Source organism: Protopterus annectens, chromosome 7.part0 (assembly GCF_019279795.1).
Source record: "Protopterus annectens isolate FY-2018-M chromosome 7.part0, PAN1.0, whole genome shotgun sequence".
In the NCBI taxonomy this organism is placed as follows: Eukaryota; Metazoa; Chordata; order Ceratodontiformes; family Protopteridae; genus Protopterus; species Protopterus annectens.
The window spans coordinates 1209137967-1209210055 of NC_056739.1; positions in this window are offsets into that span (position 1 = coordinate 1209137967).

Consider the following 72089-nt stretch of genomic DNA (forward strand, 5'->3'; position numbering starts at 1 on the left):
ATGGAAGTATCAACTAGAGAAAACTGTGTCACTGTTAGAAGAGTATACAGATCAATAAAAATACTTAAAAAGATAAACATGATCAGGATCTATCATGTACTGTCACAATTAACAAACTAAAAATCTCAGCATAGGCAGAAAAACTTAGAAGCTATGCAGATAAATATAAAGGAACAGTACAAAATAAGCAATGTATTGATGACCTAAAATAGTTGTATACAAAATTAAGAAACAAGGTAAAAGACCACCAAAAAATAAGAAATAGATACATTTTGGAGAAGTATCTATGAAAATCCTGTGGAACACAACAGAGATGCTAAATGGATAAAGAAGTAAAAGAAAGACTAAGATGTCTAAAGGTACAGGATATGGAATGGGAAGTAAAAGAAAGAATAAGATGTTTAAAGGTACAGGATATGGAATGGGATGTAGTAACAGAGTTTAAAACAAAGCTAAGAAAAGTCTCCAATTGGAAAACCCCAGGCACAGATGCAATACCTAACTTCTGGTTAAAAGTATTAACATCTTTGCACAAAGACTTAGCCATGAGTAGGAACTATTTATATTTGCAACCTGAACAGACATCAGCCTGGTTAACAACAGGAAAAACAGTGAACCTGCAAGCTACCCTAAAAATTACAGACCAATAACATATAAACTCTACACTGGAACTGATGCTGACAGAGTTTGTCATTTAGAAGAAAACTCAATTATGGCAATAGAACAAAGTCAAGAAACAGAGGATAATTTGTTGTCAGTCATAGTGGATAACTGTAAAAGCGAAGAATCAAGTATGGCATGGCTTGACTACAAAAAAAAGCATTTGATAGTATACCACATTCATGGATAAGAGTGCTTAAAAATGAATAAAATACACCCTACACTGATCGACTGCATTACAGTGGTAGATCACATTGCAATTAAGACATGATAAAGGACAAATTATTATCCCAGGAATAAAACTTCAAAGAGGGATATTCCAGGGTGACTGTCACCACTGCTATTTTGTCTTGCCCTTAACCCATTAAGCTGTCTACTTAACAGCTTAAGCCGGGGCTATAATTTGGTTCCTAGAAAACAACAAAGTGTAAAGACTTCTCGTCTTTTCTTTGTTGATGATTTAAAACTGTATAGCTCATCAGATGAGGAACTGAAAGCACAACTGCAAGTTGTCAAAACTTTTTCAGATGATACAAGAGTGTCATTTGGTCTTGAAAAATGTGCAAAAGCAACCTTTAAAGCAGGAAAACTGCAGCACCAAGAAAACAGTTTGGGATAAGAATGTGATATAAAACAAAAGGGAGTGTATCAATATTTTGGAACTGATGAAGGATCAACAAAAAAATGAACAAATTTGAATAAACCTTAGTAAGAAATACTTTAGAAGACAATCCTGAAAACAGCATTGACATCTAGGAACAAAATTCAAGCTATAAACCAGTTTGCTCTTCCTGTTCTAACTTACAGTTCTGGAGTGATTAACTGGCCCCAAAATGTGTTGGATAGATTGGACAGGAAAACAAGAAGTATGCTTCATGCTCACCAGATATTTATAAAAATCAGTGCATACCAAGATTATATATTCTATGTTCCAAAGGAGGGATATGCCTCCCTGAAATTGACTACATGTATAGATCTGCAATCATGGGACTGCACACATATCTGCTGACCTCACAAGATGCAAACATAGTGAAAGTTTTGAAACAACAATAAATCTAAGATGATATCTCTGCTTAATCTAGCAGAAGCATACTGGTGTCAAGCAGGAATGGAAATCAAATTAAAGCAAATAAAAATCAGGCAGCAACTGAATGTGCAAAAAAATGAAAGGATATAAGGTGATCAGATGAGAGGGCAAAAAATGTGGAAAATGCATAAATATAGTTGCAAGTATAAAAAATTTCTGGAAAAACCTCATGTTGATCAGTATCAAACACAGGAATGATTAAGGAAAGCAAATTCAAACCAAGAGATTAAAGGTTAATATTGGTGGCCCAAGATAGTGGACTATGTACACGCTGGTTTACAAGGTCCATTGAACATGTTGGAGAAACAGCTAAATGTTGGTTTTGTTAAACAGAATTGGAACAGTTGCACACCTCATTGCTGGTTGTGACAAACTAATAGCAGAAGACCTTTATACTTAACGGCATAATAATGTGGCAAGACTGTTGCACTGGGGATTGTGCAAACATTATGGTATTGAAGTGGCTGAAAAACACTGGAAACATGAGCCATAAAGCATCATAGAAAATGATGAAATCTACATCACAAGGGAACACCCATTACCAACAGTTCAAAAGATAGATGCTAGAAAACTGGATATAGTGGTCCATGAAAAGTAGAATTGATCATTGAAATCGCCACACCCAGTGACTACAGTGTCTTGCATACAGAGACAAAAAGTCATAAAATATCAGGATTTGCAGGCGGAAATGACATCAGTGTGGAAGAAAGATACCCAGACAGTTCCAATAGTAGTAGGAGCAACAGGTATTATAAAAGAATCTTTCACTCATATTTAGATATGTTACCAATACATGTAATTCCATACGAATTGCAGAAGGAAACATTACTGGGCACACTGTGGGTGCTGTGAAGAGCTCTTCTGGCTGACATCAAAGATTGAAACAATACTAATTTCCTTAATTTTAATCGTACTTTGACTTAGGAATGAGGTCCATTCCTGTCACTGTATTAGAAACCCAAAAGACTTGGAAAAATTATAAAAAAGTGCGGAGGATTATTTCCAGAGGTTATATAATTCCCTTTTTCCTTCATTCTTCATCTGTATACTAATTTCCCCATGTTCCACCCAATCATAGGAAAGCAGCAGCACTAGAACTACAAAAGCTGCTAGAAAGAGTCATCCAGGAGGTCCCACCAGACCAGATAGACTCCAGAACTTACTTAAGATTCTTTTTAGTGCCAAAGAAAACAGGGGACCACAGACCAATTTTGGATCTCAACAACTTGAACAAATCAGTTCGGAATACAAATTTTTGGTGATCACGGTTCAGTCCATTCTGCCCTTTTTGGCTAAGGATGACTGAATGTGCTCAATAGACATTCAGAATGCATACTGTCAAATAAAAATTAGCAGACAATCCAGAAGGTGTCTGAGATTTGCCTGGGAGCCAGTCATTACCAGTTCAGACATTGCCCTTTAGTCTCACTACAGCCTCCATTGTGTTCACCAAATGCATGGAAGTGGTAGCAGCTCACTTCAAACTGCAGGGATTCTGAGTGTTCCCATACCTGAACAACTTGCTCATTACCACGCCAACCAGGCATCTACTAATAAGAGCATGAGATCAGGTACTCCAAACTTGCTCCCATTTGAGGATAACCATAAATTACAACAAATCTCAGATCTGTCTCAAACACTGGAATTTATGGAGTAAATTTCAACAGTGTTTCAGTGACAGCGTCTCTTCCTTTCTCAAGAATACAAACAATCAGAGTACAGGTCAGAAAAATAATTCACAGTACCACAATCTCAGCCTGATTGATTCTACAAGCTCTGGGATTGATGTTGACAACTATAGTCCTAGTTCCTCTAACAAGATTTTACATGAAAATTCTTCAATGGATATTAGCAACACAGTGGTCTAGTCTTTACAGAACACCAGCCCAAATAATCACTCATGCATGCAAGAGATGGCTTTGGTGGTGGATTTGATCAGATCAAGTTCTACAAGGCCGTCATCCTTTCATTCTCACTCAGCCCAAGGCCATAGTGACCACGGATGCATCCCAGATTCGGTGGGAGGGGCACTTCCTGGGGAAAACAGTCCAGGCAGTTGGTCCCCCGAAGAGGCCAACATGCATATCAATGTCCTGAAAATGAGGTCAGTTGTCTTAGTATTTTAGGTCTTCCTAGACACACTCCATTTCAGGACTATTGGGACTCGGACAATGTCAGTGGCTTGGTGCATTAATAAAAAAGGAGGAGCCAGATCTTATCCCCTCTATTGAGAAACCCTGAGTGTGGCAGTGGTGATCTCATCTAGCCATTTTCTGATAGCAATGCACATTCTGGGGAAGTCCAAAGTGATAGCAGACAAATTGAGCAGGTCCATTCTACTTCCTCACAAGTGGTCTCTCAACATGAAGGTGGCAGAAATTATTTTTGCCAAAGGAGCCAGCCTTGCTGCAATCTCTTTGCATCTCCCATAAACAAGAAGTTTCTTTGCCCTAATCCCCCCACTGGGGTAATCACCAAGAGATGCTTTACTACACAATTGGCCCCCCAGATTCTTCTGTGCACATCCACCAACTCCCTTGATCCCCATCAGGTTGAAGAGCAAAGTCATCGGCATTCCACCTTACTGGCCTTGTCAGATTTGATTTCCCTTTCTTTGGCCTCATCTAGTTTACCCTTCGTGGATTCTGGATCTGATTCTAGACATCCTGTCACACCTGAAGGGCATTATTCACCCGGATATCTCAGACCTAAAGCTGACAGCAGGGTTCCTCCACTTCCTTTAATAGCCAGACAACCTATGCTCTCATCCCCTGTTGGTCATATCTTCCCCTAAAGCTTCTACAAGAAAACTTTACAGAAGTAAATAGAAGAGGATTGTTGTTTTTGTGTGTGTGTGTTTCAGAAGCACATTAACCCTTTTTTGTCCACTGTACAAAGTGTCATGGAATTTTTAGCTAAAATCTTCAACAAAGGAGCTAGTTCTTCAACAATTACAGTTCAATTAGCAGCCATCTCCAATTTTCACATTAGATTTGAGAACTGCACACTGGCGTCATTTAAACATTGTAAGGCCTTCTTGAGAGATGCCCTTCCTTTGAGACCTCCATATAAAGATCCAACTCCTCCTTACGACTTTTAATACTACAGGCCTTGATTCATTCCCCCCTTTGAACTAGCAGCAAAATGTGAATTAAAGTTTCTGACTTGGAAAACTGTTTTTCTGATGGCCATCACTTCAACAGGAATGATTTCAGAATTTCAAGCATAGTTTTCTAAATCTGCCTATTTGATTTTTCACAGGGATAAGAGTAACATTATGAACCAATCATTCCTTCCTTCCTAAGATGGTGTCAGAATCTAACATCAACCAGTCCATTAATATGCCAGTTTTCTTTCCTAAATTTGCAAACAAGAGTGAATATATGTTGCACTTATTGGATGTTTACAGACATTTACATTTTTACTTACACAGAACAAAAGAAATTTGAAAGACGATTAGTTATCTGTCTCCTTTGCAGATGGTAAATTAGTCGCAAAGGTAACTTTAGACAGATGGTTGACAGGCTGCATATCATTTGTCTACAATACGTTGGGTCTGTCCTTATCAAAACCTTTATGAGCCCATTCAACTAGGTCCATGGCAGCTACTTCAGTGTTTAAGGCTTTTATGCATGACATATGTACAAATGCAACTTGGGCCAATCTTCATTACAAACTGGATCTGGTCTTGAGGGAAAGAGCAGCATTTGGCTCAACTGTGCTCAGGAATATCCTTCCTTAGAGTCCACCCGGGACTTTAGGTAGCTGGGGATTCTGTCCGAACTGTTGAGGAATGACTGAAAATTGACAACATCAGATAAAGAAGTTATGTACTCACCATAATGTTCCATCCATATTGTCCATTTTCATTTTTCCTCAACTCCCTTCCCACCAACCCCCAACCTTTTTCATAAATGATTTCTGGAAGAACGAGAACTTATAAGGATGCCACCATTCCTTAGGTTGAGCTCCAGATACTCCTCCTACTGTAAAAAATACATTAATATTTCATCTGATGCTGTCAATCTTCACTTAATCCTTGACTGTCCATTCGGTTCTGTATCTCAGAATGGACTCTGCTGTTATTCCAGCTCGCGCCTTCAAAAACCTCTTGAGCTTAGCTCTACCCATAATGTTCCTCTCAGGATTACCTCAGATCTCATTTGCCACTTGTAGTGTCAGAAGCATTTATCCTGTCAGCTCTTGAGCAAACTCATTTCTTTTAAAACTGTGTTTGTGTCTTTGAATCATTTATTAGTTAGCCTCTATCCTTATTTTGCTTACCCAGCTCCTCTTTAGGCTCCTTCCTTAGCACTTTTAGAGTTGCTCTTCCACAACCATTGTCGGTAGTCTATCTCTTTCCTCTATTTACCTTACAGTAAAACTTCCATACTTTTCCTTTTTCTAATTTTTCTAGTTACTGTTATGGTAATCTTTCCATACCATTGTTGGTACATTTTTTCTGCCTAACCTTACAAAAAAAAAAAAAAAACGTATCTTCCCCTTCCTTCCTTCTGTCCTTGTGTGTGTATGTGTTTATTTTGTTATGGCAGAGAAGGCTAAGGGTACTTCTGGCTTCAAAAGATGCCAGGTGTGAGAGGAAATTGCCTAATTCAGACGGACACTCTATGTGTCTACTTCTTGGGCACGGTGCACCTTCAAGAAGACTGTGCTATTTGCCATGGTTTCAGTCACCGGGCCCTTGTGGAAAGAAAAAAAATAAGTTGATTTTGAAGGGCCTTATTAAATCTCATTTTGACAAGGCCATATCTGCTTCATCTAAAGCAGATTTTAGCTCCCCTTCTTTTTCTTCCTCTTCCAACAAACATGATGGACCAAAGAAGAGGAGCTGGTCGGTATTGCCACCACCAGTTAAGAAGACTAAAACTTCCTTGGTTCCCATAGTTCACGTGGAACCCAACGGGAAACTTCTTAAACCTTTGGTGCTATCAGTGCCAGTCTTTGCACTATTTCAGCACCAACTATTGCTACTGACACAGTGACTTCAGTGCCTCTTCACTCCTCGGCCCCATCTCTGTTGGAACTGAAGGAATTTTCTTTTACAGACAGGCCCTGAACAAGATACTCCCCATCTGTAGACCCTTTCCTAGACTGATCTCTAAGCCCTTTCTTGGAAAAACCTAGATCCTCATTGGTCTGTTCCACCAAGAGTTTCATGGAGTCTGATGTTTTGAGACTGGTAGACCAGCTCCTGGTAGCAAGGGGGTTAGTTACTTTGTCAGTTCCTAGCCTGTCTGGCTCTGGAACGTAACCTGTCTCTTCACCTGTTTTTGTTCCTCCTCTGACTCTAACTGAGCCCTTGGAGTTCCTGGGTCCAACAGTCACAGTTTTGACTGTGTTAGTACCAGTTATATCTTTATTTCTGGCACTGATAACTACCCTGAGCTCTTCGGTTTTGTCGGATCCGGAGACCTCTCAGGGTCAAAGCTTTGCTGTCGGTTTCAGGGAGTGTGGATCCACTCTGGTGTTGTCGGAGTCATCCATGCTCCTTGGGGCATTGGCACATGTGAGCCCGACTCCGGCTTCGGAGGAGGCGTCCTTAGTGTGGGGTTAGACCACAGTTTTGAGGGACTCTATCAGTTCTGGGCTGCCATTCCTCTATGGAGGAGGCCTGTGTGCCAGGCTGTGGAGAGGACCTTCTCCACTGTGGGCTCATAGTTGATACCACTCTTGTCAGGCCAATATCCCTGTCCTTCCTCTCACCCAGAGCTGCCTCTGCCCTGCAACAATGGGCACAGAAACCTCAGGATTCAACCATGGTGGTTATGTCCTCTTTGGACACCTCTCTGGTCCATCCCACCGAGGAGGTGCCCCCTGAAGAGAAAGTGCAAGATGGACTCCGGTTTTACACAGAAGAAACTGATTTAGCTGAAGGGGAAGGTTTCCCAAGGTCACCCCAGGAAGATGTCTCATTTGGAGACACTTTAGAAATCCTGAAACAGAGGGGTGGCTGGACTTCTCATCAGCCTTCCTCAGAGGATGAGTCTGTATACCTGCAGGCTTTCCATCTCGGCCTTCCACCTCCTGGGTGTCTCCGCCTTTCGACCCCCTTATGCAGGTTATTGCTCGAAAGGCGTGGGCTGCTCCTGACTCTGTAGAGCCAGTTCCTAGGAGGCCTTCTAAATTTATTACTGCCCCTTCAGACAAGCAATTCCTTACGAAAGGTGTCCCTGCTGATGCCATGGTGGTGGCGGCTGCCACTAAGAAAGAACTTGCAGATCCTTCCGTACCTGTCCATCCTCCTAATAAGGACTCTAGGACCATGGCGTAAGCCACAAAAATTTGGGCTAGGCTTATAAATGCCTTAGGGCAGATAGCCTAGTATAAACCTATGAACCTATGGATAGGTATGGTAAGCGGATGTTTTCTTCAGCGACCTTTGCTATGCGCTCGCTGAACTACTTATGTCACTTCACCAGACTCCAAAGGGACATCCTTAAGGAGCTAGGTGAAGTAGTACAGGATCCCACAGCTGCAAGGGCTCAAGAAAAAATTGCTTCGCAGCTAGGAACCCTTAATTCTATTGCTAACTCCTCCATGCGACTGATATCATATGCAGCAGATGGAGCGAGTAGGGCCGCAGGTACAGGTGTGGCTCTTAGACGCCAAGCCTGGATGCGGCTCTGTAATTTTGCAGATCCCTTTAAGGCGTCCTTCACAAACTCTCCCTTTAATGGGTCAGCTTTGTTTGGCCCTCAAGTGAAGGAAACATTGACCAGGTGTGAGCGGGAAGGCAAGACTCTTTCTGCCGTAGGGGTCCGTTTTTCCACCTCTTCTAGACCTTACCCTAAAGGACAGAAGGGTGGCAAAATGTGGTTCCACAAATCCCAAGGAGTCACACCGGATACACGTGGTCAGTTTACCCCTAGAGGCAGAGGGGGTAACAATTCTGACAAGCCCTTTCAGCATCCCTGAGATGTTGCCCGACTGTCCATCCTTGGAGGCAGTCGGGGGAAGACTATCGCTGTACCCAGAAGCCTGGCGTTCCCTCACTCAAGACAGATGGGTACAGTCGATCATATCCGAGGGTTACAAAATTCCTTTCGAGGAAAGTCCCTTTTCTCACTCAAATTCCCTTCCAGATGTGCAGAGTTAGAAGTATTCAAACTTCTACAAAAAAGAGCCATTCAGCCAGTTACAACAGACCATTCAGAGCCCGGAATCTACTCAAGGTTCTTTTTGGTCCCCAAAAAGACGGGAGACTGGAGACCAATATTGGATCTCAGCAGACTCAACAAGTCTGTGAGAAAGACAAGATTCCGAATGGTCACACTTCAGTCAATTCTGCCCTTCCTAGAGAAGGACAACTGGATGTGCTCAATAGACCTTCAGGATCACGTACTATCACATAAAATTCACAGGCTCCAGAAGGTTTCTCCGCTTCGGCTGGGGTCCAGTCACTTCCAATTCAGAGCCCTGCCCTTTGGTCTCACTACAGCCCCCAGAGTGTTCACCAAATGTATGGCAGTGGTCACGGCTCACCTGAGGCGTCAAGGATTCCAGGTGTTTCCGTATCTAGACGACTGGCTCCTTTCAGCCACCACCAGGCATCAACTTCTTCAAGCCAGGGATTACACAATAAATCTTTGCACTCAATTGGGAATTTCGATCAACTATGAAAAATCCTCCTTATTGCCCTGCCAGTCTATTACTTTCATAGGCGCAAACTTAAACACTGTTCGGATGTCAGCTACCCTCACAAAACAAAGAATTTCAGACATTCAAAGTCACGTGAGGATCATTCTAGCCAGCAAGAAAGTACAGGCCAGAATGGTTCTAAAGGTGTTGGGCCTCATGGCTGCGGCCATTACCCTTCTTCCCCTGGCCCGCTTCTATATGCGCCTGCTTCAGTGGATGTTGTTCACTCAGTGGTCTTACCAACAACTTCCGATGAGTCACCAAATATTGGTGACACAGATTTTCAAGAATCATCTTTCATGGTGGATTACTTCTCCTCAGATTCACCAAGGCAGACCCTTTGTACCCCCAGCCCCGGTAGCCACTGTCACTACGGACGCCTCCCTGATCAGGTGGGGGGGTCATTATCAGGGCAGGATGGTACATGGGGCGTGGCAACCGTTCGAATACCACCTGCACATAAATGTCCTAGAGATGAGAGCAGTGCTTTTAACGTTGCAAGCCCTCAACGACTTTCTTCCCTTGGGGACAGTTGCAGTCCACACAGACAACATGTCTGTAGTATGGTATATCAACAAACAGGGCGGAACCAAGTCCTACCCCTTGTGTAGAGAAGCGCTCAGACTTTGGCAATGGGCGATCTCCTCTCATCGGTTTCTGGTAGCAACGCATATCCCTGGGAAAACCAACATTTTAGCGGACAGATTGAGCAGAGCTATTCTCATGCCTCACGAGTGGTCTCTCAAACAATCTATAGTGAAGGAGATTTTTCTAGAATGGGGCCACCCATGTTGCGATCTTTTTGCTACTCCCCAAAACAGCAAATGCCCAGACTTCTTCTCTCTCTTCCCACTGCCAGGCCATCCCCCCAGAGACGCTCTGACCCAGGATTGGCCCCAGGGACTTCTTTATGCCTTTCCTCCCTTTCGCTGATTCCACAAGTAATCCAGAAAGCCACCGTTTTGAGAGCCAAAATGATTCTCATTGCTCCTTATTGGCCTCGACAAATTTGGTTTCCGTTCCTCCATCGTCACCTTTCGGTGCAGCCGTGGCATCTGGACCCATTGCCAGACCTTCTGATTCACCAATCTGGTCAGCTGCACCGGTCTATCCCTTCTCTCAACCTCACAGCATGGTTGCTCCACTTCCTTCCTTAGCCAGGCTTCCTATGATCTCTAATCCTGTTAGAGACATCATAGTAGCTTCCTAAAATCCTCCACTAGGAGGATTTATACTAGCAAATGGAAACGCTTTTCTTGTTGGGCAAAAGCTAAAAATACTGATCCCCTTACTGCTCCAGTACAAGCAGTTTTGGATTTCTTAGCGGAAATCTTTCACGCTGGCTCCTCTTCTTCCACGGTCAAAGTTCAGTTGGCTGCTATCTCTAACTTTCATGTCGGGTTATGAGCGACAACATTATGTCCCACAGGCTTTGTAGAGCCTTCTTAAAGGAATTTTCTCCTGAAGCCTCCAATCAGGAGTCCTCCTCCTCAATGGGACCTAAATTTAGTGCTGACATCCTTGATTCTTCCTCCCTTGAGCCAGCTGTTTCATGTTCCTGAAATTTCTTTCATGGAAAACTTTATTCCTGGTTGCTATTACATCGGCTAGGAGGGTGTCTGAACTTCATGCTCTATCGGTTCGCCCCCCCTATTTAGTCTTCCACAAAGACAGAGTATCATTGAGAACTAATCTGACCTTTTTGCCTAAGGTCGCCTCAAAGACTAATTTGAATCAGGCTATTGATCTTCCTGTATTTTTCCCAAGCTACTCAAACAGATCGGAACAAAAATTACATTATCTTGATGTTCACCGCCAACTCAGATATTATTTGGACAGAACAAAACAATTCAGGAAATCCGATCAGCTCTTTGTTTCTTATGCTGATAACAAGAAAGGCCTTCCTGTTTCAAAAGTGACCTTATCTAGATGGCTTTCTTCTGTCATCTCTGAAATTTATCAGCTCAGGGGAACAGCTGTGCTCGAAACCTAAAGCGCATTCAACCAGAAGCTTAGCCACTTCCACAGCCTTTCAAGCTAGACTTCCATTGGACACTATTTGTGCAGCAGCCACTTGGGCCACTCCTCATACCTTTGTTTCCCATTACAAATTGGATTTGGCCTCCAGGAACAGAGCCAGTTTTGGCTCTACAGTTCTCAAGAGTCTGTTCCATTGAGCCACCCAGGATAGAGGTGCTAGGGACGCGGTCCCATCAAGCAAGAATGAAGGCGAGATTGACAACTTAACATTGAGAAGTTATGTACCTACCATAACGTTCCATGTTAGTTGTCTTCTCTCGCCTTCTTTCTTGCGACCCTCCCTCCTTCCCCCTGGCCTGGACAGACCTTTCTCTCTACATGGAAGCATGCTTCTGAAGACCATACAGTGCTGGTCCTCCAACCATCCTTCAGGTTTTTTCTCTCCTCCTTTCTTCCTTTTGGAAGTTATTTATGCTAGGTGTTTTGCCTATAGACAACAAACGAGATCTGGGTACTTACCGCCTTGCATCATGGGACATGGGGCTGCCTCGAGCTGGTAAAAGTGACTCTCGAGCTTAGCAAAGTGCCGAGTCGGAGCCCTCAGCTCCGAACCCATCAAGCAAGAAAGAAGGCGAGAGAAGACAACTAACATGGAACGTTATGGTAGGTACATAACTTCTCATTTCTGACTTGGAAAACTGTTTTTTCTGATGGCCATCACTTCAACAGGAATGATTTCAGAATTAATTTCAAGCATAGTTTTCTAAATCTGCCTATTTGACTCTTCACAGGGATAAGAGTAACATTATGAACCAATCATTCCTTCCTTCCTAAGATGGTGTCAGAATCTAACATCAACCAGTCCATTAATATGCCAGTTTTCTTTCCTAAATTTGCAAACAAGAGTGAATATATGTTGCACTTATTGGATGTTTACAAACATTTACATTTTTACTTACATAGAACAAAAGAAATTTGAAAGACGATTAGTTATCTGTCTCCTTTGCAGATGGTAAATTAGTCGCAAAGGTAACTTTAGACAGATGGTTGACAGGCTGCATATCATTTGTCTACAATATGTTGGGTCTGTCCTTATCAAAACCTTTACGAGCCCATTCAACTAGGTCCATGGCAGCTACTTCAGTGTTTAAGGCTTTTATGCATGACATATGTACAAATGCAACTTGGGCCAATCTTCATTACAAACTGGATCTGGTCTTGAGGGAAAGAGCAGCATTTGGCTCAACTGTGCTCAGGAATATCCTTCCTTAGAGTCCACCCGGTACTTTAGGTAGCTGGGGATTCTGTCCTAACTGTTGAGGAATGAATGAAAATTGACAACATCAGATAAAGAAGTTATGTACTCACCATAATGTTCCATCCATATTGTCCATTTTCATTTTTCCTCAACTCCCCTCCCACCAACCCCCAACCTTTTTCATAAATGATTTCTAGAAGAACGAGAACTTATAAGGATGCCACCATTCCTTAGGTTGAGCTCCAGATACACCTCCTACTGTAAAAAATACATTAATATTTCATCTGATGCTGTCAATCTTCACTTAATCCTTGACTGTCCATTCAGTTCTGTATCTCAGAATGGACTCGGCTGTTATTCCAGCTCGCGCCTTCAAAAAACTCTTGAGCTTAGCTCTACCCATAATGTTCCTCTCAGGATTACCTCAGATCTCATTTGCCACTTGTAGTGTCAGAAGCATTTATCCTGTCAGCTCTTGAGCAAACTCGTTTCTTTTAAAACTGTGTTTTTGTCTTTGAATAGTTTATTAGTTAGCCTCTATCCTTATTTTGCTTACCCAGCTCCTCTTTAGGCTCCTTCCTTAGCACCTTTAGTGTTGCTCTTCCACAACCATTGTCGGTAGTCTATCTCTTTCCTCTAATTACCTTACAGTAAAACTTCCATACTTTTCCTTTTTCTAATTTTTCTAGTTACTGTTATGGTAATCTTTCCATACCATTGTTGGTACATTTTTTCTGCCTAACCTTACAAAAAAAAAAAAACGTATCTTCCCCTTCCTTCCTTCTGTCCTTGTGTGTTTATGTGTTTATTTTGTTATGGCAGAGAAGGCTAAGGGTACTTCTGGCTTCAAAAGATGCCAGGTGTGAGAGGAAATTGTCTAATTCAGACGGACACTCTCTATGTGTCTACTTCTTGGGCACGGTGCACCTTCAAGAAGACTGTGCTATTTGCCACGGTTTCAGTCACCGGACCCTTGTGGAAAGAAAAAAAGTTGATTTTGAAGGGCCTTATTAATTCTCATTTTGACAAGGCCATATCTGCTTCATCTAAAACAGATTTTAGCTCCCCTTCTTTTTCTTCCTCTTCCAACAAACATGATGGACCAAAGAAGAGGAGGTGGTCGGTATTGCCACCACTAGTTAAGAAGACTAAAACTTCCCTGGTTCCCATAGTTCACGTGGAACCCAACGGGAAACTTCTTAAACCTTTGGTGCCATCAGTGCCAGTCTTTGCACTATTTCAGCACCAACTATTGCTACTGACACAGTGACTTCAGTGCCTCTTCACTCCTCGGCCCCATCTCTGTTGGAACTGAAGGAATTTTCTTTTACAGACAGGCCCTGAACAAGATACTTCCCATCTGTAGACCCTTTCCTAGACTGATCTCCAAGCCCTTTCTTGGAAAAACCTAGATCCTCATTGGTCTGTTCCACCAAGAGCTTCATGGAGTCTGATGTTTTGAGACTGGTAGACCAGCTCCTGGTAGCAAGGGGGTTAGTTACTTCGTCAGTTCCTAGCCTGTCTGGCACTGGAACGTAACCTGTCTCTTCACCTGTTTTTGTTCCTCCTCTGACTCTAACTGAGCCCTTGGAGTTCCTGGGTCCAACAGTCACAGTTTTGACTGTGTTAGTACCAGTTAGATCTTTATTTCTGGCACTGATAACTACCCTGAGCTCTTCGGTTCTGTCGGATCCGGAGACCTCTCAGGGTCAAAGCTTTTCTGTCGGTTTCAGGGAGTGTGGATCCACTCTGGTGTTGTCGGAGTCATCCATGCTCCCTGGGGCATTGGCACATGTGAGCCCGACTCTGGCTTCGGAGGAGGCGTCCTTAGTGTGGGGTTAGACCACAGTTTTGAGGGAATCTATCAGTTCTGGGCTGCCATTCCTCTATGGAGGAGGCCTGTGTGCCAGGCTGTGGAGAGGACCTTCTCCACTGTGGGCTCATAGTTGATACCACTCTTGTCAGGCCAATATCCCTGTCCTTCCTTTCACCCAGAGCTACCTCCAGCCTCTGCCCTGCAACAATGGGCACAGAAACCTCAGGATTCAACCATGGTGGTTATGTCCTCTTTGGACACCTCTCTGGTCCATCCCACTGAGGAGGTGCCCCCTGAAGAGAAAGTGCAAGATGGACTCCTATGAAGAGTTTTACACAGAAGAAACTGATTTAGCTGAAGGGGAAGGTTCCCCAAGGTCACCCCAGGAAGATGTCTCATTTGGAGACACTTTAGAAATCCTGAAACAGAGGGGTGGCTGGACTTCTCATCAGCCTTAATCAGAGGAATTGGTATACCTGCAGGCTTTCCATGCCCGACCATCTACCTCTTGGATCTGTCCACCTGCTGATGATCTAATTAATTTCATTCCGCAACAGGCTTGGAAGATACCTGATTCCATCGAGCCAATCCCAAAGAGACCAGACCGCAGTTTGTCATCTATTGAGGGTCATCAACATTCGTCCATAAGGCTCATTGCACATGCAGCCAATGGGACGTCTAGGGCAGCGGGTTCTGGCGTAGCCATGAGGAGACATGCCTGAATGCACATCTGTGAATTTGTGAAGCCATTCAAGTCTTCTTTCATCAATGCTTCTTTTGACAGAACATCCCTTTTTGGCCCCAAAGTCAAAGAGACCCTCGCCAGATGTGAGAAGGATGGAAAGACCCTTTCTGCCATGGGAATATACTTTTCCACTCCTCAACGATCTTACTCCAGGAGCCAGAGGAGAGGGAAGCTATGGTTCAAAAAGTGCCAAGGACCTTTCCAGGACTCACATGGCAATAACTCCCCCCTGGGGCAGACAGGGGAGTTATAATGGAAAATGCTATGCATGAGGCAGAGGTGGCCTGCAAAATCAGGGTTCCAGGGATTCGTTCCCTGGCAACTCCTATCAGTGCTCCTGAATGGAGGCCCAAATGCCGTCCTCTGGAGTCATTCAGGGGGATGATTATCCCTACACCTACCTGCCTGGGTAAATATAATAACAGACAATTGGGTGCAGAGGATTATAAACCAGAGGTTACAATATCCCCTTTTCAAAAAAACCCAAACAACCAAAAAGAATCCCAGATGTTCCACCTAGTCTCAGGGATGCAGCAGTCTTAGAAATTCAAAAACTGCTCGACAAAAAGAGTCATCCAAGCCATCCCACTAGACCAAATAGGATCTGGACTTTACTCAAGATTTGTTTTAGTGCCAAAGAAAACAGGGGACTGGAGACCAATTTTAGATCTCAGTGTGATGAACAAGTCAGTTCAACAAATCAAATTCTGGATGGTCACAGTTCACTCTATACTTCCATTCTTAGGAAAATATGATTGTATGTGCTCAGTAGATCTTCAGGATGTGTATTATCACATAAAAATGAACAAGCGCTCTAGAAGATTCTTGCGCTTCAGCTGGGAGCCAGTCATTATCAGTTCACAGCCCTGACCTTTGGTCTCACTACAGCCCCCAGGGTGTTCACCAAATGCATGGCGGTGGTAGAAGCTCACTTCATACTCCAAGGATTCCACATGTTTCCATACCTAGATTACTTGCTAATTAAGAACCCACTAGACATCTACTGTTGTAGGCAAGAAACTACATTCTTCAAGCTTGCTCCTCACTGAGGATCATGGTAAACTATGAAAAATCCCATCTAGAGTCAACACAGCAGTTAGAATTCACAGGAACAGTGCATCTCTTCCCCTGAAAAGATTTCAAAGAATAAAATCACAAGCCAGACAGATTATTCACAGCAAAAAGTGACTGCAAGACTACTGTTACAAACTCTAGGATCAATGGCAGCTGACATCACTTTAGTTCCCCTTGCAAGAATTTGCATGCAAATCCTACAATGACTCTTGGCATCACAATGATCTCTACTGAATCAGCCAATGTCTCATCAAGTTTTGATCACATATTTATGCAAAAAAAGTTCTGAATTGGTGGCCTTACTCCAATGAAATTTTGTCAGGCTGACCCTTTGTCCCTTCTCAACCCCAAGCCATAATGACCACGGACACATCCCAGATTTGGGGGGGGGCATTATCTGGGAAAAATAGTCCAAGGCACTTGGTCCCAGTTGGAGGCCAATTTGCAAATCAGTGTTCTAGAGATGAGGGCAGTGGTTTTGGCATTGCAAGCATTCCAGGAAACCCTTCCTTTGGGAATGATTGCAATCCAAACAGACATGTCAGTTGTTTGGTACATCAACAAGCAAGGAGGAACCAGGTCTTACCCTCTTTGTCAAGAAGCACTCACGGTATGGCAATGGGCAATTTCATCCAACCACTTTCTAATTACAATGCAGATTCTGGGGAACTCCAATGTGATTGTGGACAAATTGAGCAAGAGAATCCTAATGCCTCATGAGTGGTCTCTCAATCCTTTGTTGACGGAAAGGATATTCCACCAATGGGGCCAGCCCTGCTGTGATCTCTTTGCATCCCCCCTGAACAAGTGCAGCTGCTACTTTGCCCTATTCCCCCTGCCGGGGGAGTCACCGAGAGATGCTCTCCTTCACGACTGGCCCTCCAGTCTCCTGTATGCCTTTCTCCTGATTCCTCTCATTTCCCAGTTTCTGAAGAAAGCCAGCAGGTCAAAGAAGAGGATAATTCTCATTGCCCCATTCTGGCCTCGGCAGATATGGTTTCCTTTTCTTTGGCCTCACCTAATTCAGAAACCTTGGACCCTGGACCCAGCTCCAGACCCTGTTGTCCCATCCAGAGGGATTCATTTATCTGAATCATGGCTCCTTCAGTTCCAGTGATTGCCAGGCATCCAGGTTTCACTTCCCCAGTTCAATGAATTATTCTAGGCTCCCATAAACCTTCGACTAGAAGATTATACAATAGCAAGTGGCAAAAATGTTCAAAATGGGCTACAGAGAATAATGCTGACCCATATTCTGCACCAGTAGATAAGGTCTTAGAATTCTTAGCATCATTTTTCAATGAGCGACCTTCCTCCTCAACCATATGACTATATCTAGCAGCAATTTCCAACTTTCATAATGGTTTAAATGATTTGGCTATAATGTCCCACAAACTTTGTAAAGCTTTTCTGAAAGAATCTTAATGCTCAGACCTCCATACAAGGATCCTCCCACACCATGGGACTTGAATCTGGTACTGCAGTCCATAATATATTCCCCTTTTGAGCCATCTGCAAATTGTGATTTGAATATTTATTATGGAAAACCTTATTTTTGATTGCTACTACTGCTAACAGAATATCAAAACTACAAGCCTTATCCTGCAAGCCTTCTTACCTAACCTTCCATGAAGACAATGTGTCCTTGCAACTAACCCATCCTTTCTACCAAAAGTAGTTTCTGAGACTAATATCAACCAGATGATACTAGTTCCTGTATTCTTTCCCAACTTTTCAAATAGAGGTGAATATTGTCTACATTTGCTAGATCTTCATAGGCAGTTACATTTTTACCTTCATAGAACAAAAAAATTCAGAAAATCTGACTAGTTGTTTGTTTCTTTTTCTCCTACTACTCTGGGCAAACCAGTCTCTAAGGTTACTCTGGCTAAATGGCTTAAGGATCATATAATCTTCGTTTGTAACAAAAGGAAAGTGCAACTACCAGGCCCTGTAAAGGCACATTCTACAAGAGCAATAGCCGCTTCTGCAGTTTTTCATGCTACAGCTCCTATAGACTATATCTGTGCAGCAGCTACTTGGGCATCCACGCATACCTTTATTACTCATTACAAGCTGGATCTGGTCTCTAGAAGGTTAGCATCATTTGGTTCAATGGTGCTCAGAAGTATAGCTTGGATTTGGGTTGCTGGGGACTCTGTCCCACAATCAAGGATCAAGTGAAGATTAACAACATCAGATAAAGAAATGATGTCTTACCATAACATTCCATTGGTGTTGTTGATCTTCACTTATCCTTAACATTCCCACCCTACTTCCCCCTGCCTTTCTGGTTTCTTGGTGAAATGGATCTATCCCAATAGATTACATTTCCTTTAGGAATATAAATATGGTCTCTGGTCTGTTATTTCCTGTCTGTCACTATCTTATGCAAACTCAGTCTAAGGTAATCCTGAGAGGAGCATTATGGGTAAAGCTGAGCTTGAGAATTTTTAGAAGGAGTGACCTGGAATAATGGCCGAGTCAGTTCTGAGATATAGAACCAAGCCCACAGTTAAAGATAAGTGAAGATTGACAACACAGATGGTAAGTTTTGGTAAGACATAACTTCTTTTTTCTTTATGTCAACCAGCAAACAAGATCTGAGGTAAGTTAGGGTTGGTGCGTTATGGGTAAGGGAGGAGCATGAGAGTTTTTTTGTGGCCATGAGCTATAATAACTGCCAAGTCGAATCCAAGGATTGGATCCAAATCCAACTGTTGAGGAAGAATGAAAATGGACAACACAGATGGAACGTCATGGTGAATACATAACATTTCTTTTCTCTCAGCTTTCAAGTTGTCCGACAGACATGGGTTCAGAAAATGTGTGGAAAGCAGGCACAAAATCCATCCACAGCATTCAAATTCCTTTGTGTTTATTGCTTGGGTGCTGCCCATCTGGAAACAGATTGTGAAGTCTGTGCCTCTTTTGGTTCAAGAATTTTACAAGCCCACTGAGAAAAGCTGATTGTTATGGGTCTTTGCCCACCACAGACAGTCTTACTCTGTGGCCTTTTCTTCTACTGTTGCTAGTCCCCTGCTATGAAACAGGACAAAGGCAAGAAAAAAGATAAAGATAAAAAGAGAAAAATGAGAACGAAACACTGAAAAAAAGTGGGATAAATTAGAAAAGACTAGGAAACGTACTCTGGATAAAAAAAAAAAACTCCCAGGAAATTGAAGCCATCAGTATCTCTGGTCTGATTGTTCTCACCTTGGTTTTGGTTTTCGCCAGGATCAGCAAGTCCGAGACAGCATTCTCCCATCTTCTGAGAGAAAAGATATTAGAGACCACCTTCAATGGCTTCTTCTGCTCTGTCATCCAGAAGTCTTACTGAACAAGATTTCGATAGAATGATGAGAAAGTTTTTGAGAGTGCTAATCCAACTTGGGGTTTTCTCAGAGCCATCACTTCTAAATGTGATGAGTGCAGATCTAAATACCCCTCACCTCTAAACATGCTGAGTACTGATCCAATTACCCCTCCTCCTCTTTCTCTGGTATTAATCTGCCATTTGGACCTGGTTATCTAGTCTCTGACTTGTCCCGGTGTACTTTTGTTGGAGCTGACAGTTCCAGCTGCTTTGACTCTAGCAGCATCTCTCTCCCTCTCTCTTTTGACTCTGATATGTTCACATCAGGGACAGTCTGTGATCTGAAACATTTGTGTGGGGACTGAAGGGATGAGTTAACTCTGAGGCTTTCAGAGCAGTCTCTCTACCTCTTGAAGCCTCAGCTCTCGACACCTCAGATACAAGCTGAGCCTCAAGTTCAAGTCCCATTGGGACCAGGAGATCTCCTTCAGGGCCAATGGTATCTTTGGATTAAGAGGCTTTTTAGACGGTTTTGGTTGTGCACAAAGATAATGTGTTACCACTTAGCTCTGTTCCCACCCAAATCTCTTATGGACTCTGCTTCTTCCCTTCATTCTATCTATCCAACAGGGACAGTTGGTACCACAAGCATCAGACTACTTACCTCATAAAATCCCAGTCTAATTTCAGCCCATCTGATCACGCACCAGTACAGGTTTACAAGAAGCAGATGTGCAAACAGAAGCACACAGACGCATCTCCAGAGTATGTCACTGAAGGTATGGACTCGACCCCCCCCCAAAAGACATCACCTTTGGTGAGATCCTTGAATTAATGAAATAGCAAGGGGGTTGTTCCACAGATAACCCATCACCAGATGATACTATGTTCTTGGAAGGCTTTAGTTCCAGCACAAGCTTCATCCTGAGCAGTACTGCCCTTGATCCCCTTCTCGATCTCATGGCTCAAAGGGCAGTGAAGGATTGAAATGGTGGAACCAATACTTAAGAAACCAGATAAAATGTTAGCAGCACCTACAGCCACCAAGAAGGAAATATCAGAAGAAAGTTCCTCTCTTCACCCCTTAACAGGGAGTCTAGAGCATTGGATAGACTGGAGAAATGGACATAAGCATCAGTAGCCTTTGCCATCAGAACACTGAACTACTTAGCTCATGTCACATGTTTCCAGAGACTTGATGAAACAGCTTTCCAAGTCTCTCTCCAGTGCTATCTAACACAGCTGGTGGCACAGCTAGGGCAGCAGACATCAGCATCACCATGCACCAATATGCCTGGATGCACCTTTGTGATTTCACAGAAGGCTTCAAGGTGTCCTTCATTAATGCCCCGTTTGAAAGTTTCATACTGTTTGTACCAAAGGTAAAGAGGAATCATCAAGATGGTAAAACTCTCTGGAGTGGGAATTCATTTCTCTGCCTCACAACGGACCTTCTCTAGGAATCAGAAGAGTGGCAAGAAGATATAGTTCTGGAAATCTCAGGGCTGTTACAGGACACTCCTGGGGTCTCCTGGCAGAGGAAGAGGTAACTCTAATGGATGCCTGCCAAGAGGCAGGGGCAGACCACAAAAACAGGTCTTTTGCAGTCCATTCACCAGAAAGCCTAACCAACAATCCTGAATGGTTGCCCAACTGCTGCTGTCTGGAGGCAGTCAAGGGATACTTATCCATATACTCACTAGCCTGGCAAAGCATATCATTAGATTCCTGGGTGCTCAAAATTATATCAAGAGGCTATTCAATTCCTTTTTAATGTTACCCAACAAAGAAGAAAAAAGCTCCTGATGTTCCATCAAGTCAGTGGGAACTCACAGCAGCAGAGATCTCTAAGCTGGTAGAAAAGAGTTATCCAGCCAGTCCTTAAGACCAGTTAGATTTTGGAGTTCTATTTTAGGTTCATTTTAGTACCCAAAAAGACAGATCTCAGACCATTTGGGATCTGAGCCATCTAAATCAATTTGTAAGTCAAACAAAGTTCTGGATGGTCACAATTCAGTTCATATTGCCTCTTTTGATGAAGGACAATTTGATGTGCATCATAGATCTCCAGGATACACACTAGCATAATAAAGATAGAGAGGCATTCCAGGAGATTCCTCCATTTCTGTCTTGGAGCCAGTCATTACCAGTTCAGAGCTCTGCCCTTAGATCTCATCACAGTCCCCAGGTTGCATGGCACTTATGCCTGCTAGGGATCTACATTTTCCCATATCATGATGACTGGCTCCCCACTGCTACCTCCTGGAGTCTGCTGCTATGTCATCTGGACCTCTTACTCCAGTTAATGCAAAACTTGGGAATTACAATAAACTTACCCGAGAGTCACCTAGTACCATCAACAAAACAGAATTCACTGGATGCTATCTGGGCACACCTTCATGAATTGCTGAATGCCAGAGTGCTCTTCCTTTGTCTGGTGATTTTACAAGTACTTCAACATCCACCCCCACCCCCCATTAGGCCAGATTGCCTGTACAATTGTGTTGGATCCACTATCCAGATTGCACAAGAGTACTTCAATGGACTCTCCTTTCAATGTCACAAAACATTTGTCCATTATACATCAAGATTTGCATTACTCAAATATGCAAGCATCACATCAGTTGGTAGATAGGTCTCTGTTGGTGATGGCAGGTTGGACCTTTTGCCTTAATCAACCACAGGCTGTTATAACTATGGATGCCTCCCTTCTCAGGTGGGGGATATTTTGAAGGGAGTACTAACCAAGTTTCTTGGAACCATCTAGAGGCCAATCTTCACATCAATATCTTGAAGATGAGGGCAATCCTCCTAGCACTGCAAGGCTTTCAGGACTTCCTCCTCAGGGGTGTGATTTCAATCCAGGCAGATAACATGGAGAACTCTGGTACAACAAAAAAACAGGGGTGAACTTGCTCATACCCTCTGTGTAGGGAAGCCATGAGAATATGGAAGTGAGTGATGTCTTCAAACCAATTTCTGATAGCATCACACATTCTGGGAATATACAGTGCATTGGCAGACACAAACTGAATAGAAGCAACATTACCTCATGAGTGGTCCTTCAATCTAACAGTGGCTACATTAATGTTCAGCCACTGGAACAAACTTTGCTGCAACCTCTTTGCAACTTACCTGAACATCAAATACAGAAGTTACTTTGCCCTGACCCCTCCTCCCTGGAAAGTCACAGAGAGATGCGTTAGTCCACAAATAGCTTCAGGTCCCCTTTATGCATTTTCCCTGTTGCCTGTAATGAGCAAGTTGGTCCAGAAAGCAAGAAAGTTGAAGACCAGAGTGATCCTCATTGTTCTTTTCTGACAGACAAATGTGGTTCTCTCTCCTGTGGCCTGTACAAGTACATCAACCCTGGAAGTTGGATCAGTATCTAAACCTTTTGCCTCACCCAGCTGGATTGCCTCCTCTGGACCAAAAGTCCATGAAACCAACTGCTTGGTTATGCCAGGCTCCCATCTTTGGCTCAGATTCTCAAAAACAGACCACAAAAAAGGTGTACCAGAGAAAATGGAAAATATTTTCCTCCTTTGCTATTTTAAAAAGAATAGACCCCTTTTCATCCCCATTTATTCTGTTTTGGAGTTTCTGACTGAATTTTTCCATAGCAGCTCTAGTTTCTCCACTATTAAGGTTCAAATGTCTGCAATTTCTAATATTCACATAGGTCAGAATGACACCGCCATAGCATCTCTAAAAATTTCCAAAGCCTTTCCAAGGAGAACATTCCTTCCAATTAGAGACTCAACACCTCCATGGGATATTGGCATCTTGCTGTAAGAGTTAACTCAATCTCTATTGACCCAGCCGCAGAGGCGAACTTGAAGTTTCTCACTTGGAAGACAATTTTTCTTGTGTCTGTTATATTAGTTAAATGGATTTTATAGTTACAAGCCCTTTCCTGCAACACTCCTTTCACAAAGGCAGAGTTTCTTAAGAACTAATGTGCCTTTCCAAACTAAGGTAGCATCTGAGACAAACTTAACCCAACTAGTCAGCTTACCAGCATTTTTTTCCCAGATTTTCAAAGGGGAGTACATTTTGCACATACTGGATGTCTATCGTCAACTAGGATTCTTACCTTCACAAGGAAAAACAATTCAGGAAATCGGACCACTTGTTCATTGCCTTTTCTAGAGCTATGTAGGCAAAATGGTTTCTAAAGAAACTCCTTTTCAAGATGGTTATCAGATTGTATTTCTTTTGTAGATGCAAAACGGTGTATCCCTGTGAAAGAAGCCCAAATCTCATTCCACAAGGGCCATAGCTATTTCTACAGCCTTTATGAATAGGCTCCCTATTTTTAAGAGTATACGCCTTTCAGTTTCACTATAAATTGGATGTACAATCTAGATCACACTCCTCCTTTGGTTTCTCCATTCTCAAGAATGGTCTTCCTTGATACCACTCTTTGGGAATCTGTTCCATGTTTTCAATTGGACAAAAATGACCTATGTCTTCTCCATCTGAGGTCTTAAGATGGAGTTTTGGTTTGGTAGGTCAGTTTTAAGTGGTTAACTCCCGTTGAGGGAAATTAATGATGGAGAGTAGAAGTTGGTACTAATTCAGGTTTCCCAGAATTTGAACTGAGGTTGGTCAGATCATGTATCATCTATTGGCTCATTAAGTTTTTGGGGCCAGATTTTATGAGAGTTTAGAACCCATGCCTGATACATTGTACAAAGAAGCTATGCATGGTCATCTGCCTGCATGGACTCACAGCTTTGTGGGATGGGAAGCTAAATCAGGAATTCAAATTTGACCTGGGAAAAAACCAATGATTTGACTTCCATCCATCTTTAACCTGTAATTCATCTTTGTAAACTCAATCATCAGTTTCCATCCATCTTAACCTCTGGGTTCAACCATCCATCTTCCTCAACTTAATATCATTTCAAAATCTTATCTCCTCAAGCTCTCCCCATAATACCATGTCTTAATTGTATCTTCCCAGATCTCATTTGCTGCCACTGACTACAGACATGATCTAACAGGCTCCCATTGCAATAACAGAAAATGTAATCTGATGTTGTTAATCTTCATTCATTCATTCCCATTTTGGGTGGGTTTTCAGTTCGATCTCAATATATAAGCTCATATATAACCTCACATACAGCCTAAAAGAAGCTCATGTCGCCAACTCCTCATCCCCTCTCCTTCAATTCCATCTTTTGAGGTTGTGAGCTAGATTTTCATTCCAGCTCTCAGCATGGTGTTCTGTCTTCTTTCTCAATATTATTTTTTATTTAGTATTTAATTTAGTCTTCCTAATCCTTCCTTTTCTTAGTCATTTATAGTTACATAATTATTCCTTTTCTGTCTCTGTGAGTTTTTTTTTTTTTTTTTTACCTTATTTTTATTTTTGTTTTTTGTTAGTACAAGGCCCCCTCCCCCTCCCTCCTTTTGGTATTCTAAATACCATCATTGGTATTTTCTTCTCCCTTCCCTTTACCGTTTGGGTATATTTCTATTTACCATTGTTGGTAATGTATTAAAAAAAATCTTTCTTCTATGTTTGTGTGTGTGTGTGTGTGTGTGTGTGTGTGTGTGTGTGTGTGTGTATCCCTAGTCATGTAACAAGATATTTTATTGTTGTTCAATTACTGTTTAATTGTTCTTATCTGTATTCTTGATAATGACTGACAAGAAGGGCATTACTAGATATAAACACTGTGACAAATGTGGCAGGAAGATACCAAACTCCGATGGGCATCTCTGATGCATATATTGCCTAGGAGTACCACATTTGAAGATTCAACCACAGTGTAAGCACTGTAAGGGGTTTAATGCCTGCACCTTAACTGAGCACAAAAGCAAGCTAATCTTAAAGGGTCTCTTGAAAACCCCTTTTTCGGAGGCTTTATCTGAGATGGAGGTCTCAACCCCTCCTAAAATAAGGGGCAAAGAAGAGGAACCATTCAGTTCCATCATCTCTTTAGTCCCAGGATTCAAAAACTAATAAGGCCCAGGTTCATATGGAACCGAAAACTAAACATGCCAGGATGACTCTGACACCTACCTCGGCACTGGAGCCTAAAACTCCATCCACGGTGCTGTACTTGATTACTGAACCAACACCCACTATTCCCATGGTACCAACACTTTCCACTGTACCATAGACCCTCTCGGCACCAACAATAGCTTCTCCCTTAAAACTGGTCACTCCCCCCCCCCATTACAACCTTCTGGTCTTCCGACCATGGTGCCGAAGGTCGAGGCACTTGCCAAGACCCAATATTCCCCGTCCATTGACCTTTTTGTTGGACAGCAGCTAAGTCCATTCCTTGACCGATCTGAATCTCCATCGGGGATGTCAACCTGTTCCACCAGGACCCTTTCAGTGCTCGATGTAGTGAGACTTGTGGATCAGCTCCTAGTGGCCAGAGGCATCCCAACTCCATCTAGGACCTCCCTCCCACCCGGAGAAGGTTTTTCTCCACAGACTCCAATCTACATTCTTCCTTCAACCTCCCCACAGGCCTTGGAGCCCTCAATGGGGACACCTATCCCAGTGCCAGCTTCTTCATTTCCATTAGTAGATCTTACTGTAGTTCCGGAACCTACCCTGTGGACCATGGCTCAGTCGGAGCTGACTCACCCTTGAGACCATGACTGGTCTGTCAGCACCCTGATTCCTAGTATTTTTTCTATGGTACCGTCTATGGTTTTGGTTGCTTTGGCAGCTCTGAGTCCTCTCACGGCTCCTTCCCTGGAGGCAAGTTTGTCAGAGTGGGGTGTGACCCCCGGTACTGAGGTTGTCTTTCTCGGTTCTGGACTTCCATCCCTCTTCAGGTGGACCTCCCTGTCAGGTGATGGAGAGGGTACTCACCTCAGCAGGCTCGCAGTTGGCTCCATCGGTGCCAGAATGTCATATATACATGTCCTCTGGTTCGCAGCTACCACAGTCCACTACTCTGGGACATCTGGTATGGGAGCAGCAAGTTACCCTACCACAGGGCTTTACTACCAGTCCACTACTCTGGGACATCTGGCATGGGAGCAGCAAGTTACCCTACCACAGGGCACCCTCTCTTTGGAGTCCTCTTCAGACCTTCCCTCTGAAGAGCCACCCCATAAGAGATCATGTAAGAGGATCATGTAAGAGGAAGCACAATGATTCTCCTGAGGAATCTCTCACTGAAGATACAGATTATGATGAGGGGGAAGGGTCCCCACAGCTGCCCCTGAGGATGTCTCCCTTGGAGAAATACTGGAGATCTTGAAACAGAGGGGTGACTGGAAGTCCACCAACCCTTCTTTGAAGGAATCTGTATTCCTGCAGTCTTTCCATGCCCGACCCTCTACTTCCTGGGTAACCCCACCTGCAGATGAGTTGGTCAAGCTCATCATGCAGCACAACTGGAACACCCCTGACACCATTGACCCAATCCACCAGAGACCAGACAAAATACTGTCCCCTCCAGCAGATCACCCCCACTGGTCCAAAGGCTTGGCAGTAGATGCTATGGTGTTGGTGCCGGCCACAAGGAAAGAACTTGGAGAGGAGAGTCCTGCTGTCCATCCTCCAACCAGTAAGTCTTGGACAAGGGACAGACTAGGGAAGCGGGTTTATGCTTCAATGACTTTTGCCATATGGTTAAATTACATGGCACATTTTACCCATCTCCAAAGGGACCTGATCACAGAACTCTCAGGAACCTTAGCTGGAGCAGTGTCTGATGAGGTACATGACAAAGTTGCCTCACAGCTTACCAGCCTGAAATCCATATCTAACTCATCCATGCAGTTGATTACAACCAAAGGGGCAGCCAGAACAGTGGGCGCAGGAGTTGTCATGAAATGTCATGCCTGGATGTGCTTGTGGGACTTTGTGGAACCTTTCAAGTCTTTCTTCATCAATGCTCCCATTCTTCCTTCCTCTCTCTTTGGTCCAAAAGTTAAAGACACACTAGCCAGGTGTGAGAAGGACGGCAAGATCCTATCTGCTGTGGGCGTACATTTTTCCACTCCCCAAAAATCCTACACTAGGAATCAGAAGTGGAAGGATGTAGTTCAAGAAATCCCAAGGGCCTTTCCACCACACACATGGCATGTTTTCCTCCCAGGGCAGAGGGGGGAAGTCATCAGAAGACACCCCCCCCCCGAGGCATAGGGGGTTCGCGTAACCAGGGGTTGTGAGATTCCTTTTTTGGACAACCCTACCAGCGCTCCTCAAGAGCGGCCTGATTGCTTGCCTCTGGAAACAGTCGGGGGACAATTCTTTCTGCACCACTTAGCCTGGCTTTTTCAATCACAACAGATTCCTGAGTGCAGATGACAATTGCCATTCATTATCATATCCCCTTTGATCTTTATATGAGGCTGTAAAGGTGAATCCCTGATGTTCTATCCAGTCAGTGGGACATGGCAGCACAAGAAATTGGAAAGCTGCTCCAAAAAAGAGTCATCCAAACAGTCCCACCAGACCAGATGGAATCTGGATTTTACTCAAGGTGCTTTTTAGTGCCAAAAAAGACAGGGGACTGGAGACCAATTATGGATCTCAGCAAACTAAACAAGTTCATCAGACAGACCAAATTCCAGATGGTCATGGTTCAGTCTATCCTCCCGTTTCTGGAAAAAGATGACTAGATGTGCTTGATAGATCTCCAGGATGCGTATTATCATATAAAAATGGTCAAACACTCCAGAAGATATCCCCACTTCCTGCTGGGAGCCAATCGCTACCAATTTTGAGCACTGCCCTTTGGTCTCCCCACAGTTCCCAAAGTGTTTACCAAATGTATGGCAGTAGTAACAGCTCACTTGAGACTACAAGGATTCCAGGTCTTTCCATATCTAGACAATTGGCTCCTTACCACCCCTACTAAGCATCTACTGCTTCTCACCTTACATTACACCTTATAGCTAGCACGGCCCTTAGGGATCTCAATAAATGAAGACAAATCGAAACTAGTACCTTCTTAAAGCCTAGAATTCATAGGAGCAACATTCGTCACATTCCCTTGTTGGTCTTCCTTTCCACAGGCTTCAGAGACTAAGATCTCAACTCCGAGTGATACTTTCTCAGGACAAAACCCTAGCTTGTTCAGTCCTTCAACTGCTAAGATCAATGGCAGCAACAATCACTATAGATCCCCTAGCAGGATTCTTTCTAATTTCTCCAAATTTTGGGGGTTTCTAATACCATGACTGGAGTGGACCCCATTCCTAAGTCAAAGTTTGATAGTTCATGAAATGAGTATTGTTTCAATCTTTGATGTCAGCCAAAAGTGCACTTTGCAGCACCCACAATGTGCCCAGTAATGACTCCTTCTGCAATTTGTATGGAGTTACATGGATTAGTAACATATCTAAATATGATTGTAAATTATTTTTTTATAAGACCCATTGCTCCTACTACTACTATTGGAACTGTCTGGGTATCTTTCTTCCACATTGCTCTTGTTTCTGCCTGCAGATCCTGGTATTTTATGACTTTGTGTCTCTCTGTATGCAAGACACTATAGTTACTGGGTGTGGCAATTTCAATGATCAATACTACTTTTGTCTTCTTTTCTTGGATCACTATATCCATTTTTCTAGCATCTATCTTTCGAACTGTAGATAATGGGTGATCCCATGTGATATAAACTTCATCATTTTCTATGATGCTTTGTGTCTCATGTTTCCAGTGTTTTTCAGCCACTTCGATACCATAATGTTCGCACAATTCCCAGTGCAACAGTCTTGCCACATTATTATGCCTTTCAGTATACAGTCCTTCTGCCATTAGTGTGTCGCAACCAGCAACAAGGTTATGACTGTTTCCAATTCAGTTTTACAAAACCTACATTTGTCTGTTTCTCCCACATGTTCAATGGACTTTGTAAACCAGCGTGCACATAGCCCACCATCTTGGGCTGCCAATATTAACCTTTCATTTCTTGGTTTGAATTCGCCTCTCCTTAACCATTCCTGGGTTTGTTCAGGTCTATATTATAACAACGAGTAATCAAATGATGGAACATTGTTATATCAAACTCAAAAGTTCGAATTCACAAGACATCAAACAACCAGAACAGTGATTTTTTTTTTCCCCAGGGAAAAAATCGCTGTTCCCAAAAAAAAAAAAAGAAAGACATTAAAGCATTGCATAAAGTGGGGGCTTTTGCTCCCTCCACTAGATCACTATGCCAAAACTACAAAGTGACAGAAGTGGCCAGGCAACTTCTTTCCCAGGGAAAGAATTTGCTTATGTGCCACTTTGTCATTTTGCCTTTTTGATATTTCAAGTTCGACCAAGACGCATTCGACAAAATGCATCTTAGGTCATCTGATAGGAACCCATTTGTTCTTGATCAACATGAGGCTCCTCCAGAAGTTTTCTATACTTGCAGCTATATTTATGTTTTTTTCCATTCTTCATCTGGTTCCTCTGGTCCTTCACCTTATATTCTTTCTTTTGTTTTTTGACACATTCAGTTGCTGCCTGTTTTTTATCTAATTATGGTTTGATTTCCATTTCTGCTTGACGTCGATATGCTTCTGCTAGATTAAGCAGAGAAGTCATCTTAAATTTATTCTCCTCATGTTTCAAAACTTTCACTAAATTTGGATCTTGTGAGGTCAGTAGGTATGTGTGGAGTCCCATAATTGCATATCTATACATGTAATCAATTTCAAGGAGACCCAACCCTCCTTCAGAACAGGTAATATACAATCTGGATATACACTGATTTTTATAAATCATTTCATGAGCATGAAGCATCCTTCTTGTTTTAATATCTAATCTACCCAACACTTTTTGGGGCCAGTCAGTCACTCCAAAACTGTATGTTAGGACAGGAAGAGTAAATTGATTTATAGCTTGGATTTTGTTCCTAGATGTCAATGCTGTTTTCAGGATTAATTTAAGTCTTCCAAAGTATTCCTTACTGAGTTTTATTCACTATTGTTCATGTTTTATTGCTGATCCTTCATCAATTCCCAAGTATTTACACACTCCCTCTTGCTCAAGTTCTTTTATATCACATTCTTGTCCCAAACTAATATTTTCCTTGTGCTGCAGTTTTCCTGCTTTAAAGATTGTGTTTGCACATTTATCAAGACCAAATGACATTCTAATATCATCTGAAAAAGTTTTGACAACCTGCATCTGTGCTTTCATTTCCTCATCCGATGAGCTATACAGTTGTAATCATCAACAGTGAGAAGATGAGAAATCATTAGACTTTGTTGTTTTCTAAGAGCCAAATTGTATCCATGGCTAAGCTGCTAAGTAAACAGCTTAATGGATTAATGGCAAGGCAGAATAGCAATGGTGACAAAGAGTCACCCTGAAATATCCCCCTTTGAATTTTTATTCCTGGGATAATAATCTGTCCTTTATCATGGCTTAATTGCAAAGTGGTCTGCCATTGTTTCACGGTTACTGTAATGTAGTCAATCAGTGTAGGGTGTATCTTATACATTTTAAGCACTCTTTTATCCATGAATGTGGGATGCTATCAAATGCTTTCTTGTAGTCAATCCATGCCATGCTTAGATTCTTCCCCTTTTTACAGTTCTCCACTATAACTTTATTTAACAATAAATGATCCTTTGTTCCATATGACTTTCTTTTATTGCCCTTTTGTTCTACTGCCATAATTGAGTTTTCTTCTAAATGACTATAAACTCTGTTAGCATCAATTCCCGTGTATAGTTTATACGTAGTCGGAAGGCAAGTTATTGGTCTATAATTCTTAGGGTAGCTTGCAGGTTCACTCTTAAGTAAGAGCATTGTTTTGCCTGTTGTTAGCCAGTGTGGTGTCTGTTCGGGATGCGCATATAAAGAGTTCTTAGTCATGGCTAAATCCTCATAAAAAGATGTTAATACTTTTAACCAAAAATTAGGTACTGCATCTGGGTCTGGAATTTTCCAGTTAGAGGCCTTTCTTAACTTTGTTTCAATATCTCTGGCTGTTACTTCATTCTATTTCACATCCTGTACCTTTAAACGTCTAATTCTTTCTTTTACTTCTTCTATCCATTTAGCATCTTTGTTATGTTCCACAGGATCTTCATAAATACTTCTCCAAAATGTATCTACTTCCTCTTTTTTTTGGTCTTTCACTTCCTTTTACCTTATTTCCCAATTCTCTATAAAACTTTTTTGGATCATAAATAAATTGCTTATTTTGTAGTTTTCCCTTACATTTATCTGTGTATCTTCTAAGTTTTTCAGCCTGTGCTGAAATTTTGAGCTTATTTATAATAGTGCATGATAGATCCTGGTCTGTCCTAATACTGTGCATTGCTTTAATCACATCTTATTATGTACTTTTCCCTTATATTTATCTGTGCATCTTCTAAGTTTTTCAGCCTGTGCTGAAATTTTTAGTTTGTTATTTACAATAATGCATGATAAATCCCGGTCTGTCCTAATACTGTGCATTGCTTTAATCACATCTATCTTTCTTAGGTTTTTGTTGATCTATTCTCTCTTCTATAATCTTCTAACAGTGACACTTCTTGTCTTAATTGCTTTATAGTTTTATCTGTGTGATACTTCTGTCAAGATAGGTGAAGGCTGCCAGCCTAGCCAGATAGAATTTTGTAGATAATTCTGTCATTTGTAAATATTAATATAAGCCACAGACTTGTTCTCTTAAATGGAAGAAAATGGTGTTAAATGTGGAACTGCAAAAATGTAACAGTGCACTCTGCTGTAGGAAAGCTGATAAGTCAAGCATTGTATAATTGTTTGATCACAAAACCCGGAGCCGAGATATCTAGATGAAGGAATTCTTGCTTTTGTTTTGAGACTAGAGTTAATTGCTAGAATTTGCATGAATACTGTCTTTTATTGCTGTAGCTTCCTGACCAGGTCCGAGATCAAAAGGGCTGTTACACTCTGAGCTTCTGTTAGCTCAGGAAACAGAAAATAATGATGTAATCCGAAATGAGTCAGTGGTACTGTGTTATCAATTTAAGGACAGAGAGACTCAGAGCATTTTTGCATTTGTCTTGAGAACATCCATCACCAGCACTCTGCTTATGCTCTATATGCAAGTTTATTTTAGAACTATGTTTTCTCTTAGATATAGCCGGGAACTAGGAATATTAGATTATTTTTTTCTATATTGATTCAGAACTTTTCTACTGTATTATTTTAAATGTTTCTCTGTGATCTCTGAACTCTTGACTAGCACTGTGTAGTAAGAAGTATTGTCTTGCGTTTTTATTATTTATTATAAAATATTTTAAAAACTTTCAACTGTGGCTGTTTTGTGTAGAGATAATTTAAGCTCTAGAGTACATTGCATGTATATAGTGATAATGTTCAAGTCACACCAATAAATTTTGCTGTTCAGTCACGCTTACCATTTGTATAATAATATTGCACAGTAATAATTGAACATCCTTTGATAAGAGCCTTATTAGTAACTGATATTAGTGGTTGATGGCAAGTGGTACTACTGTATACTCTGGGTAAAAGGGGCACAGTAGAGAACCTGTGCCAACCTTCCCCAGGAGTGTCTGTGTTTTTGTATACAACTCATATCCCAAAATGTGTGTGTGTGTCAGCTACTTGGGCAGGGACACGAAGCACTGGTTGGACAGAGAGGGTGCGGGAGGTTTTAGCTTGACCACTAGGCTGTGATCTGGACCCTGTAGCTGTGCCAGTGGGGAGTCTTATTGGGAATATGGACAGAAAGGGAGAAACCAGCCCCAGACTGACTGATCTCTGTGTGCTCTTAGGGAAATTGTACTTTACTGTGTGTGTATTTTTCATCCTCCTCTATGTGGATGCCCCTCACTGGTGTTAGTGGTGAGGATTGAGGCTCCTCGATTGCTGGGCCAATGCATGGGTGTCACATATTAATTGTTTGGCAGTGGTGGGATATCCACACCACGTATTAATTGGTTGACAGATACTAATTGGCTTGTAGTGGTGTGGGTAGTGTGAATTCCTGTAGCTTGTGTATAGTGATCTCTGAAGGTGTTTTTCTACTCTAAATCAGCCATGCAGTGAATACTCAGTAGTCCATATCAGGATTGTTTTATTCCTTTTGTTGGCTTAGTTAGTCAAGGAGAGCTGGCAAGCATGTCAGCAGAGGAGCACGGAAAGCTGACAAGGAGCCAGCTGGCTGAGATGTGCCAGGCTAGGAGACTGATGCATGGAAACCTGACTAAGGCAGACATGAATTCAGGTTTGGTCACACCTGCATCAGAAAACAACAACCAGGAGGATGATCAAACTGGCTGTGGAGATGTACAACACTCAGAGAATGGACAGATCAACCTTCCTGCAGAGGACATAAAATCTGTCTGGCGCTAAAGAGATTTGATTTGGAGGCCAGGCATTTGGAAAAAGCAGCAGAGAGACTAAAATGTCTAAAGGCTAAGGAGAATGAAAAACAGCTATGCATGGAAGCTGAGGAGAAGGAAATGCAGAATCACTATGATGCTGACTCTTCTCCAGAGTCATGGAGGTAATGGAGAAGGGAGTAACCAGACCTCAGAAATACAAAATGTCAGTAAATGTCTTCTGCAGTTTACAGTGGGGGATAATTTTATTAGTTTCATTCATACATTTGAGAGGGTATGTAGACAGTATGATGTTGACCAAAGGCTCTGTCTGTGGTTCCTGACCCCCTTACTTCATGGTAAAGCTGTAACTGTGTTGTCTAAACTTGTTGATTGTGAATAGTTTGATTATACTGCTGTTAAGAACTGTTTGTTAGAATTTTTTAAGCTAACACCTGAAACTTATAGGAAAAAGTTTCATGAGCATAGACGCAAGGCAGATGAAAGTGTGTGAATATGTTGCTGAACTGAGCCCTTATTTTCATAGGTGGGTGAGTGGATGTCAGGTCACCACTTCTGAAGGGCTGGCAGACTTTTTGTGAGGGAACAAGCCCTTAGCACTTTGAGGACATGAGGATCTGGTTAGCTGATAGACAATGTGCTACTTCAGAGGAGCTGGGGAAGAAGGGAGACCTATACCTAGCAAACAGGGCATCCCTGCACAGGAAAGGGACCCCAGTACTGCTCATGGGTCTAAAGAAATACAAGGTGGGCAGGATAGACTGCCCCAACAGAATCTGCCAGTAGCAGGGAAGCCACTAGTCCAGGTACACGTCCAGAACCTAGGGTTAAATGTTTTGAATGCAAACAGTGGGGCTATGTAGCATACAGATGTCCATGGAGGCAAGGTGAGGAACAAAAGGTGAGGGAGCCAATAAGTGGGAAAGACAAAATGCCAATAGTAGGTTGTCATGAGACAATGCAGTCAGACTAGGAGACAAGCATGTGGGTCTGGTAGCCTGGGGAGACCCAGACAGACAGCATAATTGCAGCCAGGACTGGTGAGGTGGTTACTTCAGGGAGGGAGCTACTCTGTAGCAGTGAGACTGAAGGTGAGCCACAGCTGCTTGTGGGTACTGATGTTCCCTTGGACAGAGTGACTGCAAAGGTAGAGGTGAGTAGTAGTACCCAGGCTGACAGGGAGGCATCGCTGTCAGAGGATGCTGGACTTCCTGTGGAAGGGGAGCTGGGAAGTGTTACAAAGACAGAGTTGAGACAGGCTCAGCTCTCAGACCCTACATTGCAAGGCCATAAGCAGGTTGCTAGTTTGAGACCTGATTCTCAAGAGAAGGGGGAACCTGTATACTGGGGCAAAGGGTTACTGTACTGAGAGTAGACCCCTGAGGGAGGGCTAGAAGGTGAGAGGGGACAGCAGTTGGTAGTGCCTAGAGCCTACCATCTGGCACTTCTAGTCATAGCCCATGACATTCCCTTTGCAGGTCATATGGGCATAAAACATACAAAAAGATGTATTATGCAGAACTTCTATTGGCCTGGAATTTCCAGAGATGTAACAGGGTACTGCAGGACCTGTGAGCAGTGCCAAAAAATAGGCAATGCAGGAGACAAGGTGAGAGCTCCTGTGATGCCTTTGCCTGCGATTGAGAAGCCATTTCAGAGGGTAGCTATGGATATTGTGAGGCCTCTGAGTACCCCAAGTTCCACAGGGAAAATGTATATCCTAGTTGTAGTAGATTATGCTACAAGATAGCCTGAGGCAGTGGCTTTGTCCTCCATTGAGACAGAAAAGGTGGCAAATGCTTGGTTAGAGATTTTCAGCAGGGCAGGTTTCCCAAAAGAAATACTGACTGACAGAGTTGCCAATTCCATGTCAGACCTGCTGGCTTGTCTGTGGAAGTATTGTGGGGTGAAGCACCTGAAGACTACCCCCTACTATTCCCAGACTAATGGTCTGGTTGAGAGGTTAAACTCTACAATCAAGTCCATGCTATGGGCATTTGCAGACCAGTTTAAGAGGGAGTGGGACAAATATTTGCCCCATCTGTTGTTCACTTACAAAAAGGTTCCCCAGCAATCCACAGCTTTTCTGCCTTTGAGTTGCTGTATGGGCATAGGGTGAGGGGACCTCTAGATTTAATTTGTGATGAGTGGGAAGGTGAGTGTGAATCTCACAAGGCGTCTGTTGTGTCATGTCCAAAACCTCAGGACAAGGCTCAGGGAACTCATGGGCTTGGCCCAGAAGAACCTGGCAGAAGCCCAACAACAGAAAAAGGTATGGTATGACAGGAATGCTTGAGCTAGAGAGTATGCTGTAGGGTAGCAGGTAATGTCTCTCATTCCTGTCAGACACAACAAGCTGCAAGTAGCTTGAGATGGACCCTACAAGGTGGTAAGGAGGGTAAGTGATGTTAACTACATGGTAGAACTGTTAGGCAGGAACACATATTGTACCATGTTAACATGATGAAACCTTACCATGATAGGGAGACCCTTGTGCTGAGAATTTGCAGTGGGTTGCAGGAGGAGTCTGAGGGAGATCTAGTGACTGATGATCTCAGTGAGGCTCGAACTGACACCTCAGTGGAAGGGGTAGCAATGTCCCAGCAGCTATCTCCCACCCAGGTTTGAGAAATCAGAGCAGTGTTACAGGAGTTTGGGCACATGTTCACTGGGAAACCAGGGTACACCCACCTGGTGCAGCACCAGGTGGATACAGGACCCCAAAGGCCTATTAGGCAGGCCCCTTATAGGGTGCCTGAGAGAGTCAAACAGACTCTGGGGAAGGAGATACAGGAGATGTTGGAACTAGGGGTAATTCAAGAGTCCAACAATCCCAGGGCCTCCCCAGTGATGCTGGTGCCAAAGAAGGATGGCAGCAACAGGTTCTGTGTGAACTACAGAAAATTAAACAGTCACACAGAGACAGATGCTTACACTGTGCCTAGGACAGATGAGGCCCTAGAGCAGCTGGGTGTGGCTAAGTATCTTACAACCATTGATCTTACCAAGGGTTACTGGCAGGTGCTCTTGACTCCCATTGCTAGAGAGAACTCAGCCTTTGTGACTTCTTTTAGCTTGTATGGTTCATAGGTAGGTAGGTACCAGGCTATCGGCCCTAGGGCCCATACAAGCCTAGCCAAAAAATGTACCCTGGCTTTCGCCACCCAAGAAAATTATTTTCCTGTGCCCCTGTCAAGCAGAGCTACAGAAGTCATCCCCGGGGTGAATTTCCCATCCAATCATCAAGATTTTTCTTGAAGAGTGCTAATGAGGAGCTCTGTTTGACATAGATAGGTAGTCTGTTCCAGAATATGGGAAGTCTCTGGAACAGGAATCTATCCCTCCAGCATGTTCTGTTTATTGTGGTGACATGGTTTAGGTCCCTAGAGTGTGTAGCTCAGAGGAATTGGGATTTCTTTAAGTGGAGCATGTCCAATAGCTCTGGGTTTGACATAGCTTTGTATGTTAGGCAGAGATCGCCCCTGAATAGGCGATATGCGATGGAGTAAAGCTGTAGTTTTTTGAGATGGTCTGCATAGAGTATCTGTTTGAGGCCAGTAATCCTCTTTGTGAGGTATTTCTGTGGTCTTTCCAGTTGTTGTAGATGTCTTGTGAGGTACATACCAAAAGGGGCGTTGTACTCTATAATGGGTCTAATGAGTGATGAGTAGAGGGGAACAATGACCTCTTTTTTTCTGGATGAAAATCCTTTTGTGATGAGATGAGCCACATAGAAGGATTTCCTGACCACTGTGGCGATGTGATTATCAAAGGAGAGACTACTGTCCACCTGTGTCCCAAGGTCTCTTATCACATTTTCGGCATTATGTAGACTACCAGCTATGTGGTAGTTCATGGGTACAGAGTTTTTACTAAAGGGGATGACAATACACTTTTTGGCATTGAGCTTCAAGCCATGGCTTTGACACCAGGTATCTGTCTCAGTGAGGCCCTTTTGTAGTTTGTCCTGAACCCTGTGGTACTCCACTTGTCACTGGTCTGATGTCAGATTTGGAATCCGCTACTTTCACAGTGTGGGTTCTGTCCATGAGCCAGTTGGCAACCCATCTTGTGACATAGGGATTTATACCTAGTTTAGTGAGCTTATCTATAATTCCAGAGTGGGGGATGGTGTCGAAAGCCTTGGCGAGATCTAGATAAGCTGTGTGAACCATTTTACCCTCATCTATGACTTTGGTGACTGCTTCAAAGAAGTCAATCAGGTTTAGGAGACATGATTTGCCTTTTACAAATCCAAACTGGGTAGGGTCCAAAGTTTGGAGATTACCAATGTCTTTGTTTATGAGTTCCACGATGATACATTCCATGGCCTTGCAGACCAGGCTCGTCAGGCTAATGGGGCAGTAGTTCCTGGGGTCCATCGTGGCTCCCCTTTGTGGAGTGGGATAACTGTCACGGTGCGCCATTCAGTGGGTACAAAGCCTGAGGTGAGGCTATGATTGAACATGGTACTTAGGTAGGGTGCCAGTTCATTCTGTAGTTCATGTAGAATGCAGCCTGGGATATTGTCAGGCCCCATGGATGCTGTGTTCTTGGCTTTGGAGAGTGTGTTTTTTTACCTGTGCAGTTGTGATTATAGGAACTTTGCATTCTTCCGGTATAGAGATGGGCCCTATAGGGGTGAGAGGGGGGTAAAGTTAGCACTGAACCTATCTGCTAGGATGTTGGCAATATTAGTTGGTTCTGTATATTTAGTGCCATTGTGCTGTAGCTCAGAGCAGATCTGAGTGTTCCCATTTAGATTCTTGACATAGCTATAGAATGCTTTGTGGTTGTCTTTAGAGTCAGTGGCAATTTTGTTTTCATAACTAGCTTTGGAGGATTTTATAAGGGATCTCAGCTTCTTACTGAGGTTGACCAGGGAGTTCCTCCAGTCATGGGATTTTACTCTTTTTTGCAACAGTTTCTTTCTTCTGTTGTAGAGTTTGTTTATGGCAGAGGACCACCAGATTGGCTTCCTTTTTTCTGAAGGATAACATTGTGGTTCTGTTAGGGATAGCATGATCCATGCACTCGTGTAAGTGCTTATAAAGTGCATTTGTGTAGGATTCAGCAGTCATACCTCTATTGTCCGTCTGCATGGGTGTCATGAAGTTTGCCATTTCTGTCTTAAGACGTGTGAAGTTGGTTTTGGAGAAGTTTTTTATGATGGTTTCCCTAATTGGGGGTGGGGGTGGGATGTAGATGTCTAGGCTGGTTAGCTTGTGGTCGGATCTGACCAATGAGGAATTGACCTCTGGTGTGGAACACCGGTTTCCCATGTTGTTAATGACCAGGTCTAGGATATTGCTGCCCCTGGTGGGGGTGTGAATAAGTTGATCCAAGGCGTTGGAATTTATGAATTCTAGAAAACGTTGAGCAAAAGAGTTGGTACGAGTAGTTTTCCCAGTTAATGGTGGGGTAGTTGAAATCGCCCATTATTAGGGTGTTGGGTTGTACCGTAATACTTTCCAGTGTATCAAGAAATGAGGAGTGTGAATCCTGGGGCATGGTGGTGGGGTCTGTAGCAAGCTATAATTTGGATTGCGGTCTTGCCCAGAGTTAGTTGCACTTGGATAATCTCAGATGCATTATGCTGTGTAACTAGCCTGGAGGTGTGGATATCCTTAATGTATATGGACACGCCTCCACCTTTAGTGCTTTATTCTGGGTTAGCTGGCCAAAAGGTGTGGTATGAATTTTAGCCTGGTAATGCAGGGGTGCTCTCTGGAGCTTTGAACCAGGTCTCTGTCACTGCACAGATGTCAATGTTCTCCATTTTAAGGATGGAGATTCGCAAAGATGCCTTCTAGGATGAAAAATGCCTCAGCCACTTTCCAGAGGCTGGTAGCTGATATCCTAGCAGGAGCAGGAGGGTTTGCCCCTTCTTATCTAGATATTTCCATCTACAGCCATTCCTGGCAAGAGCACCTTCAACATGTCATTGAGGTGCTGGGCAGACTACAGAGGGCAGGGTTGACCAGTAAACCCAGCAAATCTCAGGCGGATATGGCAGAGGTCTCCTACCTGGGACATAGAGCGTGGGAGTTTTAAGATCAGGCCAGAACCTGCCAATGTGGAAGCCATTCAGGCATGGCCTGCACCTTTTACCAAAAAGCAGGTGAGGGCATTCTTAGGGACAGCAGGTACTAAAGAAAGTTTGTCCTCAGTTATAGTACCATAGCTGCTCCCCTCACAGACCTGACAAGGAAAAACAGGCCAGATAAGGTAGTGTGGACCCCAGCATGTGAGCAGGAATTCCAGAAGCTTAAAGAAATGTTGGGAGGACCCCCTGTGTTAGCCAGCCCAGATTAGAGCAAATAATTTGTTGTGCAGGTGGACGCTTTGAACCATGGGGTGGGGGCTGTACTTAGCCATATTTCTTCAGAGGGAGAAGAACACCCTGTGGTTTATCTCAGTCATAGGCTCCAACCTAGGGAACAATACTATGCAGCTGTAGAAAAGGAATGTCTAGCCATAGTGTGGGCTCTGCAGAAACTCCAGCCTCATCTGTATGGAAGAAAATTCACTGTAGTTATAGACCACAATCCCCTAACATGGTTACACAGAGCCAGCCAGCAAAATGCCAAGTTGCAAAGATGGAGCCTAGGGTTGCAAGCATATATGTCAGTGCAGCACTGCAGTGGGATTAGCAATGCCAATGAAGATGGGCTCTCAAGACAGGGAATGGGGTAAGGCATACACTCTCAAGCAAAGTTTCTCAAGGGACACTTGAAAAACTAGCTTGAGTTCTCCAGGGGGAAGATATGTGAAGATAGGTGAAAGCTGCCAGCTTAGCTAGATAGACTTTTGTAGGTAATTCTGTCATTTGTAAATATTAATATAAGCCACAGGCTTGTTCTCTTAAATGAAAGAAAATGGTGTTAAATGTGGAACTGCAAAAATGTAACAGTGCACTCTACTGCAGGAAAGCTGATAAGTCAAGCACTGTATAATTGTTTGATCACAAAACCCATAGCTGAGATGTCTGGATGATGAATTCTTGCTTTTGTTTTGAGGCTAGAGTTAATTGCTAGAATTTGCATAAATAATGTCTTTATTGCTGTAGATTCCTGACCAGGTGCAAGATCAAAAGGGCTGTTACACTCTGAGCTTATGTTAGCCAGGGAAACAGAAAATAATGATGTAATCTGAAATGAGTCAGTGGTACTGTGTTATCAATTTTAAGGACAGAGAGACTCAGAGCATTTTTGCATTTGTATTGAGAACATCCAACATCACCAGCACTCTGCCTATGCTCTATATGTACATTTATTTTAGAACTGTGTTTTCTCTTAGATATAGCTAGGAACCAGGAAGATTAGATTACTTTTTCTGTATTGATGTCAGGATTTTTCTACTGTATTATTTTAAGAATTTCTCTGTGATCTCTGAACTCTTCACTAGCACTAAGTAGTAAGAAGTATTGTTTTGTGTTTTTATTATTTATTATTAAATATTTTTAAACCATTCTACTGATGCTGTTTCATGTAGCAATAATTTAAGCTCTAGAGTACACTGCATGTATATGGTGATACTGTCCAAGTCACTCCAATAAGCTTTGCTGTTCAGTCCCACTTACCATTTGGATAATAATATTGCACAGTAATAATTGGACACCTTTTGATAAAGGCCTTATTAGTAGCTGATATTAGTGGTTGGTGGCAAGTGGTACCACCATATAGTCTGGATAAAAGGGCACAGCTATACTACCTCTGCTAGCCATCCCCAGGAGTGTGTGTGTGTGTTTGTATATAGCTCTTATCCCCAAAGTGTGTGTGTGTCAGCTATTTGGGCAGGGACACGAAGCACTGGTTGTTCAGAGATGGTGCTGTAGGTTTTAGCCTAACCACTAGGCTGAGATCTGGACCCTATAGCTGTGCCAGTGAAGAGTATTATTGGGGATCTGGAGAGAAAGGGAGAAACCAGCCCCAGACCGACTGTGATCTCTGTGTGCTCTTAAGGGAAATTGCACTTTACTGTGTGTGTATTTGTTATCCTCCCCTATGTGGACACCCCTCACTGGTGTTAGTGGTGAGGATTGAAGCTTCTTGATTGCTGGGCCAGTACACGGGCATCACAACTTCCATGATGGTATTCGATTTCTCCCCTTCCTTTCCCTCAGTATCCTGTGATCTTGTGGTAGAACTTTATCAGTTAATTCAGCAGCACAGTAGTACATCTTGTTTACTTCTGTTATATCACATGGATCTCTATGGACAGTTCTAATTACTGCATTCATTTGTTTTATCAGACTTCCTACTTTTGGGGTTTTATTGACCTTCTGCAGTCTATTTCTCTCATTGATCTTAAAATATCTATCCATGTCCATTGAATCAAGCAAATCTTCTCTTAGCTCATTTTCTTCCAAACTGAGGACACATCCCTTGTTTCCATTTCCTGTGGGCATTCTATAAAAAGTTATATAGCATCTTCCTGTGGCACATTCTCTTCAATTTCATCCTGTGTCATCTGTTGCTCTGTCATATGGAAACTCACTAGCCTATCACTCCTCAACATGTACTGCATCAGAGTTTCCACAGTTTCCTGTTCCTTTACTTGTTGTCTAGCTTCAAGTGAACATTTATACTGGTTTCCTGTGGAAGACTCCAAAATATCTTGATATGGCACCTGAGCAATGGCACCTGACTCCATATGAGATTACTACAATGGCTCCTAGCATCACAGTGGTCCCTATTAACATATCCTATGTCCCACCCAATCTGCAGAATGAACTGCTGCAAGCAGGATCTGAATTGGTGGATGAAGCCAGAAATGGAACTATGAAATCGTCCCTTCTCACCCTCTCAGCCTAAGGCCATAGTGACCATGGACGCATCCCTGATGGGGTGGGTTGGGGGCATTTTCAGGGAAAGACAGTCCAAGGCATTTGGTCCCCCTTAGAGGCCAATTTGCATATCAATGTTCTAGAACTGAGGACGGTGCTTCTGGCATTGCAAGCATTCCAATCTGCCATCCCATCGAGGACAACTGCTATCCATTCGGACATGTCAGTCATCTGGTATAGCAACAAACAGGGGTGACCAGATCCAACCCGTTGTGTCGGGAAGCTATGAGAGTATGGCAATGGGTGATTGCCTGCAACTGCTTTCTGGTAGCAACACATATTCCCGGGAACTCCAACGTGATTGTGGACAAACTGAGTAGATGCATTCTCCTGCCTCATGAGTGGTCTCTCAATCCCAAAGTAGCGACATAAATATTCTGTCACTGGGGTCAGCCTTGCTGCGATCTATTCATGTCTCCCATCAACCACAAATGCAGGAGCTACTTTGCCCTAATCCCCCCTCAGGGGAGTCCCTGAGGGACACTCTAATGCATGATTCGCCCCCGGGACTGCTTTATGCCTTCCTCCCCTTTCCTCTCATTCCACAATTTCTAAAGAAAGCACTTCAGTTGAAAAGCAAAGTAATGCTCATTGCACCCTATTGGCCCTGACAAGTCTGGTTTCCTTTCCTTTGGTTTCACCTGGTTCATTGCCCATGGAGTCTGGATCCAACTCCAGAATTGTTGTCACACCCACAGGGGTTGATCCATCCAAACTTATCAAGCCTCACACTGACAGCTTAGTACCTCCACTTCCGGTAATTACCTGGCAAAATAACCTATCTTCCCCAGCATGAAAAATACTTCTGGCTTCCCATAAACCATCCACCAGGAAAATTTATTACAGTAAATGGAACAGATTTGTGTTCTTGTAGCTCCCATTAATTCAGTGTTGGAGTATCTATCAATCTTACTCCATTCAGTTGCTTCAGCTTCTACAATCCAGGTCCATTTAGCAGCTATCTCAAACTTCCATAATAGTTTCCAAGATTCCTCTTTAATATCTCACCATCTCTGTAAACCTTTCTTGAAAGGAGTCATGCAAATAAAAACTCCCTTCAAAGAGCCCATTGAACCTTGAAATTTGATGCTGGTCCTACAAACTTTGACTCATCAGCCCTTTGAGCCTGCTGCCACTTGTAATATAATTTTTTTCTCTTGGAAGACTTTATTCTTGGTAGCCATTACCTCAGCAAGAAGAATATCAGATTTACAGGCCTTGTGCATAAAGCATCCTTACATAGTCTTCCACAAAGAGAGAGCATCTGTTCAGACTAACTCCTTTCTACACAAAGTTGTCTCAGAGTCAAATATTAATCAATCCATCAACCTGCCAGTTTTCTTCCCAAACTTTTCCAATAAAGGAGAATATTGTTTGCATTTATTGGATGTACATAGGCAATTACATTTCTACTTAGGACAAAATCTTTCCGAAAATCTGACCAATTGTGCCTGCCTTTTTCAGGACCCAAGTTAGGAAAATCAGTCTCCAAAGTCACTTTGGTGAAATGGCTGAGAGACTGCATCTCTTTTGTCTATCAAAAATCAAATCCATTTAACAACTAAAAACAAGGCAGATTCAACCATATCAGTTGCTACTTCAGTGGCTTTTTATTCCAGAGCTTCTATGGATAACACTTGTGCAGCAGCCACTTGGGCTACCCCTCATACCTTTATCACTCATTACAAATTGAACATGGTCTCCGGGGGGGGGGGATATCCTTTGGCTCAGTGGTGCTAAGGAATATCCTTCCATATGGCCTACTGGGACACAAAGTAGCTAGGGACTCTGTTCCATCCATCATGAATGAAAGAAGATTAACATCATCATATAAAGAAGTTATGTTCTTACCATAATGTTCCATCTGCGTTGCTGATCTTCATTCACTCATGACATCCCACCCTACTACCCCCTCCAAAAGACTCCTGGAGGTTTGGATTTGGTCCTGGCTACATGATAGGGCATTTGCTCAGACAAAGCCTCTGCTTTCTAATTCCCAACTCAATCTGAGGAGACGAGGAGAGAGGCACTATGGGTAACATTAGCTCGAGAGTGTCTGGCTGGCGTGAGCTTGTATATTGGCCGAGTTGGTTCCGAGGATGGAACCAAAACCCATCCTTCATGTATGAATGAAGATCAACAACACAGATGGAATGTTATGGTAAGAACATAACTTCTTTTTTTTCATTGTGCCTTTTCCCTACTATTGCTTTAATTTCCTCCTCTACCTTTTTGTCTACCTTTAGTAAGTTTATCTGTATTATCATTTAAATGTTATAGTTTTGTTAGGATTGTAAGTGCTTTACTAGCAGCTTTGTTGCCCTTTGGTCTCACTGCAGCTTCCTGAGTGTTCACAAAATGTATGTCAGTGGTGACAGCATGGCTAAGTCTACAGGGATTTCAGCTCTTCCCATACCTGGGCAACTGGCTTCTGACTGCTTCCATGAAAGCATCCCTAATCAAAGCAAGGGCCTACTTCTTCAAGTTGCATCTATTATTGGGCATAACAGCAGACTACAATTAGTCCCATTTGTAACCAGTGCAAGCATTGGAGCTCATCGACTGCCTTCTGGCTAAGGTCAAGCAAATTGAAAAGTTACCACTTTTGAGGCTAACTTTTCTCCATCTTCAAGCATCCCAGATCCTACAGTCTCAGAGGCCCCCTGCTTCCTCAATGCTATGTCTTCTCAGCCAGATGGCTGCTTATATTTATTTGTCTAGTGCTACTATCAAGATTCCATATGCATGTTCTTCAATGGAACCTAGCAGTTCAGTGGTCCTTTCTCATTCAGTCAGTGGAACTTTCCCTTTTTCTGATCAACATGTGACGCGACCACATTATGTGGTGACTGAAGCCTCATCGTGTGTCAGCAGGTCATCCCTTTGTTCTTCCTGACCCCCAGGCCATGGTTACCATAGATACTTCAAAGGGAAAATGGTCCAAGATACTTGGTCTAAGCCAGAGATCAATCTTCACATCAGTGTCTTGGAAAAGAGAGCTGTTCTAGTGTTGCAGGCCTTTTAGGACCTCCTTTCCAAGGATGTGATGGCAGTGATTTGGTACATAATCAAGGAGGAACCTGCTTGTTTCCACTTTGGTGAGATGTTATGAGGGTCTACAGTGGGCAGTGTCCTCTTAACAGTTTTTGATAGCAATGCACATCCAGGGGAAATCCAACATTTTTGTAGACAGTCTGAGCAGAAACATCCTCCTGTTTCATTCATGGTCTCTAAATCCAGTGATATTAGGGTGTATATTCAGCCACTGGGACCATCCCTGCTGGAATCTGTTTGTTTCTCCATCCAACACCAAATGCAGCAGCTTTTTTGCCCCAATCCTACCAGAGACTCAGTTTCAGAGGCTAAGCTCTTCTGCAAGCTTAGCATCCAGGTCTCCTTTATGGCTTTCAGCCCCCATTGGTAATGTTTCTTCAGAAGATAGCCTGATGCAGAGTGCCCCCATTTTAGCAGAGACAAGGCCAGTTTCCCTTTCTGTGACCTCATCTTCTCTACTGTTCCTGGGTTCTGAACCCTGTTCTGGGGCTGATATCTCACCCTTCAGGTCTACCTCACCTGAACCTTCAGTCCCTCAAATTAACCTCTTGGTTCCTCCAATTTTGATGGTGGCAAGAGATCCTAAGCTTTCTGACAAGGTTGTTCACATTTTTTTTATCCCCAAAAACATTCCACTAGAAAGGTGTATGCGAGTAAATGGAAATGATTTTCTCTTTGGTCTTCCTCCAAAGGTCTTGATCTTAGCTCTGCCCTCTTGGACACTATTATTGATTTCCTGGCAGACCTTTATTAGTCTGGTCTGTTAATTGATTAGTAACATTCAGTTGACTGCCATCTTCAATTTTCATACCTTTATGGATAACACACTGGTTGCAACTTTGAAACTTTTTGAGCCTTATTTAAAAGGTATCTTTCTATTTAGAAGTCCCCAGTACATGATATGTATCCACCTTGGGATCTCATTCTACTTTTTCAGGTTCTCAGTAGGCTGCCTTTTGAACCTGCGGCTTTAGTTTCTTTTGAAAGTCCCATCTTAGAAGATCCTGTTTCTGGTGGCCATTATGTTTTCTGGAGGGGTTTCTGAACTTGCAGCCCAGTCTACCATTCCTCCTTATCTAGTTTTCTAAACACCAGCCCTTCCATTCTGCCTAAGCTGGCCTAGGAGTCAAATTTGTGTCAGTCCATACAGTTGCCCATTTTCTTCCTAAATGTCAGTAACAAAGGTGAGTAATTACTACTACACTGCCTGGCTGCTCACTTGTTAATTGTGGTTTTGTTTTGACAGTACTAAGAGTTTCAGAAAATCTAACTAGCTTTGTCTCCTCCTCTACATCTCTATTGGGCAAACCTGTTTTGAAAGCAACCCTTTCCAGATAACATTTGAACTCCATTTCTTTTGCATATTCCTTGAAGAGAGATTTCTTTACCTAGCAAGCCTAGAACCTATTCCAATAAAGCAGTGGCTGCTTCAGTTGCCTTTTCACTCAGGTGTCTATAGATGATATACGATTGGCTGCTACATGGTCTAGCACTCATACCTTTCTGAACCATTACAAATTAGACTTTCAGTCCAGATTTAGATCCTTCTTTGACTCCTCAATTCTGCAGACTGTTCTCTACTGATACCACCCCGGGGACTCTGTCCCACAGATTGAGATGGATGGAAAAGACAACACCAGATACAAAAGTTATGTACTCACTATAATGATATACAGTGGATATAAAAAGTGCACATACCCTTGTTAAAATGCCATGGTTTTTGTGATATAAAAAATGAGACCACAATAAATCATTTCAAATCTTTTCCCACCTTTAATGTGACCTATAACCTGTACAATTCAATTGAAAAAAAAAAACAAATCTGTTAGGGGAAAAAATATAAAAAATAAAAAAATGTACAATACACTGGCTGAATAAGCGTGCACTCCCTAAAACTAATAATTTGTTGAAACACCTTTTGATTTAATTACAGCATTTAGTCTTCTTGGATACACACCTCCCATCAACTAAAGAGACTCTGATTAACCCCAAATAAAGTTCAGTTGTCCTAGTAGGATTTTCCTGACACTAACTAAGTTGCATGCTACAGCAAAAGCCATGGTTCACAAAGAGCTTACAAAGCATCAAAGGGATCTCATTGTTGAAAGGTATCAGTCAGGAGAAGGGTACAAAAAAAATCCATAGCATTGGATATACCATGGAACTCTTGAAGACAGTCATCAAAAAGTGGAGAAAATATGGGACAACAGTGACGTTGCAAAGAACTGGACGTCCCTCCAAAATTGATGAAAAGACAAGACAAAAACTGGTCAGGGAGGTTGCCAGGAGACCTACAGCAACACTGAAGGAGCTGGAGGAATTTCTGTTAAGTACAGGTTGTGTACTATGTAACAACAATCTCCTTCATTCTCCATGTGTCTGGACTATGCAGTAGGGTTGCAAGACGGAAGCGTTTTCTTAAACAGAAAAACATCTAGGCTTGGCTAAAATTTGCAAAACAATACATCAAGTCTCCCAAAAGCATGTGGGAAAATGTGTTATGGTCTAATGAGACCAAGTTTGAACTTTGTGGCCACAATTCCAAAAGGTACATTTGGCGCAAAAACAACCCTTCGCATCACCAAAAGAACACCATCCCCACGGTGAAGCATGGTGGTGGCAGTATCATGCTTTGGAGTTGCTTTACTTCAGCTGGAACTGGGGCTTTAGTCAAGGTGGAGTGAATTATGAACAGTTACAAATACCAGTCACATTTGGCCCAAAACCTTCAGGTGTATGCTAGAAAGCTGAAGAGGAAGAGGAATTTCACCTTTCAACATGACAATGACCCCAAGCATACATCCAGATCAACAAAAGAATGGCTTCACCAGAAGAAAATTTAAGTTTTGGAATGGCCCAGCCAGCGCCTGGACCTAAATCCAATAGAAAATCTGTGGGGTGACCTGAAGAGGGCTGTGCAGAAGAGGTGCCCACGCAATTTGACAGATATGGAGAGCTTTTGCAAGGAAGAGTGGACAAATATTGCCAAGTCAAGATGTGCCATGCTGATAGACTCCTACCTAAGAAGACTGAATGATGTAATTATATCAAAAGGTGCTTCAACAAAGTATTATTTTAAGGGTGTGCACACTTATGCAACCAGCTTATTGTACATTTTTTTTATTTTTTTATATTGTTTCCCCTAACAGATTTGTTTGTTTTTCAATTGAATTGTACAGGCTATAGGTCACATTAAAAGTGGGAAAAGTTCTGAAATCATTTATTGTGGCCTCATTTTATATATCACAAAAACCTAGCATTTTAACAGGGGTGTGTACACTTTTTAAATCCACTGTACCTGCATTGTCTTTTTCCATCTCAATCGTACCTCCCTCTGTACTGCTCCAAATTGTCACTTCTTGATATTGCTCCTGGCTGACTGTGCAGATAGACCCAAAAGATCTCTTTGGGAGGGCTCATGTGATGCCCCTTTTGCCGGTCTCTTCCCTGCTTTGGGTATAGTCTGATACCTGAAAAATTATTGTAGGGGCACTGATAGGGCAAACTCAGTCTGAGAAGATACAGTTAGAACAGGGCATTGTGGGTAGAAGATGCAAATCTACAGGACTGAAGATTCTGAAAATGCTGGTGTCAGTTCCAGTAATCCATAGGTTGAATTGGATAGAAAACAATATGTCTCCCTCATATAGTAAGTACATAACTTTCATTTAATTTACAAAACTGTACTTTCCCCCTTCTAACGAAAATAGCTAAGGGCTATTATCACAGTCTTACACAGATCTTGTCACAAAGGGGGGGAATCACTGATCCTCCTCCAGCCTACAGAATCTTTATCTGACTGCCTTGATCCCATTGAGGTAGATTTTCTCTGTGGACATGCAGGAGGTATTAAAGGAGGTTGAAAACCTGCCAATAGAAATTCTTATTTCATCAAATGGAAGAGATTGTCTTGTTGATGCCACAAGAACAACCAAGCCTTTTATATCCACAGACAACTAGGGTACTGCACTGACAGAGCAAAAGATGTTAGAGCTTCTGCACTTCATTTCATTTGCTGGAGAGAAAAAATGGCAACCAGTGTCAGAATAATGTCCAAGTGGTTGTTCCATTCCATTCATCTGTTATTTGCATCATGGTAAGTCCCTTCCTCACAAGGTTAAAGTTTATTCTACCACAGTAATGGCTGATATTTCTACGGCATTTTGGAAGGTGGGTGGACTTTAGAGCCATTCTAAAAGCAGCTAACTGGTCATCTGTACTCACATTTAAACATCATTACAAGATTGATGCTTTCTAGGGCCAGAATGAGATTTGCTATCTCAATTCTCAAGGGACTCCTGGATTGACTTTCATTTCTCTGTCCTGACTACGTAAGCTGTGGCAGTTGTCCCATATAGCTATATGTATGCTGCTGCATTATTGTTCTAGTGATGATCATAGTACCATTGTGTAAGTAAACTTAACATAGTGGTAGATGACCAAGTAACTTACTGTTGCAGTAATGCAACTCTCTCTCCTTATCTTGTTTTTCTTTCCTTCAAGAGACAATGTTTTTGGCGAGGATGAGGTTTCATATAATTCTCTTTTTATTCTATCACATAAACCTCCAATTTGTCATCCTAGAAGCTGGCTTATTTTAGCTGCACATACATTTCAAGGTAAAAAGAATCTCTGAATTTTGGTACCTGTATGCCTGAATTAATACCAGCATGCCCTGAAGTTTCCTGAAACAAATTGTGCATGTGGAAGGCATCTCAAAAACTTCCATATACTTGTTGGGCATCCTGTCCTTGATAAAATACATCCCCTATAGCTATATGCTAATGCAATAGTGATCCATTTAAACATTATCTGTTATGGTATGTTTACTTACAAAAGTATATTTTGGAATATTTCCACTTTTTTATACATTAGGCTTTTTTCAGTATTCTGCAGAATCTGCTCCTTTAAATTTCATTGCTAGTTTCCTGCATAAGTCTCAATTTCCAGATTTTTGCCTGTTTTTATTTGTCCCTCATAATGTTTGGGGCTTATGGGTGCATCTTTGATTACTTAAGTTAATGACAGACATTTGAGTTTCAGATTTTCCAATCTTTTAAGAGTAATATTTAAAATCTCTCAAAAAGAGAAACACCTCCCTAGGTTCATAGGTTGGTACTAGGCTATCGGCTCTAGGGCCTATACAAGCTTAGCCATAACAATTCCCTGGCTATTTCTTCCCACAGTATTTACTTCCCTGGACCCCTGTCTAGCAGGGTGACTGACATGATCTCCAGGGTGAATTTCCCATCTCCCATCCAATCATTAAGGTTCCTTTTGAAGATGGCTTCACATGTATGGGCAGTCTGTTCCAGAGTCTGGGGAGTCTCTGGGTCAGGAACCTATCCCACCAGCATGTTTTGTTCATTGTGATGACAAGGTTTAAATCCCTGGAGCGTGTGGCTCTGAGGGATTGGAATTTCTTTAAGTGTAGCATGTCCAACAGCTCTGGGTTTGACACAGTCTTGTATGTTAAGCAGAGAGAGCCTCTGAGTAGATGATATGCGACAGAGTATAGGTGGAGTTTTTTTAGACAGTCAGCATAGGGCATCTGCTTTAGGCCTGTGATTCTTTTAGTGAGGTATTTCTGCGGCCTTTCCAGTTGTTGCAGATGTCTTGAGAGGTACATACCAAACGGGGTGTTGTATTCTATAATGGGTGATGAGTACAGTGGGACAATGACCTCCTTTTTTCTGGATGAAAAGCCCTTAGTGATGAGGTGTGCTACATAGAAGGATTTCCTGACTGTTGTGGCGATGTGGTTATCAAAGGTGACACCACTGTCCACCTGTGACCTGTGTCCCTAAGTCTCTTATCACACTTTCGGTGTTTAGTGTACTGCCACCTATGTGGTAATTCACGGGTACATGTTTTTTTCCCAAAGGGGATAACTATACATTTCTTGGCATTGAGCTTGAGCCCATGGCTCTGGCACCAAGCATCTGATTCTGTAAGGCTCTTTTGTAAAATATCCACATCATTTGGGGATTCAATAATGGCTCCCAGTTTGCAGCCATCTGCGAACTTTGTTAGCCAGAGTCCCTTAGTGTTGGCCTGTACTTCAGAGAAGTAGATGCCAAACAAGAGCGGTCCCAAGACTGAACCCTGAGGTACTCCACTTGTCACTTGTCTGGAGCTGGATTTGGAGTCGGCTACTTTTACAGTGTGGATTCTGTCAGTAAGCCAGTTGGCAACCCATCGAGTGACATAGGGATTAATGCCCAGCTTAGTAAGTTTATCTATGATTCCAGAGTGTGAGATGGCGTTGAAGGCCTTAGCGAGGTCCAGATAGGCTGTGTGGACCACCTTACCCTTGTCCACGGCTCTGGAGACTGATTTGAAGAAGTCAATCAGGTTCAGGAGACAATATCAGCCCTTCACAAACTCTAACTGCGTGGGGTCCAGTGTTTGAAGGTTGCCAGTGTCTTTGTTTATAAGTTCCATGGCCTTGCAGATCAGGCTCATCAGACTGATGGGGCGGTAGTTCCCGGGATCCAAGGTGGATCCCTCCTTGTGGAGTGGGATAACTGTAGCTGTGCGCCACTCAGTGGGCATGAAGCCTGAAGTGAGGCTATGATTAAACATGACACTTAGGTGAGGTGCCAGTTCATTTTGTAGTTCATGTAGTACACAGCCTGGGATGTCGTCTGGTCCCATGGATGCTGTATTCTTAGCTTTGGAGAGTGCATTTTTTACCTGTGTGGTTATTACCGGAATTTGGCAATCTTTCGGTATTGAACTGGGCCCTTTAGGGAGTGAGAAGAGGGTGAAGTTTGCACTGAATCGATCTGCCAATGCAATATCCTTGGGATCAGTATATTTAATGCCATTCTGTTGTAGCTCAGAGCAGATCTAAGCATTGCCATTTAGATTCTTGACATAGCTATAGAATGCCTTGTGGTTATCTTTGGAATCTTTGGCAATTTTATTTTCATAACTAGCTTTGGAGGATTTTATGAGGGATCTCAGCTTCTTACTGAGGCTGGTAAGGAAGTTTTTTGCATCCTGGAATTTTCCTCTTTTCTGCAACAGTTTCTTCCTTTTGTTGTAAAGTTTGTTTATGGCAAGGGACCATCAGATTGGCTTCCTTTTTTTGGAGGAGAGTGTCTTGGTTCTATTGGGGATGGAATGATTTATGCACGAGTGGATGTGCTCGAACAGTGCCTTAGTGTAGGATTCAGCAGTCGAACTTTCAGTTCCCGTCTGCATGGGTGTCATGAAGTTTGTCACTTCTGACTTGAGTAGCATGAAGTTGGCTTTGGAGAAGTTTTTTAAGGAGGTTTCCTTACTGGGGGGTGGGGGTGGGATGTGGATGTCAAGGGTGATTAGCTTATGGTCAGACCTGACCAACGAGGGGGTGACCATAGATGTGGAGCATCGATTTCCCATGTTGGTAATGACCAGGTCTAGGATATTGGAGCCCCTGGTGGGACTAAGGATTAGTAGATCCAGGGCATTGGAATTTATGAATTCCAAGAACTGTTGGGCAAAGATGTTGGTACACGAGTAGTTTTCCCATTTAATGGCAGGGTAGTTGAAATCACCCAGTATTAGGGTGTTTGGTTGTATCTTAATATTTTCCAGTATGTTTAGAAAAGTGTGAGAATCTTGGGGCATGGTGGGAGATCTGTAGCAAGCTACAATTTGGATTGCCGTCTTACCTAGTGTTAGTTGCACCTGCAGAATTTCAGACGCATTGTGTTGGGCAACTAGCCTGGTGTTGTGAATATCCTTGATGAACATGGACACTCCTCCAACTTTAGTGTTTCGGTCCTGGTTTGGTGGCTGAAAACTGTGGTAAGAGTTGTTGCCTGGTATTGCAGGGGTGTTCTTTGGAGCCTTGAATCAAGTCTCAAGTTACTGCACAGATATCGATGTTCTCCATTTTTAGGAGTGCCTCGAGAGAGTGCATTTTGAGGTTTAGACTCTAGCATTGAGTAGCATTACCTTCAGATTTTGCATGCTTGTACCTGTTACAGTAGTGGTTTTGTCCTTTGAACTTTGCCTAAAAAAGGCAATATAGGGGTGGCAAGAGCCTTAGCCAGTAACTTGAATCCCAGGGGCGGCAGGTGCAGACCATGTCTGGCAAAGCATCGTGGTCTGTCGATCATGTTGTCCCAGGCAGACAGATACTGGATCCCCTTTGAATGACACCAGAAGCTTAGCCAATTGTTGAAGTCGGTCATTTTGTCCTTATACTGTGGTATCATTCTGGGCAAAGGCAGGATGCTACTCAGAGCTAAGGTCATACCTGCCTGGGCCACATGATCCGAGAGCTCTTCCATGTCTCTTTTCATGTAGTCCAGGGAGGTACATCTCAAGTCATTCACTGCAACACGGACAATGACAGAGTCATATTTGTACTTGTGGATTGACTTGAGTGCATGCGTTATGTGGCGGATCCTGGCACCAGACAGGAAGATGACTCTAATTTTCTCCTTGTTGAGCCTGGTGAGTGTGACATCAATGTGCCTGACTATAGAGTCACCTATGACTAAAATGTTGGATACGTTGTTTTGCCTTAGGGGCTGTTTTTGGGTGGCACACTGGTGGTGTGAGGTATGTGACACTTTGGTTGTGATTGGTGTTTGTCTGCGTTTCAGCTTCGGAGGTCCTTGTTGCTTGGGCAGGTTACTGTTAAGAGCCTCCACATATGTGGGTTTAGTGTTGCTATGTGTGGGTGTTGGTGGTGTGGGTTTAGAAGGACTATGCATTGCTTGAGGTGTAGTGCAAGTGTTAACCTTCTCTTGACTGTCTAACACAATCTTGGGTGGAGCGAGTTTTGCTTCCAGTTTGGCTATGTAAGTGCATCTCTCACAGGTTGTAGTGTTGGATGGTAGGAGGAGAGGGTTGCCTGTGTACAATTATTGTTTCTTGCAAAATGATTGGCTTGTTTTTATTTGCTATGTGTTTAAATGCTGTTAGATGTCCTATTTTTAACTTGTCTGAAGAAGAACTCTGAAAGCGCTTATGTGTCTGTTTTTTTTACTAAAAATCAGTTTTGTTTCAGCCTTGGCTCTGTGATTCTTTTCTTCCTTCTGAATATTTAAAATCTGTCCATAATTTTGGGCCTTTGTCTCCCTTATTTTTGGCTTTGTCCAAAATTTTCTTGCTGAGAGACTGAAACATATGATCCTAGAAGTATTTTACTGCACAGTAGTTCATCTTAAATTGTTTTAATTGTTAGATTTTCTTCCTTCAGGGCTGAATTTGCATGAAAAAGCAAAAAAAAATCCTTGCTGCCTTTGGCCATTTTTTTTAGTGGTTATTGGCAAGAATATATATGCAACATTGAATTCCTATCTTGGGATAAACATCAGATCCAGTGTCTGTTTTCATCCATTTCAAACATATGGGTTGTCATATCCGACCAGATCTGACCTCAGCACAGACGCCGAAGCTTCTTAGGATCCAGAGCTCTCCCCTACCCATAATTCCCTAGACTCCACCTTAGTTGCTCAGATCTCATTTGCCACTTGAAGTCATTGAATATGTGAAAGAGCTCTCTTTCAGTGTGCTATATCCTTTGTGGAGTAAGGCTTACTCTTCCTCCTACCAAGAGAGTTTTCTCTCTCCTTTGTTTCCAATTATTGTTAGGTGTAGCTTTTAGCTAATTTGTTGGGGGCAGTTATGGCTTTTCTGCCCTATTCTTTTCTTCTGCATTTCTCCAGCCTTTGGTTGTCGCAGTCAACATTTTTTATATATCATAGTGTTACCATTTTTATTAGTTAAGTGAGTAGGACTGTGTGTATGTTTGGTGTAATCTTTTACTTTTTTTCCTTTTAGGATTTTCCACGGTCTTTGCCATGCCTGAATCCTCTGAATTCAAAAAGTGTTCAGTTTGGGGGACATAAACTTCCACCCCAGGATCCACACTTCAAGTGTGAGTATTGCTTGGGCACTGCTCATTTGGATGTGGTCTGCCAGTCCTGCACCACCTTTAGTGTCAGGATCTTTCAGATGAGAAGGGACAAGATAGTTCTTAAGGGCTTTTTCCAGCGCTGATGGGCTAATCCAACATCTTATGCATCCCCTTCAAAAAAAAAAAAAGACTAGCCTAAATATAAAGGTAAGGGACAAGAGAAAGTGGCAGATGAGGATAAGAGGGAGAAAGAAAAGAGTAAATCTCCAGTCAAGACTGCCAAACAGTGCTCTCCGGAGCCAACAGATTCACTTGGGCCTAACTTGAAACCTGCAGAAAGATTGGATCCAACAATTCCGTGGATCTGATCTCCTTTACAAAGAGCTAGACACTAGCCCCAGATTCCAGTCCTCTATTCTTCAGGAAAGGAGATAGTCCAGAATACCATTGGTGGTGTCATCTACTCATTCATCTTGAAGTCTCACAGAGCTGGATGTTGATAGGATGATGAAGTTTTTAAGGACACAAACACATCTTGGGGTTACCCTGGTACCTTCCCCAGGACGGTATCGAGTACTTACCATGGAAGGTATCGAGTACTGACCAATGTATCCCTACTTCTTGAATCCATACCAATCCATCCTTAGGGTTAGGTGTTACTGGATCTGACTGGAATCAGAGCACCTTTGTTGGCACCAGAGCTGCTGACAACTTTGACACAAACTGCTTCCCTATTTCTTTAAACACCTATGTAATTGGAACATGAAGAGACTCTGAGACAAAGCTTTGGTGCTGAGATCTGTGGCAAGTTGACACCAAGATTCTTAGAGCCATCACTCCCTCTCAGGGCTTTGGCCATAGATAGCCTGGATCCAACATCAGCTTTGGAGCTCAGAGTCATCAGTGCCAAGGGTTCCCTTCTTTCCTTGGATCATAGGGTATCTTCAGTGCTGGTGGTAGCTTTGGCCTTTGAAGCTTTTTGAAAGGGTTTTGGCATGCTCCAAAGTGAAGCTATCTCCAATCACTATGGCTCTGCCCAAACCTCAGCCAAGGTTTGCTTCCTCTCCTCATCATCTTGTTTGACAGAGACAGCCAGTCCCAAGCACTTATGAGATCTGCTTTCTCGGTTTCCCTTCCAATTCAGAACCTTCTGTGGCTCCGTCTAAAGGTATTCACAGAAAGTGGACATGCAAATGGAAGCACCTAGACTCTTCTCCGGAGTCATCCACCAAAGACACTGACTTAGAAGAAGGGGAGGGTTTCCCTTGCGTCCCCTCTGAAGACATCACTTTTGGTGATATTCTCGAACTGATGAAGCAGAGAGGGGGTTGGTTGTTCCAAGACCCTTAACCTGATGAGTTAGTATTCTTGGAAGCTTTCGGTTCTAGACAAATATTATCCTGAGTGGTACCACTTGTTGATCCCCATATCGACCTAATGGCTCAACAGACATGGAAGGGCAAACTGCTGTAATGGAGCGTAAGAAAAAAAAATATATATATATATATATATATATATATATATTAGGTATAACTTCACTCTATTATTTTTGTTGATAATTTTACTATTTGTAAACTATACCTTGCTATGTCTTGTATGTCATGTAATGTAAATCTCTGTAACATGTATTCTTGTTGGAGCTTTTCTCCCCAGGACTCCATTGAAAATGGGTTCACTTGGCCCAATGGACCATCCTGGTTAACCAACAGCAAATAAATAAGAAAATTCTGGGAGAAATAATCAGCTTTCAGCAAGGAATATTATTTATAGAGGGGGACTGGAATTTGATTTGCAACAGTGAAGATGTGTCTGGGGGTCCGGAAGGGAACATATAACAAAGAAGGGTAGATTTTTGAAGAAATGTATGAAAATATTTGGCATGGAAGATGTGAATTCAGTAACAGGAGTTCAGAGTGAATTTACATATTATTCCCCAAGATATAAAATCTGGGCTAGAATAGACAGAATACACATTTCACAGGAACATGTGCATTTAATTGAAGGTCTTGATACTCACCCAATAACTATTTCAGAGCATGTGCCAATAATAACTAAAAAATAAAACCACAGGGTAATGACATAAAATGGGACATTGGTGCTTTCCCACCTATCTGTTAAAAAAGAGAGGAATTTAAGGAATGGGTAGTGGACATTATTCAGGAGCGGTTAGAGAGGATAGAAATTTCTTCTAAAAATATAGCTAGGGAGTGGGATAAAGTTAAGGTGGAATTTAGAAATAGTGTAGAAAAGGGAGCTATAGTTAAGTAACAAGAATTATTTAGAGGGATTGACAAATGTGAAAATATTGTAGTAGGAAGTACTCTAAGAACTAAACCAACACGGGAATGGAGAAAGGAGATTCTGCTGATAGGGAGCATTGCAATTAGGGATAGAGACAATAGGCAAGAGGGGGCCGGAATTTATTGGAGAAAACTGGCAAAGGAAGCAAGGTACTGGGAGTAAGTAAGGGAATGATGATAGAATGGGAAGACACCAAGAATTTATTTGGACTGCAGGTTAGACATTGCCTTCCCTATCAGGGATTGATATCAGAGTATAGGCAAAAAGAAAGAAATAATGGTGTCCTAAACGAAAGACCAGCACTGGTAGAGTTTGTAACAGAATCTAGAACAAAAGCTGCCATTAAAAAAGGAATAATTAGTACAGCATATAACATATTGCTGATAACTATAAGAACCAACCACAGGAGGTTAGAAAGGACTGGGAAGAAAGACTGGATAAGCAATTCACAAAAAAACAAACAAAAAAAACAATGGGAGGATACATGTATGTATGTCTCCCAAATATGCAACAAAATCTAGAAGATTTAGGATTTTTGCCTGGAAATGTTTACAAAGATAATTTTATACCCCAAGTAGACGCCAGATAATTTTCCTCAGGCAGACAGTAAATGTTGGAGGTGTGAAAGAGAACTAAGAGTTAATTGGGAACATATTTTCTGGGAGTGCAGTGAGTTGGCTGACTTTAAGGATAACTGCGGGATACACTGTTGGAGATGCTGGGTGGGCAGATTGGTCTGACAAGAGAGATGATTTTTCTGAGCTAGGATACAGCATCAGAATTGCCTAGACATGGTAAGACCTTGCTGTGTCTAATAATGGTGGCTGCCAAAAAAAGCAGTAACTAGAAAATGGAAATCAAAATCTAAACCAACTATACTGGAAGCAGTGAATACAGTAACAGATAAAACAACTGGAAATGAGATCCTTAGAAAAGGGTAGGAGCAAACTACATAGGAAAAATGGGAAATGTGGGAACAATACATACAAGGTAGGAATGAGGTCTAAAAGGTGGCAGGACTTAAATGATCTATGTAATGTTTGAGTGAGAAAACTTGGGTAGATTATAAGTCATACGTAATGTTTGCAACTGGGAGTGTGTCAGTATGGTTTGTGATGTAAAATGCTTGCAACTTGGATTGTGTCAGTGTGGTTTGGTTTCATTTATATAAATGTATGATTGCTTGTGTAGTAAATGATGGTTTAATAAAGATGTTTCTTGTTTAAAAAAGGCAGAAATTGAATAATTTATGTAATATTGCTAAGGCTATATGATATATAGCAATATGTGAAGTATAATGTTTGTCATGTTAATATAGTTTGATTGCTTTTATATGAATGTAAATTTGCTTGTGTCACAAGTGATAATTCAATAAAGGTGTTTGGAAAAAAAGGCTCACTTTACCATGTTCTTGGCTTCATCGGTGGCTTTTAGAAAAGAGATGGATTCTAGAAGTACTTCAGAAGCAGCAACCTGGTCCTCTGCACATACTTTTACAAAGTACTACAAACTTGATTCTTTCTCTAGGTCTAGCTCAGGTTTTGCTAGGACTATTCTCAAGGGATTGCTGGACCCTTCCCCTTCCACTTCACAAATGTTATATGTTTGGGTTTTCTGCCAATATAGCTAAGGCTACTGCAGCAGTGATCAAAATGATGAACATACTCCAGCTGTGTAAGTCAACTTACCCTAAGAGTTAGATGTTTGAATGATCACTGCTGCAGTAGCTGCTCTCTCCCTCCATTCCCCTTTATTTTTTAAATATGTTGTTTTGCCAGGGTGTGTATTTTTACTCCTAGCTATGTCCTCTCAGGGTTCAGCCTCCCCTCTCAGTTGGCATGAAAGCTATGAAGGACTTGGCACTCAAACCTGTCTTTTAGACCTTTTGAAATGTCGACACCTGCTAGAGTGAGTCCTGAAATATGGAGACTGAATAGCTGAAAGATCGGACTTAAGATTAAGATGCCTTTTCTTGCAATATTCCCTTTTCTCCAAGGTAAGACAGTCTTGGAGATGACATATATAAGTTTGCGGTGTGTGGAGTGCTTGCCACCCTGCAAAAAGAAGTTTAAATGAGAAGAGCAGTTTTCAAGATTCACCCTTCTCTTTTGTTTTTGGTCTTTTTTTTCTGGCTTGTTGGCACTCTGCATTTTGAGTGCAGGCATTTCAATTGGGAGCCCTTTTAGGCAGCTTTGAGCTGCCTAAAGGTTTAAGAAAGTTGAAGGTATCGTAAAATTTTGAAAGCTGTCCATCAGTTTTATCCTTGGCAGGATATAACTCATACAGCTAAGGCTACTGCAGCAGGGATATTTTGAACATCTACTGTTAAGGTAAGTTACTTACACAACTATACTTTACAGAACCTGTTTGTGATAGAGCCTAAGTTCAAAATGTCATTCACAGCTTATTACCCTATATTCCCCATTTGAATTTTCTGGTAACCCTGGATTTAAAAAAATACATATTATCACATTAATATGGGACCACACTTGAGGATTTTTTGGGGATTTTCTCTGTCTGGATCACATTATCATTTCTTGGTTTTAAGCAGAGATAGGGGTTCTGCACTCCTGAATGTGCCCTCCTTTGTATGAGATGCCTAGTAACTATGAAATTGTCGGTTTGTCAGTCATTCCCTATTGCAATATTACCAGTTTTCAATTTTTTTAATATAACATAGGCTATTTAATTCTTCAAGGGCAACAGGCACTGAATTTGTAGATAAAATACTGAAATGTAAAGTTGTCAGCAGCAACCTCTTCATTAGTTACAGTTCTCTTTAATGTGGAATTATTCATATGACTTTTACTTCTCCAGGGATTGTGCTTATTCACTGATATTGGTGGATTGTAATGACAGATGTTTAAGTGGTTTTTGTGCTTGAAATTATCTGAAATGGTTAGTTTTGTCTTTATTGGTTCATACATTTTGTTTCATTGCTTAATGAAAAAATGTTCAAAAAGTACAGTTTTGTACCTACCATAAATGTAGATGTTCGAAGATCCACATTGCTGCAGTCCTAACACTTGGGTAGTCCGCTGTCCACGGTCGGCCCGAATATCAAAGTATAAGGCTGGCATTTAACTGGCGTCAGGGCGTCAGGATACAAATGCCCCAGATGTCAGAAGACCTTAAAAGAAAGGTCAAAACCAAAAGACAGCAAACAAATAACCAACCACCCTTGCACTAACTATATGTACAATAGATATAATACACACAATATGTACCAACCCAACCACCTCCACAGGGGGGAAGGAGGGAGGGCAAGTGGACTGCAGCAATGTGGATCTTGAACAGCTACATTTATGGTAGGTACAAAACTGTACTATGTTCTTCATCTCACATTGCTGCAGTCCTAACACTTGGGTAGAATCCCAAAGCAGAGATAAGGGAGGATGGCTAACTATAAGGAAGCAGGAGCTGGCAAAATGCCCTGCAAAACGCAGTGGCAAAACCAGCCCTGGACTTAAGAGTAAAGTGGCAGGTGATAATGCCTAGAGAAGGTATGCACAGAACTCCAAGTAGCTGCCTCTAAAATATCCTTGGTTGCCACTCCCTCAAAAAGCTGTGGAAGTGGCAGTAGCCCTAGTGGAATGAGGCCTAATCCCAGCTGGAACCTCCTTGCCATGATGGGAATAACAGAAAGCAATGCAAAAATCCACTTAGAAATAGTTTGTTTTGACACAGGCTTGCCCTGAGAACTCAAAGCAAAAGAAACAAACAACTGCTAAGACTGCCTGAACCCTTTAGTTCTGTCCAAATAATAACGCAACTGCCTGTGTACATCCAAAGTGTGCAAAATCTTTTCCTTATTTTGGGGATTTGCATAAAAGTAGGCAAATGAATAGTCTGGTTTAAAGCCACACTAGAAACCACCTTAGGCATAAAGGAAGGATTAAATGATACCCTATCCTTATGGAAAATCAAGAAAGGCTCAACTGCCATAAGGGCCTGCAATTCAGAAACCCTTCTTGCAGAGGTAATGGCCAATAAAAAAAACAGTCTTCCATGATAAATATTTCAACTCAGCAGTAGCTGCAGGCTCAAAAGGTTGTAGAGTGAGTTTCTCCAACACAAAATTGAGATCCCAAGCAGGAGTAGGAGCTCTTCGTGGGGGTCTGATATTCTTTGCCCCTCTGAGAAATTGCTTGAACAAAGGATGAGAAAACAATGAATCATAGTGAGCTGAAATTGCTGCAGCATGAACTTTAATAGAAGAGAAGGACAAACCTTTGTCCAGTAACTCAGTAAGATATTGAAGAGCCACACTTAAATTAGGCTCAGAAACATCAAAATCCTTTGCTGCACTCCAAAATAAAAATCTCTTCCATTTATACACTTTCCTTGTACTAGGCCTTCTAGCTTCCAAAATCACATTCAAAACTTGTTGTGGAAGTTGAGACCTTTATGGTTCAAAACAGAATATGCCAGGCTGTGAGGTGAAGAGAGTGAAGTTTGACATTGAGCAAATGGCTGTCTTCCTGTGACAACAGGTGTGGAATCGAAGGCAAAGGCCATGGAGGCTTCGCTAGGAGACTTCCCAGTAATGGGTACCAGTGCTGTCGAGGCCAATCTGGAGCTATTAAAATCATCCTTGGCTTGTCCTGTCTGGCCTTCAGAAGTACCTTTGGGAGGAGAGGCAGAGGTGGAAAGGCATACACATGAAGATTGCTCCAATTGAAAGAAAGAGCATCCACTTTCCAAGCTGTGGGATGAAACCTTTTGTGCAAAACTTTGGCAGCTGATGGTTTAGTGGAGAAGCGAACAGATCTATGTCTGGAGTTCCCCATGACACTGTCAATTTCTGAAATACATGAGGATCCAATTTCGTGGGGATCCATAATCTGCTCAACACATCTGCTAAGGAGTTCTGTGCTCCTGGCAGAAACCTTGCCTGAAGATTGAGCTGTAAACTGAGAGCAGTCTCCCACAAAATCATTGTTTGCCTGCATAGAGGATAAGAATTTGCTGGTTGATGTACCACATGACAGTTGTGTTGTCTGTTAGAATCAACACCTGTCCTGGAAGAAGGAATTCCTTGAAAGCTATTAATGCAAACTGGACTGCTAACATCTCCTTCATGTTGAGATGTAGATGTTGTAGTCTGACAGGCCACTTGTTTTGTATCCATTTTCCATTCAGATGAGCTCCCCAAGCTTTGTCTGAGGCATCTGTCGTTAAAATCTGACTTGCCTCTGGCCAGGTCACAGAGAGTCCCTTGTTTAGGTGACATTCCTGAGCCCACCACAAAAATTCCTTCTGAATGCAAGGTATTATTGGAATGACAGTGTCCAGATCCTGGCAGTGCTGTGTCCATACATTTTGAGATACCATTGTAGCTTCCTCATATGCAGTTTGGCATTGGGAAGCACCAGAATACAAGATGCCATGAACCCTAAGGCTTGAAGGACTGTCCTTGCAGTCAGCCCGGACTGATGAGATAGTTGATGGAAGTAAAGGGATAGACTCTTTTGTTTGTCCGGGGTTAAAAAGGCCATCTGGGCTGCTGTATTCAGTCTCACACCCAGAAAGCACATGTCTTGAGAGGGTACTAGACTGGACTTTATTTCGTTCACAGAATACCTAGGCATCTTAGCACTGCTATCACATACTCCAAATGAAAAGAAGCTCTTCCTTTCCTTGAGCCAGAATCAGGCAGTCGTCCAAATAAGGATAGATCTGTATTCCTTTTAGTCTGAAGAAAGCTATCACTGGAGCCAGAACTTTCGTGAACACTCTGGGCAGTAGATAAGCCAAAGGGCAATGCAGAGAACTGATAGTGAGAAGTCCCAGAGATACTTTCTGTAACTGAGTCTGATAGGAACATGAAGGTAAGCCTCCTTGAGATCCAAAGTTACCATCCAATGATCTTTGCCCAGCAGAGGTAAAAGCTGCTGCAACGTCAACATTTTGAACTTGGGAATGTCCAGATAAGTGTTGAGGATAGATAAATCCAAAATTGGTCTCCACGTGTTCCCCTTTGGTACTAGGAACAGGCGAGAATAAAATCCTAGGCCCACTTCTGGCAGAGGGACCGTGTATGGGCCCTAGTTGGAGCAACAGAGAAACCTGTCTGTGAGCCTCTATTCTTTGTTGAGGAGGAACGTCTGGCATGCCTTTGAAAGGAGGCAAGGTATGGAAATAAAACCTGTAGCCGTGGTGTATGATATCCAATACCCATCTGTCCTGGGTAATTAAACTCCAATTTTCTTTGAAGAGTGCCAACCTTCCTCCCAAAGGTGCTGCCAGACGAGCAGGCTCTGGCAGCTGAAAAGGTAGGTCATTGGGTCTGTTTGAAGGACTGACCCCTGCCCTCACCGAAGCCTGTGCAGGAGAACTCCCTGTTCTAGGCGAAAGAGCCCTGAGCTCTGCCGTCTAGATCTACCCCTAGACTGGGAATCATAAGAAGGATACGTCCACCCCTTAGTAGGCCAATTTCTACTAAACTTTGGAGGCTGGACTTGCAAAAAATCTTTAACAGTCTGCATAGACTTAGCTTTGTCTTCCATTTTCTTTAAGACTGTCTCAACAGGAGGCCCAAACAACACGTCAGATTGTAAAGGAGCATCTAAAATCCTTGTTTTAACATGTTCAGAAAAATTCTGATCCCTCAGCCAGGCGTGCCTGCGAAGAACAGTCCCAGTGGCAGCCACCCTAGACGAGGCCTGTACAGCATCAAAACCACATTGCAAGAATGCTTACCCACCTGTTCAGAAACATGGACTAAATCTTGCAACTCTTTACAATCAATACCAACTGCCAGAGCATCAACCTTAGACTTCAATTGTGAAAGGAGATAGTTTTGGTATTTCAACATGTGAAACTGGCAATTCAGAGCCCTTATAGCAAGAGTGGAAGAAGCATAAACTTTCTTTCCCCATCTATCCAAGGCCCTAGCCTCCTTATCCGTAGGAACGGATTCTTAACAACAGAAGCCTTAACACCCTTAGGCCCCTGGCTAACAGTGTCTGGGTCTGCCTTAGGACTTTTAAACAGATACTTGTGAACGTCAGGCACCCTGTAATACCTATCCGGTTTAACAGGAGCAGGAGGTAAAGAATCAGGATTAAGAGAAGCCTCTGTAAAACATCTTCCACTACATCCAAAACAGGAGGTATAGCCAAAGGCCTATGCTGGGGTAAAACAGAAATTCCCTAAGCCTTTTCCTGGAATCAGAGAAGTCCTGACCTTCCCACTTAAAATGCTCCCTCATGGAATGAAGAGTTTCAGAAAAGAAAAATCCTCAGGAGGAGTAGCAGAAGGAGTAGAATCATCCACATCAGAATCAGAATAAGGAGAGTACTCCTGCAAGTCTTCAGCCAAGACTCTGAAACATCTGAAGCTTGCTCAAAACCCCCAGCTCAGGCTCCACCCTAGGTCTCTTAGCAGGAGGGGCATAGAACCCCTAATCAAAGTAATCAAATCTTCTGCCATTTTAAGCATATGCTTCTTGGGCATAGTACCTGAAGAGCTAGGGGTAACACCAACTGAAGCTAAACCTGGCCTGCCCCTGGGAGAAGCCTTAGTAACAGAAGGAGAGGCCTAACCACCTTAGGAAGGAGGGTAACCTGTCAGCCTGACTTGCCTCCTGAGAGGCCACATCTTGCAATAATAAAGTTTCACTCTGTGAACACAAAGAAATCTCGGTGGAGCCACCCGGTTCTTCTAGCCTAGGCTTAACTGTCTTGTCCTTGAGGCGGCCGGAGCATCCAACGGCATTTTATAATTGCACCGCTTCCCAAAGACTAACCTTGCACAATCCAACCTTCTCTTTATAGTGCCCTAAGCAAGGAATACACAAAGTATGATAATCTCTATGGTATCTGTTTCCCAATTATTAACTTTTCTGACATCCGGTAAATGACTGAGGCAAGAAAAACAAAAATATTCCCCAACGGGTACTTAGCCAACTTTGAACTCGGTCTGAAACTTCTAAATAGAAAAATCTCAGAACGCCAACCGGCACTTGCAATGCTGCTTCTGCATCAGACCATGCGGCAAAAAAGACTGAGGATATGCGTGGACAGCGGACTACCCAAGTGTTAGGACTGCAGCAATGTGAGATGAAGAACATCTACAAATTTAAAACACATTCTAACAGGTGGTGCTGTATTACACAAGTAATATAATTTAATACAATCAGGAAGATGAATAAAAGAACACATACATGTGTGCATGACCCTAAAAATATATGCAAGGAGCTTATGGTTTGAAAACAGGCCAAGTGTAAACTTAATCCTCCACTGGACAAATAAATTTTCTTTAATGTGGGTTTTAATACTGTTACAATGAATGTGAGTTTAAAGGGCAGAGAAGTTTACTGCTCATGCTAAGTCTATTTTCATTGTGAGACTTTATTCTTTAGATCGATTCAGTGCCAACTTCATCTCCCTTTCAACCCCAAATGGGCCCTTCGTAATACCAGAAGATTGCCAAATCCCAGTAATCATGACCTCACAAGTAAAAACCGTGATATCCAAAGCCAAGAATACAGCTTCCATGGGACCAGATGACATCCTGGGCTGTATACTACATGAACTGCAAAATTAACTGGCACCTCACCTAAGTGTCATGTTTAATCACAGCCTTACCTCAGGCTTTGTGCCCAATGAGTGGTGGACAGCTACAGTCATCCCAATCCAGGGGAATCCACCCTGGATCCTGGGAACTACTGCCCCATCAGTCTGACGAGCCTGATATGCAAGGCCATGGAACGCATTATCAAGGATCTTATAAACAAAGACATTGGCAACCTTCAAACACTGGACCCCACTCAGTTTGGGTTCGTGAAGGGCCGATCGTGTCTCCTGAACCTGATTGATTTCTTTGAATCAGTCTAAAAAAGCCGTAGATTAGGGCAAAGCGGTCCACACAGCCTATCTGGACCTTGCCAAGGCCTTCGACACCATCCCCCACTCTGGAATCATAGATAAACTATCCAATCTGGGCATAAATCCCTACATCACAAGATGGGTCGCTAACTGGCTCACTGACAGAGAACCCACACTGTTAAAGTAGCCGATTCCAAATCCAGCTCTAGACAAGTGACAAGTGGTGTACCGCAGGGGTCAATCCTGGGACCACTCTTGTTAGGCATCTACTTCTCTGAAGTACAGGCCAACACTAAGGGACTCTGGCTGACAAAGTTCGCAGATGACTGCAAACTGGGAGCCATTACTGAATCCCCAAATGATGTGGATATTCTACAAAAGGGCCTTACAGAATCAGATGCTTGGTGCCAGAGCCATGGGCTCAATCTCAATGCCAAGAAATGTATAGTAATCCCCTTTAGGAAAAACCAAGTACCCATGAATTACCACATAGGTGGCAATACACAACACCGAAAATGTGATGAGACCTAGGAACACAGGTGGACAGTGGTCTCACCTTCAATAACCACATCGCCACAACAGTCAGGAAATCCTTCTTTGTGGCACACCTCATCAATAAGGGCTTTTCATCCAGAAAGAGGGAGGTCATTGTCCCTCTGTACTCATCCCTTATCAGACCCATTATGGAGTACAATGCCCCATTTGGTATGTACCTCACAAGACATCTACAACAGCTGGAAAGGCCACAGAAATACCTCACTAAAAGAATCACAGGCCTAAGGCAGATGACCTATGCTGACTGCCTACAAAAACACCAGCTATACTGTGTAGCATATCGTCTACTCAGAGGCAATCTCTGCTTAACATACAAGGCCATGTCCAACCCTGATCTGTTGGACATGCTCCACATAAAGAAATCCCAGTCCCTCAGAGCCACATGCTCCAGGGATTTAAACCTTGTCAACTCAATGACTAGAACATGATGGAGGGATAGGTTCCTGACCCAGAGGCTACCCATACTATGGAACAGGCTGCCCATACATGTCAAGCAGAGCACCTCCTTGGACCTCTTCAAGAAAACCCTTGACAATGGGATGGGTGATAAGAAATTCATCCCGGGGATCACGTCAGTAGCCCTATTAGACAGGGGTCCAAGGAAGTAAATACTGTGGGCAGAAATATCCAGGGAACTGCTATGACTAGGCTTGTATAGGCCCTAGGACCGATAGCCTAGTCCTGACCTATGAACATATTTAGCAAATGGCTATCAGTGTTTGTGCTATTTTATTTCAATATCTGTAATCACTGTAGAAGTAAGTAAGAAAGCACTGTCCACACTGACAGGTTTGAGCAGTGTTTATGGCAACTGGTGAGTAATTGCCAAGTAATGGAACACTGGAATGGCTGGGGAGGGGGCTGCTGTGGGGGGGGGGGTGTCACATGAACGGCTGCTCTGGGGACCCCAATCTATTACTCTGCCTAGGGTCCCATTTGACCTTGATCTGGCTCTGGTCCACACACATCCAAAATGTTATATTTAAATGTAAAATGTTTATAGCTGACAAGCCTGGCTCGTGAGGTGGATCGTATATGCAACTATGTACGTACATGGTCGTATAATCATATATGTTTATTTTTATTAGTTTATTAGTCTATTTTAAAGGAAGCTACAGGTGACAAAGTAGTTGCATGTTTTTTTCCTTACTCCCATTTAACCTGCGCATTTCATTCTACGCAAAATTTATAATAAGTTCAGTCTCAGTCAGGGGGGGATCATGATATTGGACTTCTGAGCTGCATCCCCCCCCCCTCTTTCTCCAAAAAAGTTTAATTATTAAACTTTACACACTTGTAGCAGTTTGAACTGCAAGCTAATGTGTAAAGTCAAAAGCGATTTTAAGTGGAACTCGGAGTGGCACACATGCGTGCTCGAGTTCCACTTTAAAAAAGATTGGGAAGACACTTATTTTATTGATTGTTTCAGTATTTCTCAGTTTGTTTTATTTTAATCCATTTTGCCTGTGTTTTGTAAGAATTTTAATATCCCACATTAGTTAGTGAAATGGGTCAGAGGTTCTGATGGTGCCACAGTATAATTCTTGTCCCAGTCCTCTCCTGGTCTCAGGGACCTCTTCAAGTGTTTACAGACACCACCACAGTAATGTGGCACATAAACAAGTAAGGGAGAACCAGAACTTACCTTCTGGGCATGACTGGCCATGGTAGCCTGAGATATAGCTTTTCAGCACAATCTCACTCTACAGGCATCTTACACAACATTAGAGCAAAATTGTGTGGAAGACAAGCTGTGCAGAACCAGGACAGACCCTCACAAATATAAACTGAATTGTGGATCTTCCAGGAATTAATCCATCAATGGGAATGCCTCAAATAGATCTGTTTGCCAACACTCACAATAATCAATTGCCAAATGTAAGAAGGCTTGGAAAACAGACACTTTTTCTTTTCCATGGACAGGAATGTTCCTGTATGCTTTTCCACCTTTCCATTAATGTCTAGGATCAATCTGAAAATGCATAAAAATTCCCCCAAAATCACTGTGGTGACTCTCTTCTGGCCCAGGTAGCAGTGCTTCTCCAGTCTTTTGGAAATGGGCAGGAGCAATTACCACAAGCTTGCTCAGTGACTGGATATACTCACAGAAGAACAGGGATGTCTGACACATCCCGTCCCCAAACTGCTACAGCTGACTGCCTGGATGATAGAATTTAATACCTCATATATATATATACCTTTTTTCTGAGGATGAACAGCAAGTATTAAAGGAGGCAAGAAAACCAGCTACAAAAATATATGTTAATAAATTGAAAAAAGATATCTGATATTGTTAATCCTCGTTCATTCCTTACGCATGGGTATCGGTTCCAACCTCGGAACTGAGCCAGCCATAATCCAAGCTCACATCAGCTTCAAACTCTTGAGCTAAACTCTTACCCACAATCCACCTCTCCCTGTTACCTCAGATTTCATTTACCACATTGCCATTCGGTTGTGTCAAGCTACTTCTCTTGAGCTAAGTACAGTTATTTGTTGTTTAATAATCTTTCATATTACTTTTCTGTCAGAAAAGTTTATTTTTCATTGTCTCTTACCCTATCACATCTAGTGTACATATTTTCTTCAGGTTTTTCTGCTCCTTTCTCTACCTTTTTACCACACGGTATTCTCTCTTTACCATTGTTGGTAATCCTTCCCTTCTTTCTCATACCTTCGGGTATTCTTTTGTACCATTGCTGGTACCTTTTTGTATTAATTAATTTGCTGTCATGGCAGATAAGAAAGGTAGTCCAGGGTTTAAGCGGTGTTCTGATTGTGACACAAACTACCTAATTCTGATGCACACTCTTTGTGCGTTTATTGTTTGGGGACGTCCCACTTGTCTGTTGACCCGCCCTGTACTATTTATAAGAATGTTTCGAATAGAACCTTGTTGGAAAGGGAAAACAAGCGGTTACTGAAGGGACTTCTTAACTCTCCCTTTTCAGAGGCTATTTCTGGGTTGGAGGCCTCAACCCCTCCTAGAGCCCATAAGAAACTCTTGGATGTTCCTACCAAGGCTAAATCTTTGCCTTCGTCCCCGGCTGGGGACTCCCGCCAACCAAAACCTAAAAAGGCTAAAGTTTCGGCTCCGGAGCTCACTCAGTCAGCCCCAGTGCTTTCGGTGCCTAGACTTTTGGCACTGATGCCTTCGGCTCCATTAGTGATCTCGGCTCCGTCTTCTCCTACAGCCTTCACTATATCGGCACCGAGGGGCTCCTTGGTTCAGACTATTACCACTGTATCGGCACCGACCGTTCAGTCGGCGCAGACCTTGACCACGTCGACTCCGAGATCTTCCTTGGAACTGACGCCTTTATTGTTGACTCCAGTTTAGTCGGTTCTAGCTTCGGTACCGACAACCACTTCGGCACCGATCCCAGTATTGGTGCAGACCATGACCTCGGCACCAATTACTTCTTCAGTGCAGACACCCATAGTCCACTCACTCTCAGCACCGTTGTTGGCGGGTGAGATGGCACCGAGTTTGCCTCTTCTATGGACAGGCCTGTTTCTCCCTCAGCCTCCGTGAGGTTCACTAGAAGCCTTTCTGAACACGATGTGTTGTGTCTTGTGGATCAGGTGCTCTTGGCCAGAGGTATCCCACCCCTCAGGAACTACCCTTTTTTGGGAGGTGATCACCTGTCTCCAAAGACCCCTTCTTATTCTCCTCCTTCATTGCCTTTGAAGTCCATGGATATAGCACAGTCTTCCCCTTCTGCAGTTCCCTTTATGGATCTCACCAAGGAACTGCAGTTGCCTTCTTGGCAGGAAAGTTTTGCTATGACCCAGGATGTCAGTTGTGACATGCAGAGTTTGCTGCTCCACAGCCATCCAGGGACTCCGGGTCTGCAGGGTGAGCCACTTAGGGGAGGGGTGACCCCTGTCCTAGACATGCACTCCTCTTCAGGTGGACCAGCCTTCCAACTGATGGAGAATGCTTTCGCTGCTGCTGGCGATACTGGACTGTCTATACCTCCGCCCTCTTCTGGTACACTGGTTTCACAAGTTGCACCTAGCGGACACCGGATGCAAGGGCCTCAGGACTTATTCCCACAGGAATCCCCTTTTCAGCTGTCTTCTCCAGCTTCTCCTGCTGAGGAGGTCCACCAGAAAAGTTTGTGTAAGAGGAAGCGCATGGACTCCACAGAGGAGTCCCTCACTGAAGACACAGATTTTGATGAGGGGGAAAGATCCCCCGGGTCACCCTCTGAGGTATCCTTTGGTGATATCCTCGAAATCCTGAAACAGAGAGGTAATTGGCAATCCTCTAATCTGATCTCTGAGGAATCTGTGTTCCTGCAGGCCTTTTGCGCCCGGCCCCCTACCTCCTGGGTTACTCCACCTGCCGATGAACTTGTCCAGCTTATCGTGGAGCGTGCTTGAAAGGCTCCTGATACCATCGAAGCTATTCCCCAGAGGCCAGATAAGATTTTGTCCTCTCCTGCTTCGGATCCCCATTGGTTCAAAGGTCTTCCTATGGATGCTTTGGTGGTGGCGGCTGCAACAAAAAAAGGATCTGGCAGAAGAAGAAAGTCAGACTGTCCATCCGCCTAACAAGGAGTCCCGGCCCTGAGAGGCACTTTGTTTCCTATCAGTTACCATTTACTATCTGGTCCCTGAATTATATGGCACACAGGCCAGGCTTCACTCTGACCTGAGCTCTTGAATCTGAAACTGATGAAAGTCCGTGACAAAGTGTGGCCTCTCAGCTGGCAATATGAATCAATATCTACTCCCTGATGTGATGATATATCTCACACAGAAGA